Genomic DNA, 71760 nt, shown 5'->3' with positions numbered 1-71760 from the left:
GACCACCTCTCTCATTGGCTGACGCGCTGTACCTCGCCTCAACCTATTTCGGAAAGAAGCACGAGTTCAGAGGCTTCAACTTGCCTGCTGTAGAAATAACTTGCGCGCCACAAATACGACCCGATCGTTTTCAGGCACGCCGACACAAATTCTGGGCAACTGGCGCGGTGATAATGCATCGTATCGCCTTCTGTCCGGATTTGATAAGATCAGCCGCATCCTCCACACCACTGAAAATTTTTTTATGTACACCTGTTATATAAACGTGGCAGCAGTTCGCACATCTACGAGATAATGTGGTAAACACCCTAAACACCTCTGACCTAAAGAGCACGCTATTTCGCCCTATAAAGTTTAGATACGCAGATACACATTTAGACGGGCAGTTATCATGAAGTTTCATATGACAATTCCAAGTCTGTCTACAAGCCAACGTTAGGCACTGGGGCGTGTCTGATTACTTGCTGCGTTCGTTTCGTTTGCCCCAGTCCGTGATCGGCATGAGGGCACAGGCTCGCTGCAACTCTCACTAAAACGTCTCACGAGCCTGTGCTTAGACAAAAGATACGGTGCATTCTGCGGCGTAGCAGACCTCTCTGACGATATAAATAAAATAAAATCCGGTTAGGCAACAACCGCATAATCAATCTGGTGTGTACTTGTCAGACTTCCCTCAAAATTTCATTAACAGAAAAAAAAGCTAGCGTGTTTGTATGCTACACATACACGCCTACGTAATGGTTCTATGCAAAAAAAAAAAAAATGCACGTTGAATTTTGCGTAGGAGTTTGTACGCTGGGCATTATTTTAATGCGACGCAGTCTGTTTACTTCTGCACTTTGGGGTGTTGCCGGACTATAGATAATAGCCTTTTACGCCGAGCACCAACTCCTGAAAAGGGCACACCACTGCACAGCGCTTCTTTTGGTGGGGAAGCAAACCTAACTGCGAATCGTACTCCTACAGGCTCTACCAACACTCACAGTACTCCCTTCTGCAGGATTTCCTTCAGCAGCGAAGCTGTTTAGCAATTCGTTTATTCCGACGTTTCACAAACCGCAGTAAAACAGTATAAAGAAAAGAAATCACTGGCACCGGCAGGATTCGAACCTGCGTCTAGTAGATCAATGGAGGTAAAGTCAGTTGTCTTACCCACTCGTCTACGACCTTTTTTTTTTTTTCTTTATTTCCGGTCTTCGACAGTACAACACAACACAAAGCAACAAGGCCTTCATGCCATGGTGGGCTGGCGTTGTCTTTCAAAATTCCCTAAGTGTGGCGAGGGGTTCCACCCTTGGCAGCCACTCGGGAGCAGAAGACTTCGCTCTATGAACTTCAATAAACTGGGATACACTTTCGCGGAAACATTGTCGCGTCGGCCGCGCGTCTACATCACAGTTGAGCCATTCCATGCGCGAGCGCCAAATACTACGGAAAGTCAAACCGCTTACTCACTCGGCTGTGACTGTGGGGAGAGGAATCACCCCGCTGCTCGACACAGAACGCGGGATACGGTGCACGTTGCATCTAAGGGCACCTAGTTTAAGTGTGCGCGTTCCGTTCATTCGTTCTGCTTCTTCGATTCGCTTATTCTTGGCCGTTATAGCAACAAAGTAGAGGTCGTTGCGGCAGCGAAGAAGAAGCAAATCGGTGCAATTGTGGACTTAAACCATCTTAATGGTCGTGAAGGTTGCGTAAAGCATCGCTACCTTCAAGTCTTACGCGTTAATGTGAGCTTCCTTCATTTTTTCCTGTAGGGATCTTGGGTCCTGTGGAGGGATCAGTGGATTTCTGTGAGGTAACAGCGAGTAATTCTCCCAAGACAAACAATGCTTCGCATTTCAAGGCAGTTAGCGAAAACGAATTTTACCTGGAACGTTTGTGCCATGCATCAGTCGGGACACGTCAGATAGTTTCCTTGTCAGGACGAGATACTGCAGCGCTCGTGTCTGTTTGCCGTCTGTCTGTCTGTCCAAGTTTTGCGCGCTGTTTCCCAAGGCGCCATGTGTACCCTGCTGGCCCGACGACAAGCTTTAGATCGTTTCCTCATTGCAGTGCACCGAATTTTTCAGTAACCTACAACAAACAAATGCCACAAGAAACGTAGTTCTCGTTCAATGCAACCAAGATGCGATCCACACAACAATTACCATACACTCTTTAAAAAAAAGGTCGCGATACTTACTAACAGAACACTAGCGAGTTACTTGTCCCAGTATAAATTATGTACTTAGCGCCTTTATTAGCTGGCCATGCATAACGCTGTAAAAAGCTACGCGTGACATCTGCTGAGCGCGCAGCACGACATAGACGCATTCAACACGCCTGTACCACAAGTAGACAACGAACATATAAATTGAGCAAGAAAACCAACGGGATGCACGAGGAGAGCGAGTACAACTTAGTTACCTTAGAACTACATCTGCTCTTCTTGCTTTTATAAGCCAGCAGCGGAAAGTCGTCTGATAGAGTCGGTGGGCTTGTCGCGAAAATCAAGTATTTTAGCGATAACTTTAGAATTATGCATTTTACTCTGAGCGTATACAAGTCAGCATGTTGATTAGCAAAATCTTTTCAATCGTGATTTGGAGTGGGAAAAGTGCTGCAGTGATTATGTTCAATAATTCATATAATTTTGTACTGTCAGTGAATGTTAGTATCTAACGAGCAGCAGTTACTAAGTGCACGGTCTAGACTAGTAACGGTTCCACACTTAGTGGCAGGGCCTACGTACCGTTCTGGGGGGGTAGTAAATTTTGTATGGAGTTAGTAAATACAGCTGTTACCACCTATTTATGAGCTTTTTTTGTTAAGAGTGTATGTAATATGGGATGCTGCCCGTATGTGGTAGCATGTCTTAAGCCGTACCAAAACTGCTCCTCCTATTGCCTTGTAGCGTGTTGCATAGCCATTGCGCTCCATGCTTCCAGGACTACATGCAGGTTATATTAACCGCTACTGACCCCCTTTTTCTCTTTACTACTGCGACTCTACGATTGCTATACAGCACTGAGATACTCGGCGCGGCATTAAACGAAGTGCTGGTCACGAGTCCTTACTTTGACTAGACGTTAGATTAACACTTTGCCTTTTGCGTAGCATTGCAAAAGAGTAACAACGTGCTTTAACGGGAGTCTCCCGGCTAATATTGTCGGCTGCTGTAATACTGGCAACACAAAAACGCCATCTTTAGTATTATTACCATTTAAGTATGGCCGCAGTGGTGGCCACAAATTGCCCCTGTTTAGCCTCATGCGCAAAATGCGGGAATAACATAGCAGCCGACACAAGTCGCGAGAGTCTGCGAGAGTCGCCGGGATTGTTTTATTTGCCAGGACGGCCGGTTGCCAACAGCAGGCTGCAACAGTAGTCTCAGCGATCCTGACAGATCTATTCCAAAGGCAGCTAACCCTCGCAGTGTATGTAAGCCAAAAAATTATTGCATGGATCACTCCCGATCGGAACGGGGATTTACGCATACAGTGCATGGAAATTGCCAGTGCAGTTTCTATTTACGACAGCCAAATCCGTTGACCCTCTTGTTCTTGTGGAGCGAATCGGCATCTTTTTGGAGCGCTGCCGAAATAGTGCTGGTAGCAATATAAAATGATAAATCGCGCCTTCATAGCCTAAACCTCAGGGCAACGACAACCCACGCCCGAGCGCACACGAAGTTTACGGACGCGTGATGAGTCCCCACAACGTTTGGAGGTGAACAAAGAAAGCGTAATGCAATTTGTAGTTCCCTCGTATATTTTATACTTGGCACTTAATTGAAGCATTTCGTCTTTCGTGTGAGCTTGTCGACTGGCGTATTAAGAAGTGCCTCGGACACAACCAATGTGCCATTGTACCAGTACTTATTGTCTGCTTCGTCCTGCCTGACAACTTCTTTTCTCTTTTATTTTTTTTACCTTTCGCAGAGATGGCCAGAAGCAGCGACAACAACGGGCCACGGTCTACGAAGGCGCAGCGTGAACGCAGGTGCAACACGCAAGACACCCTCAGGCTTCCCGATAACTGCACACCCGAGCGCCGTCTTGACAGCGGTTGCCATGCCAGACGCGACGTAGTCGACAATCGACCCCCGAGCAAGGGCGGCTCCGGCGTGGGAACGGGTGATCCTGCCACAGCCGGCTCCAACGCTGCTGCTAACACCGCTCGCTCCACGACGCGTGCCGTCAGCTCAACGCTTTCCGCGCTGAGGCACGCAGAACGTTCCCCGTCGTCTCGAGAATCATCGCGTCGTTGCCAGCGACGACAAAACGAGTGCTACCGAAGCCCTTCGTACGACTTCTGGTTCGGAAGTGGCCACGGCGATCGACACGACTTGAGCGACGTCAACAGGAAGACCGGTCCTTCGTTACTTCGGAGGCATCCATCGATGGCGGCCGTCAGGTCAGACGAGGACGTCTCCGACGAAGAAAACGATGAGGACGGAATGGAGGACGAGGCTGGGTTCGAGAAGGGGTCCTGGTGCTCGTCGTGCGAGTCTGGCTCGGCGTACATCGACGACGCGCTGAACGAGAGCTCGCTGATGCTCGAGTCCTACGCCTCGTTCGAGCTGGTAAGGAGTTCGAGCGAGGTTGTGGGAAGCCTCTACTACGACCACGGAGACCAAGATCCGCTGGGGCTGTTCGCCGAGTCGCCTTCTCACCCTGAGAAGTGCGTGGCTTCGGGCGCATGGCTCTACTTCGGACAGGTCGGCGCCGAAAACCACTTCCAGGTGCGCACTGCTTTCTGCTCACCGTTTTCTCGGGAAAAAAGAGGGATGTAGAGAAGCCGAGGGATGCAAAGGAAAAATTATGGATGATAACTCCGATGGATGCTTTGGGGTCTGCGCTGCACAACGTGATTGCAGTTGCGTCAGATACCTGTGTTAATTTACTCAGATTCACTTGATCAATAACCCACCTTCAGCCTTTCTGATGAGTGCTTCTAAAGCAAAGTTTTACTGCTTTCGTCCAGCGATTTCGTAGAGAATGCGTAAATGACCTTTTTACCGGCGACGCACCCCCGGCGACACACCCCTCGAAGCGCATCGCGTGATTCGCCGGGACCGCTGTTGGCGCCTGCGGGCACCGACAGCGGTCGCCACCGCCGCTGCGGCCGAGGCAGCCAACCATTCCCGCAGCCTCCCATGCATGCGGCGCTGGGTCGTTTCGGGCAATGTGACTCGTCTCGCGCCCGGCGAAGAGGAACGGTGCGTTCGCCATGAATGAACGCCGCGTTCGCCCGGCCTCCTTCTATGAGCGTTGCACGGACCCGAACGGCTTTGAGACGTCGTCGGCAATGCAGCTAAATCAAAGGTTAACCAAGCGAAACCAAGACCCAACCAGACTAAGGCAAGCTTTTGCTTTGCATATTCAAGGTTAGCGGAGCTAAGCCGCAGCCATTTTTTTTGCTACGCTCGCCCGTCAACAAGGACTGTAACAAGTACAGCCGCGTGCTTCCCTATCCTTGTGACGTCACATTCCCGACCCCGCGTAACACGCGCATTTTTACGTGACATCAAAATGTGCCACAAAAACTTGCTTTCGTTAAAGCTTATTTAAACTGCAGATGTCACAGCGCTTTTCGAATTGGTACGAATTCATGCTCCCTCTAGTTGTCGGGAAAGGCCAGGACGGTACAAGTTACTCACGTGGATACGCGGTTGATATTGCAACCCTCAGCAAAACCTAATTATTTTTTTCCCTTCCCGCAGGTCAGCACGAAGGATGCGGGCACGGGTCCTCTCTCGGTCAGCGTCCAGGGTCCACACGCCGGCTCCGTCATCAAAGTGTCAGTCACCTACTGCGGGTTGGGCAACTACACTGTCATGTACAAAGTGATAGAGCCCGGATACTACATCATTCACATCAAGTGGGCCGACTGGCCGATACCGGACAGCCCAGTGATGTGCAAAGTCACCAAGTGAAACCCGCGATTCAGCAGTCAAGAAAATGTGACGCAGTGTCACCGGATCATGTCTACGTGTGCGGACATTTTCGGACGATTCATTGGTGCGCGCGCAAGTGATAGCTAAAAGCACGCCCAAACTTCGCCGCGGACGTCTTAAGTGTTTATGTATTGTGTACAGAAAACCGAGATCATCACTTTTTAATTTATTTCAGTGCACTTGAAGATGCAACCATCATTTTGACTCATTGTGAAATAAAGTATTCACGAAGTGTGCATTGCAGACAGCTGTTGTACCTTAAGTCTACATATCCACGGCGTGCAGAAGTTTTGCTGGTGGCAGTTTTGGCAAAAAACGCACTGGAAACAGGCTGGCTGCTTACGAACTCCAAGAAAACTTCAAGGTCGACGTAGGAACATGAAACTGTCGAGTACGGCGGATCAAATTGAATTGGCAGAGCTGTCAAAATTGATCAACAGAAGTTTAATGAACGACACCAGTGCGTACACCATGGCGGTGATCAAGTAAACTCTAAAGAGATGAGGAAGCTTAAAAACAGCTAAGAAGCTAGCTACTGGCAAAGACATTGTATAGGGGGGTTAAAATAAATACGATCAACGGAGCGCACAGCTTCCGACGCATGTTGCACCGTCTGGCTGCAAATCAAGTAAACTGCGCGCTGGCGCACTTCTTCGAGAGCGTTTGAGAGTGTGGCCTACATTTACGGAAAATGCTTAATCAAGAAGAGACGCCGGTCGTTAATTTCGAGGCGCCTTTTCGCGCTGCGTCGCCACTGAGCATGATTGTTGAAGGGCACCCGAATGTAGTAGATAACAGGATGCTCAGTGGCGACAGACCATAAAAAGACGGCGCAAATTAAATGCCCGGCGTCTCTTTTTTATCGTGCCTAGCCCACACTATCACATGCTCTGAAAGAATTACGCATGCGCGCAGTTTACTGACAGTGCAGCCAGACGGTGCGGCATGCGTCGGAGGCTGTGCGCTCCGTTGTTCGTATTTCTTTTAATCCCCCCTGTACGCACTCAGAGGCGAACAGCGTGCCACATGGACGACGTAATAAAAGTAGCGGAACGATTCTACACCAGACTTTACGCCAGTGACGTTAACCACGGGAAACTACTGAGCCTACAAGCTTAGTTAGCGATGTCCCACTAACTAAAGGGAGGAGAGATTACACTACAAACGCTTGATAACCTATTTTTCAAATCCGTAAAGACTTTAAAGGTGTACGCCTGGAGAAACGACAACATAATTCTGATTTACAAGAAGGGAGATACCAAAGATCTTAAGAATTACACAACCATCAGCGTACTCTCACTTGTATTCAAGCTGTTTACCTAGGTTAAACGCATGAGCGACTGCCGAGATTGACCGGACAACAACACCAGCGACGACGACGACTGTTTTAGATGCAACGCATCTCATGCTCGCCCCTCTGTCCATCCTGCGCCTGTCCGGCGTTGTCCGCACAGCTGCGCCTCTCCTCCTCTCCTCTCTCCGATAGCGAACACTCTCTCCCAAACAGCTGCTGGTTGGCGCAGCGCGCTCTCACTCCGTTGCTAGGCGCCGATGGGCGGCGCTGCGCGCGCTGTGTGTACAGTACTCTCTCTCTCCGCGCTCTCCTCTCCTTCGGGCGCTGTGAATATAAAGCGGCCTGCCGCGCTCCGACGGTCTCAGTCGACGGTCGTCCGCATTACGCTTGCACTCTCTCGCAGTACTCGACGATTGCTTGATGCAATCGTCGAGCCCCTAACTGTGCACTTTACGTACCACAAGGCACTCATTCTCGTCTGCAATAAAGACCGTACCTGAGCATACGTGTACTGCATGTGCATTGCATGGTGAAAATGGAAAATTACGCCCACCTCCCCTTCGCGTGAGAATCCCTGCTATAAATGGAAAACGCCAATGGACCCCCCCCCCCCCCCCACCCATGAGATGCGTTGCATCACACCAGGCTTCCCGCGAGGGGAGGTGGGCGTAATTTTTTCTCCCCGTCCTCTCTCCGACCATGTTCACTGTAGCGATGATCGGCCTTCCAACGCTGCTGGACGAAATGACAAACCGGCATCACGCCATATGTGCGGACGATTTGACGCTGTGGGTGAACAGGGGTAGTGACGGACAAATTGAAAGCACACTTCAGAGGGCCGTAGATACAATAGAGAAACCAGTCGTTGAGTCGTTGGGGTTGAAATGCTCGGCCGAAAAATCAGAGGCTCTTTTTCTATCTCAAAAGTGGAACAGTAACAGTACCCATTGCAGGGCTATGGCATTGCTTTACGAGAGAATGGTAATGCCATTCCGACCGCAGACAGTATTAGGGTCCTAAAATTGCGCGTACAGACAAGTGGCAAAAACACTGAAGCTATCGCGAGACCTGAAGCGAGTACAAGCCAGACATGCCGGTAATATAAGCGCAGCTCTAACGAGCATGCGGAGATGAGGAGGCCACTATTTTGATATTGGTTCAGGCTTTTGTCATAAGCCCGACGACGGTAAAGCTTCTAACACTAGGGGCCGTATTCTTAGTCCCTCCTACACTCCATTTGCTCCCTACACTCGGCTGAGGGGAGGATTCCGCAATGCTTATGCATGGGGAAATCGATTTCAAGGATCTCCCCCGCTGGAGGCTCGAGTAGAGGAGGGACTCAGATACCAGGGTAGGTATCTCCAACACCCTGGATGACCTCACAGAAGCCGCCACAGTGTCGCAGCATCAGACTTTTGAGAAACAAAACTATCAGGAAAATCATGGTGCGCCTGGCGTTCGAATTCTCGGAGTGTTCCGGCGTACTGATGCCGCGTACCCAGACCAACTAGGGATGTTGGCGGTGAGATGTTTGAGCGGCGCCCCCTGGCTCTGACGTCAGCTTAGGGGCATCGCGCTGCTGTCCTCTTCTCCGAGACCGGCGCCGCTGCTACACTTGCGCCACTGTCGTGCCCTTCTGAGGGGCAGCAGTGCCTGTGCTAGAAACCATCCGCTATGAAGCTTTAGTGCATTAAAAGGAGTATTTCCAGTAATTCAGTTATTTGGCGAGCTTCAGACACCTCTGAATAATTTCAAGCTGATTTCAAGCTGTATCCCGCACAAGTTTGCAACACACGAGAAGCGAGAGACCAACTTTCTTCAGAGAATCGGTCAGAAAATCGTGTGTAACTTGTCCTTTCTAGCTTATTTCCGAATTTAAGTACTCAGAGCTCCTCGATAAGCATGCAAAATGCGTAGGCTTCCCTAAAACATCTTTGAGATGCCATTATGCTCAACATTGTAATGCTACGCATTGCACGCATTGATGCTAATATTTAAGTCTAATGCTACGCACCAAGCAGTGGGCATCACACAGCAAGAAATAAAACGGCTGTCTTCTATTTCGTTGATTGTTGTTGACTTGTATCAGATAAATGTTTTTTTTTTCTGTGCCCAACGCATTAATTTTTATGCGGTGCCACAAAGGCGTTATTAGGAGTTTTGGGTATGTTTGGGAGACTCACAAAGCTCGTGTGGATATTTTCTTCAGGCTGTAAGGCATACGGCACTTCTTCACGTTCATGACGCGCTTTACGCCGATGACATGCAATATGGACAAACACTGACTCCATGGGAAAAATTCAAGACTCACTTCAACAGGCCACGGATGTCGTTAACAAATATGCCTCATCACTCGGGTTTCAATGCTCACCACAAAAATCGGAACTGATCGTCGTTCGTAAACATCCCCCTACTTCACACATGAAACGGATTTGTATCCACCTCGACGGTCATACCATACGACCCAGCTCCTCACTTCGGATTTTAGGCCTTATCATCCCGGCCAACACACGTAATTATAAAACTTTATTGAAGCTCTCCAAGACGTTTCACCAAGTCTCCAACCTGCTTTGACGCGTTTCGAACCGCTACCGGGGCATCAAGGAGAAAGATCTCATTCGACTGGTTCAAGCTCTCATGATTTCACGAGTAACGTATGCAACACCTTACCTTACCCTCACCAAAAGTGACACGGAAACCATTTATCGATTAACCCCCAAATATTTTAAGCAAGTATTACCTATGAACACTTCAACGGCCCGTCTCCTACAACTTTGTCTCCACAATACGGTATCAGAGCTTATCGAAGGCCACTTATCAAGCCAACAGCCCCGCTTAATACAAACACCTGCAGGGCTAGCCCTTCTAAACAGTCTCCATACCACATGCCCGCAATCTACTGTCTCTCAGCCCCAGACCACTGCAGAAGTAGCATCCCTTTACCCAAAAATATGCACCTTGACCTCCATCCCGGCCGCCGACAAGCCCGAAGCCAAGCACATGAGAATATATATGAAGAAAAAGAACAGATGTCGCCTATACGGATGCCAGTACCTACCCTAATGGCCAACACAAAGTAGCCACAGTCACCATAAAGGGCGCCCTTATCTCTTGTGCATCAATCAATGTATTTTCGCTTATTTTCGCTTATTTACCAATGAATCAAAGAAACGTGACAAGCACACGTCATTCGGCCCTATTAAATATTTCGAAAAAAGCCGAATAGCACTGGCAATGACGACTGCAACCTTGATATGTATCTTTACCGAGTCCCTCGTCCCGTATCTCTCTGTTCTGCTGCATGCATTACGAGGCACTGGCTCCAGCAGTTCGGATATGCCAATTGCTAACCCCGACCTCCGACCACGTTCTACGTGGCGGCCGCTGGGAAAGAAGACGTTCTACGTCTCCCGCGGTAGTCGAGGGGCGGCGCTAGTTGACCGGCCTCAGAGCTCTTGTAAATATAAACCCCCGCTTTAAAGTCGAGAGGGAAGCCGTTGTGGGGATAGCGTAATGGCGAACGCACCGCACCGGTTATGCGGAGATGTGGGTTCGAGTACCGCTCCCGGAAAAACGGCGGATTTTTTCTCGACTTATATTTTCGCTTATTTATCAATGAATCAAAGAAACGTGACAAGCACACGTCATTCGGCCCTATTAAATATTTCGAAAAAAGCCGAATAGCACTGGCAATGACGACTGCAACCTTGATAGGTATCTTTACCGAGTCCCTCGTCCCGTATCTCTCTGTTCTGCTATATATATATATATATATATATATATATTCCGAAGCTGCCTGCCGAAGCTTCATAGCTGGGAGGGTGGCCCCTTCTACTTTAAAGTTACTATTACCGCATCAAGCCCGTCGGAAAGTTATTAATTACCATCTGGACTCCTGGCCATTTCTCACTGACGGGCAACAAAAAACTTTGCTCATCAGCATGCCGGTGCCCTCTGTCTCCAGGCTTCCTAGGAGACGACATCGTCAATCCCGCTCGTAACATATCAAGACATAACGCAATATTACCGGTACGACAAACAACACTTTCCTACCCCTCACCCTGCACTCTCCAAGGAAAAAGAATCGCCGCTCCGCAGATTGCAAACTAACACCTTTCCTCCCCCAGTTCGCCTGCATCGTATGTTTCCAACTCAATACTCTACTGAATGCCAGTTTTGTTCACAACCCGGAACTCTACCTCATACAGTGTGGGCACAATCCCAAACTTCCACCTCTCCGATCCCCTCTTCCCACCCCTGAGCTGCGGGCAGGACGTACAGCAGGTCCTGGCATCCAGAGCGAAGGCTCTCTGCTCACCTGATAGATTCCCGGACTAGGGAACCACTCCCACTTCAGAAAGCTCAAATAAACGTTTCTCTCTCTCTCTCTCTCTCTCTCTCTCTCTCTCTCTCTCTCTCTCTCTCTCTCTCTCTCTCTCTCTCTCTCTCTCTCTCTCTCTCTCTCTCTCTCTCTCTCTCTCTCTCTCTCTCTCTCTCTCTATTCACAATTTGGTTTTTTTTATGGCTGCGTGCTAGAAGGTGCATATCCGCAGCGTGCTTTGTTTCACCATCACCACCAGCCTATCTACGCCCACTGCAGGGCAAAGGCCTCCCCCATGGATCCCCAATTATCCCGCTCCTGTGCTAACTGCGACCAATTTATCCCCGCAAACTTATTGATCTCATCTGCCCGTCTAACTTTCTGCCGCCCCTGCCACGCTTGCCTTCTCTATGGATCCACTCTGTTACCCTTAATGACCAACGGTTATCTCAATTGCCTTCGCATTACATGCCCTGCCCACGTCCATTTCTTCTTCTTAATTTCTACTAATATGTCCTTTACACGCGTTTGTTCCCTGATACACTCCGCTCTTTTCTTGTCCATTAACGTTACACCTAACATCTTCCGTTTCGTTGCTCGCTGAGTCGTCCTCAATTTAAGTCGTCCTCAATTTTAACCCTCTTAATGAGCCTCCAAGTTTCTGCCCCGTAGGTGAGTACCGGTAAGATGTAGCTGTCATACACTTTCTTCTTCAGGGACAATGGTAGGCTGCCTGCCGAATGCCTGAATGCCTGCCGAATGCCTGCCGAATGCACTCCACCTCATTCTTATCCTTCTAATTATCTCTGCCTCATGGTTGTGATCCGGGGTCACATCTTGGCCTAAGTAGATGTATTCGCTTACCACTTCTACTGCTTCGCCAGCCATCTCAAATCGCTGTGCTGTCCCGAGGTCATTGATCATTACTTTAGTTTTGTGCACATTCATTTTCAGGCCCACAATTCTATTCTGTGTAGGGCGGTAAGCATGCTTTGCAATTCGTCCCCCGAGTTACTTAGCAAGGCAATGTCACCAGCAAATGTGAGGTTACTGAGGTATTCTCCATCACCTTTACTCCCACCTGTTCCCATTCCAATGTTCTGAATACTTCTTGTAAACATGCTGTGAATAACACTGGAGTGATTGTGTCTCCTTGTCTGACGCCTTTCCTTATAGGTATTTTACTGCTCTCCTTATGGAGACAATGGTAGCTGTGGACCATTGTATATCTCCTCTTGTATTCTTACGTAATAATATAATAATAATAATAATAATCGTTTATTATCAAGGAGTACCTACAGAAGAAAATGGGGTCGCCAAAGCCTACAAGTGGGCTTGTGCGGCGTCGCCCGGCCGCAACAGCCTTCACTTCTGCAAAAAAGACTCTTTGACAGTGGTAACTGAATAGGAAGGTAAAAAAAAGGCAATCAAACAAAAGAGAAAAGATTAAAAGAAAAAAAGGAGAAAGGGAAAAAAAGAGAGAAGACGGAAAATTAAATCTAGGAAAGAAAAAAGGAAAGCAAACAACAACCGACAAACCGAAGAGACAAAGACAAACATACAAACAGATGCAATAAATCAACATGGGTTTCAGCTACATGGATGGCATTTTCCTCATCACAAGAAAACAATTAGAGAACAAAGAAATAGCTAACAATCATCACGTACACATGCATACTTCAGCATATTTCTAATGCCAGCGTAGCAGCACGCAAGCGTTTCCGTGTTGTTGAAGAGAACAATTCGTCAGGCAATTCGTTGAAGATAGCAGGAACATAATATGGCCGCGCAGCCATTCCGTAATGCGTACGGACCCTTGGCGTCATATATCGAGGTATGTGCCGCAGAGGTATAGGTTTAACATTGGGAGTTCGGTAATCCGTACACCAGAAATATTTTAGCACGACGATTTGCTTAAACAATGTATCGAATGACGGTAGACCACCTGCCTTAAATACACTGTCCGAATCCGGCACGTGTGACTTATAAAGAACACTCTTGGCAATGTTTTTTTAAAATACTGTTAACCCTCTTTTTCCAGGTAGCGGAGCAGTTGAAAAAACAGCACATGCCATAACGAAGAACACTATAACCCAAAGTTTGAGCTAGTATTTTTCGAACAGAGAAAGGCAGAAACACTTTTAAGTTATACAGCATACAGGCAATAGTTCTAAGCTTTTTACATATGTGAGCCATGTGTGTGTTCCACGAAAGATCCCCATCAAAATGTACACCTAGGTATTTAACAGACGCGACACAGAAAATACGGGCACAGGAACAAGATGCACAATTTGATGAGTGTATTGTAATGAAGCAGTCGTTCGGCACTGTTTTCCGTCGATTTCGGAAACAAACAAGCCGACTTTTTACAGGGTTGATTGTTATTAAATTTGCTTCAAACCAATCGGCTACCCTTCTGGTATCGTCTTGAAGATTTGAGAGAGCGAGAGAATAACCAGAGTTGCCAGATATCAGCAGGGTGTCATCAGCGTATTGATAGATTTTCGAAGTTTTAACAACAGTAGCTAAGTCATTAACATACAAATTAAAAAGAAGAGGTGACAAGATAGACCCTTGCGGGACACCTCTCTTAAGTCTGATACTATCACTCAGCACTGACCCAAGTGAGACCACTTGAGAACGATCCCGAAGGTAATTTTGAAGCAGAGATAGAAATGGTCCGCGGAAGCCATAACGGTATAATTTAGAACAGAGTATACCATGGTTCACAGTATTAAAAGCTTTCTTAACATCAAGAAATAACCCAAACGGAACCTCATTCTGATCTATGCTGTTATGAAGGGTATCAGACAACTTTTCAAGTAACACCTGCGTGCCCGCGCCGGAGATGAATCCGTATTGATGTTCGCTCAGTAACTCATGTTTTGTCACAAAGGAAGTCATGACACCCAATATGTGCTTTTCAAGAATTTGAGAAAAACAAGATACAACTGAAATAGGGCGGTAGTTCAAAGTGTCCTTTTTTTTGCAGCTTTTATAGAGGGGAACCACACGTGCGCACTTTAGACTGTCTGACCAAGAGCAATGTTCAATTATGTTGTTCAGTATTAACAAAACAACACCTTTTAAATACCCAATATTTCTGCAGAGATCACATATGTGTATGTTATCAAGCCCTAATGATTTGTTGCGGCTTAAACTACTGACTATGCAAAGGAGATCAGGCTCTGTCAAGAGCGGGATAAATGCGGACGATGACACAACATTTGGTAGTGTATTGTTACTTGCACACTGCACTGGATCGTTTTGTTCCAATGAAAACGATTCATTGAATTGGTTGGCCAGGTCGGAAGTAGCGGAACCAAAGTTGCGTTCTATTGTGCTTTTAGTAGACAGGCGTTCGTTACCTCGTAATTGATTTACTAAGGACCAAGTTTTAGTTGTATTGCGACTAGACGCTTTGAACTGTTCGCTACAGAATTGCCTCTTTGACAAACGAATCTGCGCGGTCACTCTATTTCTCACCGTACGGAACTCGTCGCGCAGCGCTGTGTTGTCAGGGGCTCGGCGACATCTTGCCCAAAGCATATTTTTTTCTTTTATCAGTGCCAAAACACCAGGGGTAAGCCATTGATGCTCAGCCCTCCGTTTTTTTATTACTACCGTTTTCTTACAGGCCTCCTTCATCTGGCCTAACGTGCGAACAAAATTGTCATATGCAGTGGCGTTGTTATTATCTAGAATGAAAGAATTCCAGTCAAAGCTAGCAATTTGTTTGTCAAACTTCTTTTTATCTAAGATGGTGACAGTATGAGAATGATCCGTTTGTAAAGAGTTGGATTTGGTTAACTGACCTACTATGAAGTAGTGATCTGCTAGTTTCTGCATAATTACAGCCCCGGTCGCACAAGAAAGGTCGGATGCTCGCACGTTGACATGATCAATACATGTACGGGTGAGATTATCTTTTAGGAACTCCTCCCTTGTGGGTTCCCAGCACTGTGTAAGAATATTTAGGTGCTGACACTGCGCGCGGCGGCGCGGCCAGATCTTGTTCGCCGCTCCATGCGCTTCTCCGGAACGCCGCCAGAGTGCACCCCGCCACGAGGGCCTGTCTGCTCGCCGAGCTACGGCAGCCGTAATGCAGGTGTTGTGGGATCGTTCGATGGAGCGGCGTGTACTTGAAGTTTTTAAATTGCAGACAGGCACAGACAGATTGAAAATGCTGTCGACACCAAATAATTTTGAACTACTTTCATTTTTACTCCCAGAAACTGCAGCACTGCGCGGAACAGCAGCGAGAACGCGGTCGTGCGACCCTTTCGAGCTCGTTGTCGAAACGCTTCTATTGCGAATATTTTTTTTTGCTCATCCGCACGACTTCCGAGAGCGTGGTTACTTTACCGCATTTTAAAATAAAGGGTTGTGCTAAACGCACACGCTCGCTGTTTGGGCCGAAGGGCCTATGCGTAGCATAAAATGTTGCTTGAGCAGTGTAAATCGCCCAAGGTGTGAGGTGGTAATGCCCGCCGTGTAGAGAATATGGTGAAATTCGTCCAACTGTGGTTCTTTAACGTGTCCAGAGACGTCAGTGACCCTTTCGTATTTCGCCTGTATCAGAAATGCTACCTCCATAGCTAGGCACACAACCCGCGATGTTTTGCTGTGTAGCGTGACGCCTGCGCCGTTGTATGCGCGATGGCCCGGAACGAAGCTAAACCAAGACAATACATATGCGACATTTTAATGGCTAAGGCACTGCAGTGCTGCCTACTCGACGCGAAAATGGTCAGTAAAAATATCCCTGGCGTTTCTCTATGAAGCTCGGCTTTCACGACGATACCGACGGTGCTGAGCGGTTGTCTATCTCACGGAAACACAGGCGTGCACGCCCAGATATAAAATACTGACGTGACTATAAACTGGGATTGGCGGATGTCAGCCACCCTCGTCCGGAAACTGTTCCTCAGGACATCCGCGCGCCCATCAGGGTTGCTCCGCTCCCGCGAAACATGCACCCTGAGCATCACGTACGGCGTAGACAGGCACGGGTACAATTCCTGCAAGGGAAGTACTCTGACCACCCGCATGTGCGCATCACGGACGCGGCCCACTAGGCGTCCCATCCAGCCACAGCAGTTAGTGTCATTGACGGCTCTGGCGATGTCGCTCGCACTGCGACCGTAAAAACCAAAAACATCGTTGAATACGAAGAAACGGCCATCGCACTGGCGATGACGTCTCCAACTTCGAATAGCCCACTTCATATAATTACAGACTGCCAGCAGGCATGCAGAAACTACGGCAACGGTCGGATCTCAATATGCGCTCTCCCACTACTAAAAAAGCACAGGGACACCCTAAACCCAACTGTACTAATATGGACACCAGGTCACGCAGGGCTTGACGGAAATGAGCGAGCACACGCTACAGCCCGAGCATGCACCCTCCGGGCACCGCACCAGTCGCTCCGTGACCCAGAGCCTATCCAGCCGCAGTACCGTGCACTTCTGCAACACCACCGCCTTGCCAGATGTGCCTACCCACCACCGCACCAGAAGCTTACCCGAGAAGAGGCTGTAGCCTGGCGGCAACTACAGACCAACGCATACCCCCACCTTAGCTTCCTGCACATCATACACCCCACAATATATCCACCAACATGCCCACACTGCAGCGAACATCCAACACTGTACCACACCACGTGGGCTTGCCAAAACACACCAGCAGCCCCCATTATTCGCACCCCCACCCTCGAGCAGTGGGAGGCTGCGCTGTGCAGTTCGGATCCAGTTCGGACCAGCGACAGTTGGTGGACCGGGCACGCAGAACCGCAGCCGCCGCAGGGGCTCTGGACTGAGGTCTTCTCCCGCTTTCAAGCGCGAACCTGTTTCTCCACCACCATCAGTTTGGAATAATTGCAGTCGGCGTGGTAAGGCGACTTCGTCGACCACAAAGTTCTCCACCGAACTTAGTAGGGTCAGGGCAAATTATACAGCTTTATAAACGTATTATGTTAAACCAAGATGTGCAGCGGGTAAAAACTGGGCCCGCGATTGCTGTATAAACTTAACCGCATCGCTGCCATGGCATACGGCATGTGGTATGCATGTGTAAATGCTTCTTTGAAAACACATGGAAGATACCGGCATCGGTAGCCTCAATTATGTCTAATAAATTTGGAACTTGGGGTAACTAGTTCTGTCGCACATTTTGACAAAAAAACTGCACGTAGACAAGGGTGAATAAAGAAAAATACAAGCGCTCATGTTTCTGTTTCCTTTCTTTGTCCTTATCTATGCACATTTTTTTTTTTTTTGTCAAAATTTGTGGAAGCCTCAATTATTTCGTCCGGGGACCTTGTGACCTCCAGACTTTTGATATTGTGAGATTTTACTGATCAGGGAGCTCAATCGAACAACATAAGCGTAACACTGACTGCGGCATCAGCGAAAGAATGCAACTGGTGCCCGTGCTCTGTACGAGTTGAATAATCCAATTTAGTTTTAATTTGAAGCCTTGAATTGTGGTGTCTATTATTTCCCACAATGGCGTATCCAGAAATTATTTTCGGGGGTTGCTATACGCCACAGGTAAAAAAATAAAAAGAAATAGATCCTGCGGCGAGACAATTTGCGTTTTTCTGCTTTAGTAATGTCTGTGGTATTTGTTTCGTCAACGTAATATCTGCACAAAAATACGGATACGTATAAGAACCATACTTCTGAACAAACCAACATTCTTGTTATCCTTGTTTTTACATTTTAATATAACGATTCGCTGTGTTAATAGCAATGCTCTGTCTAGGCTCTTGATTATGCATGTATACATTCAGCATAAGGATAAAAAAATTATTTTTGTTCCACGAAAGCTAAAATAACCGTTATGTGTAACACATATTTTTAACTACAAGTCGCCTTTCTTGCTGGAGAAAACACAATGCATTACAAGTACCGTTCGCAGAGATTTGCAATCGAAAATCACATGGGCCGTGATATCCTGGCAGCGTCGCCTTGCTGTACCGCGTGAGTTCCCCAGCGCTCACTGCGGCTGGTGCCGCAGTGATCGGTGACGAACACAACGTGGAAGCTGAATAATAATGTCTACTCCTCACTCTGGCAGCAGAAAACACCGAAACGCAGCGTGAATGACACGGAAAGTCAAGCACGCCGCGCATCCACCGCAGCTGCGCCCGCTACTCCGCAAGCGATAACCGGCCCCTTATTCGCAGCGCCCCCGCGCCGCTGCGGTCTGCGCATGTACTAAGGGCGAACACGACCTGGCCGCATTCTCCGCCGCGGGGGCCGGCGAGTGTCAACACCTAAATACTCTTACACCGTGGTTCCCAGCACTGTGTAATACTCTTACACCGTGGTTCCCAGATAAGAGGCTCTATACCGAATTCGGAAAGGGCGTTCAAGTATTGTTCAGCAGCTGACCGCTCGCTTCGGAGCAAGTCGATGTTGAAATCCCCGATTATGCACAAGTTGCCTGAGCTGAAAGTTTTATTGCACACCTCCCGCAGTTCTTCTATGAAACAAAGCGCACTTTCGGAGGGAGGGCGATAAACAACTAGTAAACGGATTACAAAATCATTTTTGGTTAGCTCAAAAGCCAGAGCTTCTGCCGGTGAAAATACAATGTTAATATTTGAAACAAACAAACTGTGCTTAATGAACACGGCAAGGCCACCACCCCTGCTATTTTTTCGGGTGAGGAAGTGTTTGCTGTAACCAGGAAGACAGAAGGTGCTGGACAGGTCGTCAGTGATACTAATTTCAGTGAGTGCAAAAACGTCAACCGTGTTTGAGGGAAGGTTCGAGAGTAGGGCAAATTCATCCCAATGTTTTCGAATGCTCCGAATATTTACGTGAAGAACAGTGCATGAGCTGGAACATAATGGTTGGAAAGCCTTGAGAAAGTCATCGACATTTTGAAATGACATTTTTTTTTTTTCTGCCTGAGATTAGTACTTATAGCACGCTAAGTATCCTGTACAGCTTGCCTGGTTTCAGATGGGTGCAGATGATGGTCGTGTAGGGTCCCCTCGAACGGCTTGAACAGACAATTTTTGGGCCACAGGTTAGGATCCTGAAGGCGCTGGAATGCCTCGTCTTCCAAAGCAACGTGGAAAGACGAATAAGAGGCATATGCTCGTCTACGAATAAGAGGCAAAGACGAATAAGAGGCAAATGCTCGTCTACACCCTGATTCCACAATGCCTGAATGACCATTGAGGTTTCGATCGAGTCAAATGCTTTCTCATAATCTACGAAGGCTATACATAGGGGCTCAGTATGCTCCGCGCACTTCTCTATCACCTGATTGATCGTGTGAATATGGTACATTGTTGAATAGCTTTTACGAAACCTTGATTGTTCTGTGGTTTAACTGAAATCAAATCTAAGGTGGCATAAATTCTGTTAGCGACCCGCCGCGGTGGCTCAGTGGCTAAGGCGTTGTGCTGCTGAGCACGAGGTCGCGGGTTCGATTCCCGGCCGCGGCGGCCGCTTTTCTGATGGAGGCGAAAAGCAAAAACGCCCGTGTGCACGAGATTTCGGTGCACGTTAAAGATCCCCAGGTGGTCAAAATTAATCCGGAGCCCTCCACTACGGCGCGCCTCATCGCCTGCGTTGCGTCGGCGCGTTAAACCCTACAATCAATCAATCAAATTCTGTTAGTGATTACCTTGGTAAGTACCTTGTAGACGACTGACAGTAAGCTGATCGACCTGTAATTTTGCCAAGTCCTTCATGTCACCTTTCTTATGGATTAGGATGATGTTCGCGTCCTTCCAAGATTCTGGTACACTCGCGGTCATTAGGCATTGCGTGTACAGGTTCGCCAGATTTCCTAGTACAATTTCTCCGCCATCCTTCAAGAGGTCTGCTGTTATCTGATCCTCACCAGGTGCTTTGCCCCCTTTCGTTTCTTTCAAAGCCTTCCTTACTTCTTCTGTCGTTGCTGGTGGGATGTATATCTCCTCTGAACTACTTTCTGGTTCGGCATTATGCTGGATACAGATCTCCATTCAGATGTTTATTCAGATGCCAATGCAATGAGGGAGTCTGCGATACGCCACCGCGAAATGGCACAGACAATGTTGTTCAAACTCCTCGAAGGCGGCTTTTGTGCTCCGAATTTCTATCGTAACCATCGTTATCATAACGGAATGACTCTCAACCCGAACAGTTATGACATGATTATGGTGTTAAAGGCTTGATATACTCGCTAACGAATAAATATGTAGACGCACATGCGGCCGTGCGGCAGGGCCTACATTTATTTGCAAATGCGATTCGGTGGCAGCAGGAACCCGCTAACCGAGGAGCACCCGCAGATTGCGGCCAATCAGCGCGGAAGCCTGGGCGTTCTCTGTGGCGCGTGGCTCTGCCTGCGTGCCGAAGCAATGCGCTGCTGACGATGGTACCGGCCAATGATGATGATGGTAGGCGCAATAACGAAGTGGCCGTTACAGGGCTCCCGCCCTAGCGCGACCGAAGGAAAGCAAGAACATGAGCAACTACCGAGCGAGGGAAGCTATATACAAGGTAACACGGACATGACAAAGTCTACAAAAGTGTATGCACAAGGTATCTCCGTGGTCAGAGGTCCTTAAAGGGACCCCGAAAAGCTTTGTGAAGGTGGCAATCAAATGCATTCAGGTGGTAGAACACATAACGGGGGATTTTTGAGCCAAGTGTTAGCCCCATACGTTGTACAGATAATTTGTAAACAATTTTTGAAGATTGCCTTTCTCAGCCGATGAGCGCGACGCCGCAGCGAGCCGACCGCGGGTGACGCAACGGCGACCGCTGCTGACGCAACGGCGAAGGCGCCCCCTGATTCGCCCAATCGCCGGCAAGGTCGGCCGCCGGCGGCGTCACTGTCATTGGCTTCCGGCTGCTCTTCCTCCTTCCTGCGCGATCCCAAGGCAAGGCGGCAAAGGCGGGTCCGCAGTGATTGACGCGAGCCTAGGCGCAGGAATGTAGCTAGCTGCTTTGAAGGAGGCAGAGAGGGAGGAGGAGTCGATCGGCAAGTGGGGAGAGGTGCATTTAATTGCTTCTGGTGCAGCTAATACTGAACGTAGATCAATAATTCCAACGGCATTGCATCGCTGTATTGGTGCTACGTGACAACACAGGCCTTTTGTAACTTTTACATAAGGCTTTTCTGGGTCCCTTTAAGTAGTCCAAGTGATAAGGTATCTAAGATCTTAGAGTGGCTCTGGTCAGTCCCGTAACATCGTCCGGTCACAGTACAAGTCGTCGTCATGAGGCTTCCAGAGCTCATTAGAGCCTTCGGTGGCCTGGTCTGGGAGTGGAATGTCGGGCGATTTTGAGTAGGAATCGGTTTGTCCGAAGTCAGGAGGCCGCGGGTTTCCACGTCAGTGAAGATGACAGAACGGGTATGGAAAGGCGGGCGCAGGGATTGTAGCATCCAACAACGTGAGTGTGCCCGTGTATTAGCAGCACGCAGCAGCGGTCAAAATGAAAGGTCAGGGAAGAGATCTGGGAGCAGATCGATGCGCGTGCTAGATGCGGGATCTGACGGTGACGCCGAGGATATCCGCTGTATGTGCATGTCCCCGAAGTCACCGAAGTGTGCGACGACCCGGGCGGAACCGACGACGGGTCCAGCGCAGGCGCCATGGGCGTCGGCGTAGTCGTAGCGAACGGTTAACTTGGGATTTTGCCCTCGCAGGAGGCGGTCGTCGTGGTCGGTGCATGCGATGTGGATGGCGACGTATAAGCTTGACGGCGCACATGACTGCTGGTTGATCAAGTGCGGACAGAGTACGCTTTTGTCAGATTGACCATGTGGTTGGTCCTTTGGACGTGCAGGACTTGTGTCTCGCGAACTTTGCGTCCACTTAGCCATGCTGGTCAGGTGGAAGCTGCACCCTAAAGTCGTCTGTCTGAGGTTTGTCACGTGGGCTAGAGAGTTGTCGGTGACAACGTACGTCCAGTCGGTGTTCTGGTACCAGTGAGTTGTGCGGGGCTGTGGCAGCTCGTCGGAGGACGGGCTGTCATCGTGGTTGGTACTGAGTACCACAGTGCGCGTCTCGTGCGTGCTATGATGCCACTGCGGTGGTGCTGGAGTGGACACGCCAGGCACATCATAGATGGTCAAAATGTGGCGAATCAGCGCCTTCGACTGGCTCCTCCAAATGTGTGGCTGAACACGGCGTGGTGGTTGTCGAAATTGCGCTTGGGTACACAGGAGACGCTCGCACGAAAGGAGGTAAACAATGTTTCTTTAGGGGCCAACCCGGTGCTCGAGTACTACGCGGAGGCAGACCAGGTTGATTGACTGTAGGGTTTAACGCGCCGACGCCACGCAGGCGATGAGGCGCGCCGTAGTGGAGGGCTCCGGATTAATTTTGACCACCTGGGGATCTTTAACGTGCGCCGAAATGTCGTACACACGGGCGTCTCTCCTTTTCGCCTCCATCAGAAAAGCGGCCGCCGCGGCCGGGTATCGAACCCGCGTCCTCGTGCTCGGCAAGGCAGCCCAGGGGCACTGGCCAATCAACTGCTGAAGCGTAAGGTGCAGTCACTCAGCGTCGTTGCCGCTGAGCTGTAGTCCGTGGGGCATAACCCGGCCGTAGTAGTCGTGGTGTAGTCACGACTGCCGATTCCAGCGTGGTGGTGCGAGGCAGTCTCGACAGGGGTCTTCCTGGTGGGAGGTTCGGTGGCTGACGCTGGCTGTTTTAAATAGCGACCATAGCGCGCTAGGAGAAAGGCCCTGAGCTCGTCCTCCGGCAATGTGGAGGCCAAGATGGACGGTAGGAGCTCGTACATCAGCCAGCAACGGTCCTCCTGGGCCGTGACGTGGTGCAGGTCGAAGAAGCATTCCATCTGCATAAGCCACACCTCAAGCAGTAGCGGTCCCAGAGATCGGCTTTGGGGGGGGGGGGGCGATTTTTTTTTCGGCGGGGGGGGGGGGGGGGAGGTGAATAAAGAATCGGTCCCCGCCTTGCACCAATTCTGCAGAGGTGGTGATAACCATGGAGGCGTGTGCGCGTGTGCGGTGCAACCCGCTGGGATTAAACTTCGCGCAAGTGGAATGCTTAAAAAAACTAAAAATAACAAACTAAGGACCTCTTTGGGGGGGGCGACCGGCCCCCTTCGCCCCCCCCTTGGGACCGCCACTGACCTCAAGGTTCTGTACGGCATGTGGGGTGGCAAGGCCGCTGTATCGAGTGCCGTGGTAGAAGCACTTGGAGACGAGTAGCTGGGCACAGCCTGCTTGGAGTTGCCGGAAGTCGACTGATCACGTTCAGCGAAGCTGCTGGGTGGTGGTGCAACATTGCTTCGCGCTCGCGTCAGAAATTCGTTAGGGAATGAGGGATGCTGCACGCCGGACAGCGGGGTTCCCATTCCATCGTGAGTTGCGGCGTGCGAGGAAGCAGCGGCAGGAGGCGATGCACTGTCACTGTGGCGGGAAGGCCTCGTGCCGAGGGCGCCATCACGTAGGCCTGGAGGGTGTCGTAGGGCTGCTCAGCGTGTTTAGGAGCTTACAACGTGTGTCGGCCGGAAGCAGGGCGGTGGTGATGCGGTAGCGCTCGGTCTGTGAGTCGATACGGCGAATGAGGAAGTGCGCTTCCATTTTGAAGAACCACGGTTGTGGGTAGCGTCGCTCGAAGGCCGGGAAGGGTGGCAGCGGGCAGGCGAAGCGGGGCTCCATACTGCCAACGTACAGGTAACCAATTAATGTAGGCGCACATGTGCTCGTGCGGTAGGGCTTACATTTATTTTCAAATGCGATTCGGTGGCAGCAGGAACCCGCGAACCGAGGAGCGCCCATAGATTGCGGCCGCGCAGCGCAGAAGCCTGGGCGTTCTCTCCACTGTTCTCTCTGTGGCGCGTGGTTCTGCCCAGAGTTGTTTTTTTTTTGTGTGTGTGTGTGCGAGAGATTGCCCTACGGCATAAGAAAATGTTTTCATATGTACAGTGCTCCCGGATTGAAAAGCGACACTGCCAGCGCGTGGCCACCGGTACATGCAGCGCCGCCCGTGGACGCCCGTGGAAGCTGAGAGCGCGTTGACCGTACGCTTATCGCTTCCGGTTGCCAATGAGCGGGAGTGTGGTTCCCCGGAACGAGAGCTTCGCCGCTGCGACATTCCACAATAAAACACAATAAAAACAACGTACTCTACTCTCGCTACCAGACCACTGCTCGGTGGTGATCTCTGCGCCCTCAAGCGTATTTTTTTCTTTTTTTTTCTTTTTTTTTGTCTTTCCCGGCATGGCGGCTTCTTGTCGCGTATGTGCGGTCGTCGCTTTTCAGCAGCGGCGGGTTAACCAACGGATCGCCAGCGATGCGACATGGTGAGTGTGGTGAGTACATACGACCAGTTTGTTACGATTCAATGTAAAAATACCTCTACGCTTCCTTCTTTGCTGTCCCGCCCCGAGACTGTTGTCGCGAGGTTTCACACTCGATCCGCGAGGACAAATTAAACGGACGAACATTGTAAATTTACCGCAGCATCAGTGACTGTTAGAATCCGTTGACATTAGCTGTTAATAGTGCCAGTCTTTGGTGTTTCGCGGACAAGCTGGTTGCCCAACCTGAATGCAAACGAATGAAAACGCAGCACACATTAGGTAGACGCAGCACACATTAGGTAGATGCGACAACTGGCTGCCTTGGCATTTAATTACAGCAAAATGTTTGCACCAAGAAAATTGATGAGCTATAGCGATCGCCATTCATCACGTTAAAACCACATTCTCGCAATCTGTGTTCCTTAACTGAAAGGTACAAACGTTGCTTTGAACATTGTTCGCGACCCTGTTTCGTCTCACTTTCTCTCGCAGCTTTTTTCAGTCTCTCGCAGGGCATATTGTCGCGGCATTAGTTTAGTATGCACTCGTACGGCTAAAGTCAAGCCTAGGGATTGTCACGCGATGACAGACTTCGCAACCCCTTTGGCTCTTACTCGGAAATAATGTTGGGGCGTTGCTATACCCAGCACACAACAAAACAGTACAGTGCATGTGCCACACACTTGTCTGTAACAGCGAGCCTCTGAAAACGGCGGAAACAATCTTTTACAAAAACTGTGAGGCCAAAAGTGGTCGGTAAGATTTAAGAACGCCATGCCATAGTAGTTTTCTTTATATTCTTTTCGGGCGAGGAAGGATGAGGCTAGAAGTACGACAGTTGTGTTATAGATAAGTGTGTTGCTCTCTGTACATACTATATCACCGGTGGTTAAGGAGCTAGGGATAAAGGAGTGACAAAGAGGGAAAGGAAAAGTGTTCAAGTTGGCTATCATTTTTGACAAGTGACTTTAAGGTACCCTCAACATTTTTGAAAGTACAAGGGCAGTCTCACCAAAACTGATTTAATGTGACGGGTTGGCCTAGTTGATATTCCATTGCTCGAACAGTGGAGGGCAATAAAATGGACAGGGGCTGTGAAAGGACAACACAAGTGCGCTACTACAACTGCAGTTTATTATACAGACACTTTTTTTAAAAACAAGCTAAGGACAAATAAAACTGTGCAGAAAGAAAAAGAACAAATAAAGGGGTAATCACGTGTGATTAATTCTGCACGCTCAGACACCCGTCAACCCATGCGCCATCTACAAAATTGAATTTCAATTCAATTTCTCTGCCTGATGGTGCAAGTGATACACGCCAATACACCTGTCTTATGCAGTCTTGAGTATTTGCTGCTTCTACTTTTTATTTTTTAATTGTTGAAGTTTGCTAATCGGCATAACAACTACCTCCCTACTGTGCCGATCGCTCGATCGACTGCAGCCGGTGGAGCTGAGATTGGGTAAACCATTCAGGCATCATGGGACCCACTGCAGTGACTATGGTGTTGTGCTGCTGAGCCCAAGGACGCGAGTTCGATTCCCGGCCATGGCGGCTGCATTTCGGATGGAGGCGGAAAGCAAAAACGCCCGTACGGTCGAGATTCGGTGCACGCTAAAGATCCCCAGGTGGTCAAAATTAATCCCGAGCCCTCCACTACAGTGTGCCTTTAGCGAAGGTGTAGCTTTGGCACAAACCCCACAAACAATTATTCAAGCATTGTACCAGGTGAAGAAAAAATAACGTAAAAAGGTAAATAAGTTTGCATTGTTTTCCTTTCATGCAAATAAATTAAACGTGCTGCTGGTCATAGCAGAAATTTTAGGGTTCAGTTTTTTAGTATGAAGGCTTCTGGTACTAGTGCTCCCTTTAGTACGTGTGATCAAATGCTGTGTGCTGGCCACCAGACCCACCCGCAGCTTGGAGAACGTCTTCTACAGCCTTCTGCTCAGTTATTGTTGGCTTGGCCATTTTTCCGGGTGCAGCATGATTAGGCTTCCGTTTCGTAGAAACAAATCTGAGCTTTTTTTGTTGCTTGGAGTATTCGCCACCGGATGCTGCACCTAAGAGCTGCTTGAGAAGTAGTGCGTGTGTGTGTGTGTGCGAGTGTTGAGTCATGGAAATCAGTTGTAATGTAAACTCAAGGGTAGGCATGCAGGTGAAAGTGTTATTTGGTGTGTTAAACCCGAAATTAGACTGCTTATCCTTCCGGTTTATCAACCATTCTTTGGTGCTGTCTTCATGTGGCACCCAACTTGTGATTCCCATTATAGCTACTCAGGACCATAGCCAGATTTTTTTGGGGGGGGGTATGGATTTTGGGAAGGAGGTAGTTTTCCCGAAACAACAGTAAGTATTGCTTACATGCTGCCTGGAAACGATTTCGGGAGGGGTTCAAACCCCCAAACTCCCCCTCTGGGTACGGCCCTGTAGCTACTGCATGTAATTCAGAGTTCAGCTGACCATCATCTGAAGTGAAACTTTGCTTCTTTTGCAGCTGACCATGGCCACGGTGACTGCGACACACTGGGCCATCTTCGGATGTGCAGAAAAATGGAGCAATAAATTTGTACGCTTTATTAACAAAATACTTCTGTTGAATGGTTACCTGTGTTACCAGAAAACTTTTCTTCGAGATTTATGGGCCAATCAAAATTCATCACATTGAGGTAATGGCAGGGCATTATTTTCTAGTACCAGGGTCCTTTCACCTGACTGTGGTTCCCAAGAAAGACACGGGGTCCCTGGAAAACCACACCTTTACTTGAAGTCCCGTTCCCCCAAGGTCCGATCATCAGCAGGTCACGCTGTGCACACCTAGTCCAGCACTGTTGGCCATGTTCTAATCCAGGCCATGCGATGCCACATCTTCGTCTTCCCCTGGGACATATCCCCTGGGATTGACCACCGCTACCGTTGTCCAGTTACCACAATTTGAAACGACGCGCAAGGAGCAGTATAACGGATGAGCAGCTGTGCACAAGCAAATTACATAGGCAAAGTTACACATGCCGTGATCCACGGCTAGTCATCATTTGTCTGGCTGAAGTGCAGAATAAATGTCTTTCCATTTCTGACCATTTTGGTGTTGCCTTGTCACTTCCTCAGCAAGTGTGACAGGTCATGCGAGGCAACAAAATGAGCCATAATGGAGTAAGGGATACAACAGGAGTTGCAAGTTATTTGTTTTCATAACGTTACTATTAGTAGACTACCTATAACAAAGCTACCTTTCAGTTCTTATGAGGTTTCACTGTAAATGCCACGAAAAAGTAAATCCCTGTTAGTCCATGAAGAAAAAATGAATGTTTGGTGCATTGGAATGACTGCCTCATTAGTATGACACTGGCACGCATTATGGGACGCAGTGCAACTGGCTGAGGCCAGCAAAAGCAAGCGCAAGTTGTTAGGCAGGGCTTATGAGCTTGAAAAACAAGTTTTTTTTTCATTTTATCATAGTAAGAATCGGGAGAACAATGGAACTTGAAAAAATTATGTAAAATAAACAAAAGTACCAGTGTGCACTGTTGTGCTGTGCACACTATGCTTGTTAGAGCTGCTCAGCAGTATGGCGCTTTGGAGTTTTCTCAACACTGGCCGATTGGCGTAAGCGACATCGTCTTGCATGACCCTATTTCTTGAGCATACCCTATATTTCACGAAACGATTACTACATGCTGTAACAAAGACAAGCCAGAAACACAAGCCAGGTGCACATACGCTCAAAAACAAAGTGAGTATGGACAGTGGGCCTGAGTTAAGGTCTGAGTGGTATTCATGCGCCATCTAGAGGACCAGCGGTAAACGAAGAAATGAAATTATAAGGCATTTATTTTGCCACAGGGCATAGATGAGGGAGTAGGAGTTGATGATGACAAAAGTTAATTGAACATGAAAATGTTCACTTCGCAGATGAAGTCCGAGAGAGAATGCTGATGAGGCCCATGTATCCATGTAGTGTATGCAGTTGCGTCGCCTACGCGGAGGCCTGTGACCGCAAGATGTTGCATCCTTGTCGGATGCAAGGCAAGGTTTCCCCATCTGCTGCAGCCCTAGGTAACGTGCTCAACATTCATTTCAAATGCCTGCCCTGGATACATCATCGCTGACATCACAAGAGACATATTTAGCGAGAGGATTGAAACTTTGGCTTAAATTGTGTAATCTCTTAATGAATAAAGCATTATTCGCTGCTTGGCAAGCAGTAGGGGCTCTATAAGACACCCAATGTTGTGAGTGAAACTGGTATTTTGTCCTAATGGCCCCTTTAACGTGAATAAAAGGTTTGCTCTACAACAGGATTTGTAGCAACTGCGAAACTTAGCAAAGAACTGTAATGTTGTGGCACAGCAGATAAGACGAACCATGGTTGAAGGTTATGAGCGATCTATTTACATCATTTACAAAATGGCCATGAGAGAGTCAGTGCTGGCTTCGCCCCCACGCAGCTTCTCCCTCGTAATTGTCATCAATGGTCAGCCATGGGAATTGTCCACCATGCCCCGTGACAGAATGGCACCTGGAAAAATCAAGGAATGGTCAGGGTTACTCATTAAAGGCCAACGGTACTCACATTTCAGCTCGGCCAGATATATCAATTTGTAGTAAGTACCACCCAACGCCGCCTGTATAAACATTGCTTGACACGTCGCGTGCTTTTCAATAGGAAAGGTTGGGACGCTTAGTTCAGCCACTCATCCGCTATGTGGTGCGCGCCGGCGGACATTTCGCCTTACGTCACTGCTCTGGAGTCGCGAACGCTGCACCCACTTCTATGACGTGTGTCTGTCGGCTTGCCTGTTGGGTTTCAAGAGCCGTTTCGCTCACATCTTAGGCCGGACGGGGCGATAGTTCTGGGGCGCGCTGGGAATTTTGTTCAACGTGTCGCTCGCTTTATACTTGCTGCATTTTCCCAAAGATAACCGACGGAGGAGGAACTGAATTATATGTGTAAGAACATATTAATTGTCAGGTAGATAAATATTGAACAGAAAAACGATATTTTAGGAAGGCACAGCCATTATTTTACTGATGTTTTTTTTTCTCTCTGGAGGATTTAGGGAGGAAAAAATTGCCGGCACATTTTTCATTCAGGCGCTCGCTTCCACCATTACTTTCGAAAAATATCACGTGCTTGTATCATGATGAGATGTTCATATGGAGAACATGCAACAGGGTTGCCGCTATTTGATACTGCAAAAATTCCTGAACAATTCGCAGCTTCTATGTTTTGATGCATAATTGGTTTTCTTCGTTTGCTGGTGTGATTATTGGACCTGCTTGGTACGCTGGTCATACGCACGCACCTTGACAACAAATTTGTCACGTGTTTATATTTGGCAGAGGCATAAACAGTAATATTTAACAGCCTCTGAATGCATTGCAACACCACAACGAATGTGATGCACTGTGCGGAAGAAGCAGGACATGGAATATTATTGGGGCTCTTCGATTGTGCATAGTCTGTAGACGCTTCCTCGTATTAGTCCAAGGATCGTTCGTTTAATTTGTCCTCGCGGATCGAGTGTGACACCTCGCGACAACAGTCTCGGGGCGGGACAGCAAAGAAGGAAGCGTAGAGGTATTAAAAGCGTAACAGACTGGTCGTATGTATTCACCACACTCACCATGTCGCATCACTGGCGATCCGTTGGTCAACCGGCCGCTGCTGAAAAACGACCACTGCACGCTACAACAAAGCCGCCATCACGCGAGAGAAAAAAAAAGAAGAAAAAAAAAGTACGCTTGAGAGCGCAGAGATCACGACCGAGCAGTGGTCTGGTAGCGAGAGTAGACTGTGTTGTTTTTATTGTGTTTTATTGTGGAATGTCGCAGCGGCGAAGCTCTCGTTTCCCCGGAGCGACAGCGGGGCGCTGTGATCCTGCATGGAGCAGAGCCTTCTATACTACTATATGGAGCGCTGTAACGCGTTTGTGCGCCGACGGTAGTAGCCCGGCTGTGCCCGCAGCTGATTTTGCGACATCGTGTGCGCGCGCTTTTGTTACGCGTGCCCTTCCAATGCGGCACATGCAATGCACAGTCACTCTCATCTGAAAAAAAAAAAATCTGTTCGAAGGAACAGCAAACTTTATTCCAGGATGTAAACTAAAAAAAAAGGAAAGACGCCTTTGCAGGCGCGTTCACAGTGCGGTGCATTAGTACTTCGTCGGCTCTTTTCTTTTTTTAGTTTATATCATGGATTAAAGTTGGCTGTTCTTTCGTGCAGACGCTCGTTTTATTCAGATAAGCGTGACCGAGCCTACATGCACATTATCTGTGTCGCATCGGAAGGGCACGCGTAAGAAGAGCGCCCGAGCAGACGATGTCGCGAAATTGGCTGCGCCAGGCCGCTACAACCGGCGCACAAACGCACTCCAGGGGCCGAATTCTCTAAAACGACGGGGCGTCGCTTTGAAACGACGTGGCAGCGCCATGCAAATGCATGTGTTCTGGGGTTGGGGCCGTCGCTTTGGGGCGGCCGGCTGGGGCAATCAGCGCAGAAAAGCGCCGTGGCAAGGGCGCGAAGTGACACCCACTGCCCCCTCGTCGCTTCACTTGTCACTTCGCGCCCTTGCCACGGCGCTTTTCTGCGGTGATTGCCCCAGCCGGCCGCCCCAAAGCGACGGCCCCAACCCCAGAACACATGCATTTGCATGGCGCTACCCCGTCGTTTCAAAGCGACGCCCCGTCGTTTTAGAGAATTCGGCCCCTGGCTCGCAGCGCACCGCTGTCGCTGCGGGGAACCACAGTACGCTTATTGGCAACCGGAAGCAGCACGTCTACGGTTAAAACGCTCTCACCCTAGTGGTATACCACAATGCAACACCTAGCTTCCACGGGCGGCCACGGGCGGCGCTGCACGTACCACAGGCCACGCGCTCGCAGTGTTGCGTTTCAATCCGTGAGCACTGTACAACACTGCCCCCGTAACACGCAAGAATTCAAGAGACCGGTGCTGGTGCCCCCATATTCAGCGATTGAGATCTGGGGGTCTGCCAGGATGGAGCCATGTGCTTTGGAGGTGTTGCGTTCGAGCGTCTCTAAGGCCTGGGTAATTCTACAGAAAATGTTCAACGTCAGCTTCTGACGCAGAAAGAACACAGAAGGGGCAGGTGTCCGCAAACGCCACGTGATAGCGGGCAGGCCAAGCGTGTGTAACTGCTGGGGATAACGCCACCCAAACCCGAAACCTCCGCAGTACGACCTCCTCTCAAACGAGTGAGCCCACTGCGGAGGTCAATTCCACGCGGTGGAAGTAAAGCACGCGCGGCGTGACGGATGGTTTCCTTTTCCACCAGCAGTTATTCTATCGTAGATACTGGAAGAAGTGGTAGTGGCCGTGTGAGGTACGTGTGACAGGCGCGATCCGCTGCTGTGCGGGCAGGAAGCATGTTCAGGCGAATCCACAAAACGCGGACAGGGCATGGATGAGTGTCCATAATCTCGTGAATTCGTGCGGCCAGGCTTGTACAAGGCGCAAGGCGACGCAAATCCCGAATCGCTGCCGTTGAGTCCGTGTAAAGTTCCAGCTTGTCGCCAGTAGTCAAAGTCGATGCAAGCGCCTGCAGGCCATCCCTATATGACAGTAAGTTCTGCTGCTAGCAGGCTTGGGAGTGGACAGAGTTAGAGTTCCTGTATATAGCTCCCGCAGGGAGCTATATACAGGAACTCTAGACGGAGTAACTCGTACGCGCAGCTTTGATTTAGGGCAGGGTTTGAGGGACACGTCAAGGCCGTGGTCACGAATCAGTCGCATTCCCCGGTGTCCACAAAAGCCTGAACAACCAGCGGTTGCGTCTCAGGCGTCCAGTCAGGTTCAGGAAGGACGGCGTCTGGAGGCTGGTGAAGGCACGAGGTACGAACGTGTAGCCTTATCAGATACTTTTTGTCCGTCATCTCATGGAACAGCCAAGGCGGCCTTGCGGCGGAAAAGGCTGGCATCGTATTCGGCGGCTTGCCCGTGTACGTGGCGATAGCTGCTGCCTCTGGAACCAGTCCACGTTTCAGCAGGCGTGCGGAACGACGCTGATGATGAGTTCACCTAGCGTGTTTAGCTGGGCTTCTGCTTGGAGCTGTGTAATTGGTGTTAGGTGGGGGAGGCCAGTAACTAGTGCGCATGGCGGCCCTGTTCATGGCCTCCAGCCGGTCCCAGTCCGCTCGCGTCGTGTGCTGGAACTGTGCCTGGTACACGAGCCTTGGCTGCAGTACGGAGCGCACTAGGAGACGGGCAATCGTCCAGCAGGCCCCGACAGACTTCTGGGAGATGCGGTGAACGAGGTGGAGCATTTGTCCGGCTTTCTATGGAGCAGATCGGAGCCACTGAGCCGCTGAACCTGAAGCCGATATCTCCAATCCCAGACCCGAAGGTGTCCGACAACGGGAATGGCGGACCCATTCAGCTGCAGTGCGATCAGAGATAATGCAAGGAAGCGACAGCCCCAAGCGTTCGCGACGACAAGCGCAGCAGTCTTCTCTTCAGAGAGGGTAAGGCCTGCATACTCGCACTATTTCTGGCAGTCTGTCAAGGGTTGCTGGAGGCACTCTGCTTGTCGGGACAGCTCTGGATGAACTGAACATACAGTAATGTCATTCGCGTACAGTCGCCAGCAAAAGTTTGCGGGATGTGCAGCGCGTGGAGGAGCGGCGCAAAACTGCATTGCTGCGCCATCTGCAGCCAGCAAGCGCCGGGTCGAGGCTCAAAGAACTGGCGTGTTAGGCGCGCTTTGCGCATGCTTGTCCTTTCTTTGTTACCGGGCATCTCTGGTCGCTCGCTTGCCCGTGACATGCTTTCGATATTTGCGGCAGCCGCGGTGGCGACGCGTGACCATCGCCGTCGTTGTGCTATCACTGGTGATACAAAATACGCAGCCCGCGGCCGCCGTTTGCGCGGCGCGCACCGTTGAATAAATCTTAGGCTATGTTCAGACTATCGACGCAAAAGCCGTATCATGATCAAGACGGCATGTCACGCTGTTCGGTGGATTGAGACATGAAATGACGTCATTCTTTAAAGTTAGTTACGACAGTTGCGGACAGTCTGAACCCGGCTTTATTTTTCAAGAGGCAGTGGTGGTTGAATAGGAAATACTTTTATTTTATTTTTAACCGAAGCACCGATAAACTGTCAGATGACCCACAATTGTCGTTGTAGTCGTCTCAGGGGCTAATTATTCAAAATTTTCTTTGGGGTAGTTCCAACAAAACAAGAGTTACAGCCGTTTTCTGTAACTGTACGTCCTCCTTAGTCTGTCATGTATTGAATGCCGCATCGTTTACGGCTTCCCTAAAAACTAATTATGGCAAGTAAATGTGATTCGGCGTAATGCTAACGGTCGTCCTCGCGGCCAATTCCAGTATGATGTTTACATGAGACCTACATTACATTGAGAGCTAGAGCTTTCCCCATAAACTTTGCTTTGCCGCAAGATTAAATTTGGCGACGCGACTTTTTTCTAAGCACCACATCGAGGTACGCAGTTTCCAACAGGTAGCCTTTATTAGCTCCTGTAAAATAAATTTAGTCGTAGACCATTACATCACTTGGAAGATAAGATATATTGAATGCTGCGCGCCGCGCAAATGGCGGCCGCAGGCTGCGTATTTTGTAGCACCATTGATAGCAGAACGACAGTGATGGTCACGCGGTGCCACCGCGGCTGCCGCGAATATCGAGAGCATGTCACGGGCAAGCGAGTGAACACAGATGCCCGGTAACAAATAAAAAACAGGCATGCGCCAAGCGTGCCTAGCCCGCCAGTTCCTTGAGCCTCGATCCGGCGCTCGCTGGCTGCAGATGGCGCAGCAATGCAGTTTTGCGCCGCTCGGCCACGCGCCGCACATCCCGCAAACTTTTGCTGGCGACTGTACATGAGGAAACACAAGTGGAAAGGTGACAAGCTAGCGGCAACAAAACAACGTTAAAAAGTAGCGGAGGCAGAACAGAGCCTTGTGGTACGCCGCGTACTGGTGTAAACGAGCCGAAGCTTCCACCATTGATGCGTCTAGAAAAAGACCGATGTTGAAGAAAGTGTCAGATAAAGTCACAGGCTGTGTCAGGGAGGCAAAGACAACTTAGGATTTGTAATATTTCAACGTGACTAACGTTGTCATACGCCTTGCTAATGTCTATAGCTAGTACAGTCCTCACACGGCGAGAACGGGTTCCCGTGCACCAAAACCATAGAAGACAGATATTCCAAACCATCCTTAGTACCAAGATGGGGCCTGAATCCGATTTGCGCCGGTGATACTATTGAAAAGTATCAAGCCACCAATGAAGACGTGTGGCAAGCATTCGCTATAACAGCTTGCACAGCGTAGCTGTCAAAGCGATTGGCCGCAAATTGCGAAGTTCGTGCGGTGGTTTCCCGGTGGTTTCCCTTTGTCCGGAAGATTTCTGAATACAGAAGCTGACGCCTAGCTCCGACTCTTCGCGCCCTGCACAGGACCGGCGTCGCAAGGAATGGGGCGACGCCGGCAATGCTTCCTTCCGGAGCGGTATAAACTATAATTTTAATCCCGCTCTAAGCTTGTGTATGCGATTTTAAGTCCTTTATTATGAAAAAAAAGTTGCGCATACGCAAGATCTGGTGCGGACAAGCATCAAAGTTCAAACGAGCGCAAATAAACAGCCGGGAGAGCGACCCCGATTGAAGCAGACGACAAATTCTAGAATCCCAAGGCCGACGTCACGGAGGCGTACGGAGGCGCGCTTCGCAGCGCCGCCCGTGGTCGCCGTCACCGCCAATACTCAGGCTTCCACCGCCGTCAAAGAACATGACCCGGTATTTCACGAAGGCAGACGCAAATATAGGGCTATGGTCCCGCAGGTCAAATTCGGAGCGAGGCTCGCTGTGCTCTACGCGGACGCTGCAGAAGGCAATAGCAAGACAGCATGCAAGACGGGAGTGGAGGGCCGGTGTCATGCTGCATCGTCAAAAATATCGCGCCAATCCACCCCGTGAATGTGGTTGGAAAGTAAAGCTTTAAACGGCACCCATAACGATTACCCATGCGACATCACTTATGTTCACTCACATCGCACTACGAATAGCAAAACCAGAGAGAAGTGAAATGCACTTAACCACAACATTTACTCCTTCAAAGAGATATTCTTGTTAAGTTTAAATCAATGCATGAAGCATGGACAGTGTTTGGTTGAGTTGTATTGGTGTAGCACAACAGTGGAAACATTTTTTTATAGAATTAAAGTAAGCTCGAACCCGGTGTTAGACGATCTGTCTTCTCCGTCTCTGCGCCGCGGACGGAGGCGACGAGATTTGCAGCAGAGAAGGAGGAAGAGGAAGAAATACTTCTGTTCAGATTTCTGAACGGCCCAGCGTGCAGCCTTGGGGAGTGATTCCTTCTTCTGTGGGGCCCATATGCAGTCCGCGCGGCCTGTGTTCAGTCCACCCGCTGAAGCTGGGCAGGTAGAGAGGGCCTGGACAGCAGCATCTCCCATTGCTCTTGTTGCGTAGTTGACGGAAAGAGAGGAGGGTGCTCAGGGCTAAAGTCGCACGCCCCGATTACGAGGCGGAGTGTTCCTACTTCTGAGCAAAATTTACATTCAGCGTCGTAGCGATTCGCATACATTAAGTGAAGACGCGTAGGCTGTGGGAAGGAGCCCGGATTGTATACGAGCCCGAGGGTAGTTTGTTGTTCTCTGGAAAGGTCAGGGTAAGGCGAAGATACGGGCTGTCTCAGAAGGCGATAATGCTGGTTTATCTCCCTGAACGTGACAAGCGGGTGACTGTCCTCGTGCAGCTCCATAGCATGGGAGGTAAAAGCGCAGGCTTGTTGGGTGGGCGTATTTGTTGCCCTCCATTGAAGCGTGAGGGGGTGTCCAGATGAGCTGAATGGAACCGTTTGGGGAGTGGTTTTTTAGCACGCGCAGTACAGGTCATGACACCCAACCCTACTGGTAATTCCAGTAGGCTTGCTGGGAATCGATGACTACCCTCCGAGCCCCTGGTTAAGTGAGAGCCAAGGGGATGGCTGCCTCTTCTGCTGCCGTCATTTCTTGGGTCCTAAGCAAGATACACGCAAGGAGGTTGGTTCTGGAGGTAGCCACGATGATGGCGTATTGCTGCCCTCGATGTTTGGAGGCGTCTGTGTAGATAACTGCATGATCCCCACCGAGGGTGGTGTTTAGCGCTTGAGCCCGTGCTTTTCGGTGACCCTCGTCATGTGAGGGGTTCATATTTCTAAGCAAAGGGAGCATCTTTACTTTTAGTCGCCAAAAGTCTGAGAGTACATCAAGCCGAGTGACATTCTTGGCTGCCCAGCCAATGTGGTAAAGCATCCGGTTACCCATCGCAGTTCTGAGTCGGACCTTGTGGTTGGAAAGATGGCCTTTTATCAGATCTTCCACCATGTTGTGGAGCCCGTGCTAAGCAGCCTCTGTGTGGACGCACTCATGAGAAGACCAATGGCCTGCTCGACCGCCTTTCTAATCCTTACATAAAGCATATCTATGTCTTCCTTGTCGAGAATAAGACAGGGGATTGACGTAAGTAACTCTCGAGAGGACAAAAGCTTCAATTAATAGAAAGGTACCGGATTCCTTTAGGCCTCGCTTCTTGGTGGCAACTCGCCTGACCATGTGTATGATTTGATTAATGCTGTTTTTGAGGCGCTGCAAGGAGACGTCACTCTTGGTGTTAGCCTCGAGATGTAGGCCCAGGATCTTGATGCTAGGGCTTGGAGTGATGGACTGTCCATCAAGCAGTATTTGAATGTATTCCTTGGTTTGGCGTGAGGGCGGACGACAAGGAGCTGTGATTGTTTACGTGAACACTAGAGGCCACAGGCTTTAGCACATTGGCGTACTAAAAATGAGATGCCATGCATTGGCGTGAGCTTCCTTAATTTTAAAGCAAAGCTTCTTGCCTCTACCTCCCAAGGGTTCTTTCGCGACCGCTGGTGTCACCAGAAAACTCCAGCGAACAAATAAAAGAATTTACTGGCACCGCAGGGAATCGAACCTGGAACTAATAGACTAACAGAGCGTGAGCCCGTTGTCTTACCGATTTAGCTACGAGCCCACGCGAAGACGGAGAAGACAGGTGGTGTACTCACCAAGTACATCTACGGGTTTACCCCCTGCGTCCTCGCTGAATGCCACGTGAAAGCGTCACGCAACCACTCACGCCCGTCTAGCGGCCCTGTGCGCACCTTGCTCATGTGCTAAGAGTTTTAAAGGAAGCTCACACCAATGCGTGGCATCTCATTTCTAGTACGCCAATGTGCTAAAGCCTGTGGCCTCCAGTGTTCACGTAAAAATTCACAGCTCCTTGTCGTCCGCCCTCACGCCAAATCAAGGAATACATTCAAATACTCCTTGATGGCCAGGCCATCACTCCAAACCCCATCATCAAGATTCTGGGCCTACATTTCGAGGCTAACACCAAGAGTGACGTCTCCTTGCATCGCCTCAAAAACAGCATTAATCAAATCATACACATGATCAGGGAGTTGCCACCAAGAAGCGAGGCCTAAAGGAATCCGGTACCTTTCGATTAATTGAAAATTTTGTCCTCTCGAGAGTCACTTACGTCAACCCCATGTCTTCTTCTCGACAAGGAATACATAGAGATGCTTTATATAATGATTAGAAAGGTGGTCGAGCAGGCCATTGGTCTTCTCATGAGTGCGTCCACACAGAGGCTGCTTAGCACGGAACTCCATAACACGGTGGAAGAGCTGATAGAAGGCCATCTTTCAAATCAGAAGGTCCGACTCAGAACTGCGGTGGGTAACCGCATGCTTCACCAGATTGGCTGGGCAGCCCCGAATGTCACTCCGCTTGACGTACTCCCAGACTCTTGGCGACTAAAAGTAAAGATGCTCCCTTTGCTTAGAAATATGAACCCCTCACATGACGAGGGTCACCGAAAAGCACAGGCTCAAGCGCTACACACCGCCCTCGGTGGGGATCACGCAACTAAGACGCCTGCAAATATCGAGGGCAGCAATACGCCATCATCGTGGCTACCTCCAGAACCAACCTCCTTGCGTGTACCTCGCTTAGGACCCAAGAAATAACGGCAGCAGAAGAGGCAGCCACCACTTTGGCTCTTACTCAACCAGGGGTTCGGAAGGTAGCCACCGATTTCCAGCAAGCCTACTGGAATTACCAGTCGGGTTGGGTGTCCTGAGCTGCACTGCGCGTGCTAAAAAACCACTCCCCAAATGGTTACATTCAGCTCATCTGGACACCCCTCACGCTTCAATAGAGGGCAACAAATACGCCCACCCAACAAGCCTGCGCTTTTACCTCCCGTGATATGGAGCTGCACGAGGACAGTCACCCCCTTGTCACGTTCAGGAAGATAACCCAGCATTGTCGCCTTCTGAGACAGACCACACCTTCGCCTTACCGTGACCTTTCCAGAGAACAACAAACTACCCTACGACTCATACAATCGTGGCTCCTTCCCACAGCCTACGTGTCTTCACTTAATGTATCCGAATCGCTACGACGCTGAATGTAAATTTTGCTCAGTAGTAGGAACACTCCGTCCCGTAATCGGGGTGTGCGACTTTAGCCCTCAGCACCCTCCTCTCTTTCTGTCAACTACCCAACAAGAGCAATGGGAGATGCTGCTGTCCAGCCCCTCTCTACCTACCTGCAGCTTCAGCGGGTGGACGGAACACAGGCCGCGCGGAGTGCATATGGGCCCCACAGAAGAAGGAATCACTCCCCATGGCTGCACTCTGGGCCGTTCAGAAATTAGAACAGAAGTATTTCTTCCTCCTCCTGCTCCTTCTCTGCCGCAAATCTCGTCGTCTCTGTCCGCGGTTTTGATGTATGTTCCTTTCCTTTCTCAGCCCTGAGGGCTGATTGTGTAGTACTTGTTGTGTTGTGCCCAGACGGCAATAAAGAAGAAAAATTCCCCCGCATTTCCCCGAGGGGGAGAATGTGAAAGTGCGAATGCACGGTTGTCGGCCCGCTTGCGGCGCTTGCGCTCGGCCCCCGCAGCCCACCGCCTTCTCTTCCATCTCTTCCATCGGGTTTGTAGTATCACGTGTACACCACGCAGTTATCAAGCCGCTATAACGCCGCTGAGTCGCCAACGCACGCCGCTGACGACGTAGTTTGAATGCGTTAAAGATATAAGGCGCGTTACTCACTCTGATATCAGCGTGGCTTCCGTGGCTTAGTCGGTAGCGCGTCGCGCTGCGGCCGCGAAGTCCTCGGATCGAAACCTGGCGCCGGATGCTGTTTCTTTTTTAAATGTAGAGGAGCACTGCGGACGCCAACGCCGCCGACGCCGCCGCCGCCGCCGCCGCCGGCGGTGGATGGTTTGGGGTCGCTTATAAAGAGCATTCGCTCTTAAAAAAAGTGGGCTTGTAGCTAAATTGGTAAGACAACGGGCTCTCGCTTTGTTGGTCTATTAGTTCAAGGTTCGATTCCCGGCGGTGCCAGTAAATTCTTTTATTTCTTCACTGGAGTTTTCTGGTGACACCAACGGTCGCGAAAGAACCCTTGGGGGGTAGAGGTAAAAAGCTTTGCTTTAAAACACAAGTGCAACTGAGGCACAAGAAGTTGTCATTGCTCTAGCAACGACACAAGACGATACAGTGGTGATTGTTAGTGACTCAAAGAAAGCCATTAAGAATTAAAATAATGGGAAAGATATATCTGCTGCAGCCGCCAAAATTCTCACAGAAGGACAAGTACCCGCAGAGAAAATCTCGCTGATGTGGTCCCCGGCCCATCAGGGCCTGTGGGCGTACGAGAAGGCGCATGCGACCGTCCGAGGTGTCACTTCCCTGCCGATCGCCGCTCTGAGCGCTTCCGCGCGAGGAACCCCTCCGTTCTGGCGTCGAGCTAAGGACATTTAGGGAAATTATTGCTCATTATCAGCTCGGTCGCACGACCTATCCAGCATAAGAAGCTCAGCAAAAAAATCGCGCCAATCCACCCCGTGAATGTGGTTGGAAAGCAAAGCTGTAAACGGCACCCATAACGATTACCCATGCGGCATCACTTATATTCACTCACATCGCACTACAAATAGCAAAACCAGAGAGAAGTGAAATGCACTTAACCACAACATTTATTACTTCAAAGAGATATTCTTGTTAAGGTTAAATCAATGCATGAAGCATGGACGGTGTTTGGTTGAGTTGTATTCGTGTAGCACAACAGTGGAAACATTTTTTATAGAATTAAAGTAAGCTCGAACCCGGTGTTAGACGATCTGTCTTCTCGGTCTCTGCGCCGCGGACGGAGGCGACGAGATTTGCGGCAGAGAAGGAGGAGGAGGAAGAAATACTTCTGTTCAGATTTCTGAACGGCCCAGAGTGCAGCCTTGGGGAGTGATTCCTTCTTCTGAGGGGCCCATATGCAGTCCGCGCGGCCTGTGTTTTCTGTCCACTCGCTGAAGCTGGGCAGGTGGCCTGGACAGCAGCATCTCCCATTGCTCTTGTTGGGTAGTTAACGGAGAGAGAGGAGGGTGCTCAGGGCTAAAGTCGCACGCCCCGATTACGGGGCGGAGTGTTCCTACTTCTGAGCAAAATTTACATTCAGCGTCGTAGCGATTCGCATACATTAAGTGAAGACCCGTAGGCTGTGGGAAGGAGCCCGGTTTGTATGAGCCGTAGGGTAGTTTGTTGTTCTCTGGAAAGGTCAGGGTAAGGCGAAGATACGGTCTGTCTCAGAAGGCGATAATGCTGGGTTATTTCCCTGAACGTTACAAGCGTGTGACTGTCCCCGTGCAGCGATCCATAGCACAGGAGGTAAAAGCGCAGGCTTGTTGGGTGGGCGTATTTGTTGCCCTCCATTAAAGCGTGAGGGGGTGTCCAGATGAGCTGAATGGAACCGTTTGGGGAGTGGTTTTTTAGCACGCGCAGTGCAGGTCAGGACACCCAACCCTAATGGTAATTCTAGTAGGCTTGCTGGGAATGGATGACTGCCCTCCGAGCCCCTGGTTGAGTGAGAGCCAAGGTGATGGCTGCCTCTTCTGCTGCCGTCATTTCTTGGGTCCTAAGCAAGATACACGCAAGGAGGTTGGTTCTGGAGGTAGCCACGATGATGGCGTATTGCTGCCCTCGATGTTTGGAGGCGTCTGTGTAGATAACTGCATGATCCCCACCGAGGGTGGTGTTTAGCGCTTGAGCCCGTGCTTTTCGGTGACCCTCGTCATGTGAGGGGTTCATATTTCTAAGCAAAGGGAGCATCTTTACTTTTAGTCGCCAAAAGTCTGAGAGTACATCAAGCGGAGTGACATTCTTGGCTGCCCAGCCAATGTGGTGAAGCATCCGGTTACCCATCGCAGTTCTGAGTCGGACCTTCTGGTTGGAAAGATGGCCTTTTATCAGCTCTTCCACCATGTTGTGGATCCCCGTGCTAAGCAGCCTCTGTGTGGACGCACTCATGAGAAGACCAATGGCCTGCTCGACCGCCTTTCTAATCATTACATAAAGCATCGCTATGTCTTCCTTGTCGAGAAGAAGACGGTTAACGTAAGTAACTCTCGAGAGGACAAAAGCTTCAATTAATCGAAAGGTACCGGATTCCTTTAGGCCTCGCTTCTTGGTGGCAACTCGCCTGACCATGTGTATGATTTGATTAATGCTGTTTTTGAGGCGCTGCAAGGAGACGTCACTCTTGGTGTTAGCCTCGAGATGTAGGCCCAGGATCTTGATGCTGGGGCTTGGAGTGATGGCCTGTCCATCAAGCAGTATTTGAATGTATTCCTTGGTTTGGTGTGAGGGCGGACGACAAGGAGCTGTGAATTTTTACGTGAACACTGGAGGCCACAGGCTTTAGCACATTGGCGTACTAGAAGTGAGATGCCATGCATTGGTGTGAGCTTCCTTTAATTTTTGTAACTCTTAGCACATGAGCAAGTTGCGCACAGGGCCGCTAGACGGGCGTAAGTGGTCGCGTGACGCTTTCACGTGGCATTCAGCGAGAACGCAGGGGGTAAACCCGTAGATGTACTTGGTGAGTACACCACCTGTCTTCCTAGTTTTCGCGTGGGCTCGTAGCTAAATCAGTAAGACAACGGGCTCTCGCTTTGTTAGTCTATTAGTTCGCGGTTCGATTCCCGGTGGTGCCAGTAAATTCTTTTATTTCTTCGTTGGAGTTTTCTGGTGACACCAACGGTCGCGAAAGAGTATTCAAAATTGTTAGCACGGGCAAAGGTAGGTGTGAAGCTGCGTGAACAACATCGTCTTGTCGGACGCAAGGACTTTGGATAGGCCTAGTACGCTCTTGTTGCTAGACAGAAAGAGAAGAAATTTTAGTTTTGCTGTATTTCTTTGTCATTCTAAAGCTTAATTAAAGCGGAGAGTTGGGCGAGTTGGTTACTGACTAATAAACTCATACTTCCAGGGAACTTCAACACAGGACGAAGTAGGAAAAGACGAAACACGCGCTAGGAGGTAAGCAATATGTAGGACGGACCGGTCGCTGTTTAAATGATAGGCTCCGCGAACACGCACGCAATGTCACGAATGGTCGCGATGGTTTCCTTGCACTGCACTGCAGCACGTGTGTTGTAAAGGGTTGTAAGCCAGATTTTCAAAGAAACCTTTGTGATAGGGAAAGGCAAAAGCAGGCTTACGGGCGAAATCATTGAAGCGGAAAAGATTTGTTGTATAGTGGGGCTGGAATGTGTCAGCACCCCCTCCCTCGCGCTTTGTGATAGAGTTGCAATTCCTGAGGCTATAATGTGTTCGTGCATGGCAAGTGTGTTATCTCTGGATGATTCTGTGTAATTTTTCACTGTTTTGGCACCGGGTATACATCCGTTTGCTTCTCGAAATAAACTTTGTTGGAAGTTAGCGCTCGTCCTCGTCCCATCTCTTGTCTCTTCCTGTGTCTGCCTCGCGCTTTGCCTACAAGAATGCATCACCAACATGTCCAACTTTACACTCTCGACACGCTAGTGTTACGAATGAGCCCGCCGCTGGGCTTTGTTTCAACACTCCTCGGCTGTGCGGCGAAGCCTCCACTACGTCAGCCTTTCAAGCAGCCCCCCCCCCCCTCACCCCTGTCGGTGAATCACGCTTGCACGTCTCGACTTGTCAGGATCTCTGGCGCCTATCTATCGTCACGATCAACCTTCGATGGCGTGCCGACGTAACACGTAGAGACCTGCCCCAAGGACACAGAAGCACCGCGTCCGCTGCAGAGACCTCCTCTCTCCCCTCTATCGGACTCAGCGTGCGCCGCTACTACCAACTGCTCACGAACTCTGGAAAGAGTGCTGTGTGTGTCTGTGCCATTCGTGTCGGGTGCACAATCTAGAGGGAACACTTGTTTCGATCGTTAGCGCTTTGGGTATAATTACGACCGCTTCCAAGCGCTATAGTTCATTCCTGTTTGAGCAGTGAATCAATGCTGTTACTCTGCTCGAGTCCTGTACTGTAACCTCGCCCGTCGGGGCATTGTCCTTTGGCTTCGGCTCATCTCTCGCTATGAAGTAAACTAGTTACGTTTTGCCTACGGCTTCTGGACTTCCTCACGGATGCAACATTGGCTGGCCGCTCGCTTCAAAACACGCTACCACACGTATGTCGGAGGCGACGGAGCTCGGCTCGGGTCGGCCTTCCCGTACGCAGCAACGGGTTGTCAGCGGTGGGGTGACAACGTACACAACACTAGGGAACGAGAAAACACGCGTATATGTACATGATTCGAAAACAAACAAACAAACACATGAAACATGTTTTGTCTTTTCCTTCTTCGTCCTTCGCTAGAAATATGAGTACATTATTTTAAAGCTCCAATTTTGATATTTTTCATCAGTTCAGTTGGGGAGTCAGACTGGCGAAAGCGGTTGAAAATAAAACCAACGGATAATCATTGAATTTTTTCAAGATTGTTAATATCTTTTTAGTATGTGGGTTCCAAACCTCAGATGTATATTCCACTGAACCACTGCGGTGACTCTGAAGCGAGGTATTAAAACGAAGCTTTTCTGGCCTCATCGACGGCGGTGTCGCAACCAAGACGGACTGCAGTAAAGCCAACTTTACAAGGAAAGGCAACTTTACAATGTGAGGGCACGTGATCGTGGTGGCGATTACAGGCCGGATAACAAAGCGCGTTTGAGGCGCCGAAACTTGGCAAGCAAAATAACGTTTACACCTCGAATTGCAAATATAGTCCAGATAAATGTTAACATAAATGCCAATAATTTCAAACGAAGACCTGCGCAACCTGAGTCTACGGCAGGAAAACCTAATATGTTATTGTTTATCTTGGCACAAAGGCACCAACAGTTGAAAATAGCCGCTCAATTGTACCATAAAACTCCCCATAAAAATCCGCTGGCCTAATTCAACAAGCGCAGTATACTCACATTTATGCCCGCCGCGGTGGCTCAGTGGCTAAGGCGTTGCGCTGCTGAGCACGAGGTCGCGGGTTCGATTCCCGGCCGCAGTGGTCGCTTTTCTGATGGAGGCGAAAAGCAAAAATGCCCGTGTGTACGAGATTTCGGCGCACGTTAAAGATCCCCAGGTGGTCAAAATTAATCCGGAGCCCTCCACTACGGCGCGCCTCATCGCCTGCGTTGCGTCGGCGCGTTAAACCCTTCAATCAATCAATCAATCAATACTCACATTCATGTTCAATGGTCTCTGTCGCGTGCTCGAGCGTCGGATATAGTGAAGCAGGCATGAAAAAGAATACTTGAGAGCTGGTAATATTGATTAAAAAACTACTCCTTAGACATAAAGTAGCGTCTTACCCAATTTAATTACGAAACAACAAAAGCAGGCAAATAATAAACGCAAGAAAGACAAGGATTTTGCTGAGTAACTCTAGCAATTTTCTTATATATAATCTGAATTGTTTAGGCAAGATGACTCCATCTTATCACTGCCAGATACACTTCCACATATTCGCAGGGCATTTTCAAGAGGTGTTTAGCAGCCGAACAGGCTTTTGGTGGAAAAGCATGGTGTTTAGTGCCCGTCGGCAGTGTAATTTTTAAGGCGTAAGGGAATCCGGCTGCTCAGTGATTATTCGCTATCGCTTCTTCGATAAATAAATGATCTGCTAATTAACGAAGGCGCGTTCCGTGCTCAACGTTGCGTTGAAAATAGAGTTCGATTTGAGTATATATATGCTTCTAGAAACGAGGTTGCGACTGGAGATGTTTGAAGAAGTGTATGTGGACAGAACGCGGAAAATACCCTAAGGACCATTGTGAAAAATTGTGGGAACCACCGGAAACTACCACCATCTCATAAGTGTGCCTCTTGTCAATGAAAATGCGCTTCCCATTCCACTGCTGCTAGCGGTTGTTTCACGGGAGTTAGTTCACCTAAAAGACTATAGCTTGTATACCCTGTAGAGTTCTGAACAGGCAATGCTGCCCGGTAACATGAATAACAATCTCAAACTGCGCTCGAAAGCGAAGCTTGAGGCTAAACAGTGTTCACACTCTTGTATTACAGCGCACTACAAACAGAACACAGGGAAGGACGCAGACACAGCGCTGTGTCTGCGTCCTTCCCTGTGTCCTGTTTGTAGTGCGCTGTAATACAAGAATGTCGAAATACTAACTCGCCCATCAGTCCACACTCGTCAGTGTTCACACAGGCGCCGGTTTTTAAAATAGGCATTTTTAGGCATCTATAGAAGTTTAGGCCCAAACGCCACGATAGGGATTCATTGGTACTATAAAAACATTATAAAAGCTCTTTTCAACCTCTAATTCATGTTCAAATATAATAATAGGGCGATATGAGCGCAAGGAACGAAACAAGGATTTACCTAAAATAAGGTCTCTAGTGATGATAATGAAGCAAGAAAAAAATTGGCTGGCGATTACGATACATCCCTAATGCGATATTTGGACGCAGCAGCAGAGCGCTGCGGCAGCAGTCGCTCGTAGGTTCTCTCTACGGCAGCAATGTGAGCCTCTGCGTCGGCTGCGCGAAGTACGTCTCAGAAAGGAACCGCAAACTGCGTCTTTAGCGAACGCACATCATAGTCACGCGCACGCTCCCCTCACGCTTTCGCCAAGCGTCGCGCCGTCGAGCGCCTCGTGCGGGCACAGCATACTGCCCCCCCTCTCCCCCACCGCACACTTTCGGGGAGTGCTGGCTCGCGCCGCCACGGCGAACCGCCCTCCCCTCTTAATTTTGTGACACTCTACTCCTTTGCTTTCTTTCATAGTTCGCTTTTTCCCTCACTCGTCGGTCCAGCCATCGTTCGCTCTGTCACGACGACGGCGACGCGGCTCAGACCGCAAAAAACGGGCGACAAAGGGCTGCGCCTTAAAAAAAAACGCTTCCTGTTCTCGGAATCCAAGTTGGGTCCCTCGAGTTATGAAGCCGACGCCTATCTGGTTGCGCCATCATCACAATCTAAGCATTTTATTGGTTCGTTGCACGGGTGTTGGCTTTGGACTTGGGCGTCTAACGACGATGATGGGTAGCGGCGGTGCTCAGCTTCTTCGTGAGGGATTCGTTTGGTGGCGTGTGAGCTTGGCCTTTGACTCGCAGGCAGTTTGCACTTAGATCATTGACGCTTTGACTTTGATTGCAGCGGCTTTGACTTTGGCACTTCGCAATTTAATTCTTGCACGCAGGAAACCTTCGCGGTTCAACCATCGTCGTCGTTAGATGGAGGGATCTGAACTTTGTTGCTCATAGCGAATCCCTTTGTTGCTCATAACTTTGTCCCGTAGCGAATGAAGTTTAAACAATGCGAGCCTACGGAAGCACCCGAAATTTCAGGTCACTTGCAGCCACGAAGGCACGGCTAACGACAACACAACGGCTTAAGGGCGACTCGCCTGATCACATTATATATATATATACCAATACAGAAATTGTGTCCGTTTGGTGGTGTCATTCAGAATGTTTGCTCCCGTAGGACTGGATCCACGGGATTTCAGAATGAATGGTAAGATTTTCCTTTCCTGCCCGTTCAGAAAAATGCTATGTGCATGCGTTGATATGAACATTTTGAAAATCCGAGCCAAATATCATGCTTATTTTACTAGGCCTGAAACTGCTTACTACACATGTTGGCATTCTTAGTATTCTGTGTTTTGTCAATTTCTAGTGGACTCGCTCACACGTGAGGAAGCATTGGAGCTGTTCTTCACGCTTCCAGATCAGTCCAAAACCACTGAGGATGAGGCTCAAAGCAGGGAGGGCGAGTTCGTGCCGGAGCTTGCGCCACCTGCAGATTCGAGTCTCGATGAAGATGAGAATGAAGCTGGGCCATCAGCAGGCAAACGAAAGAGACGCCGAACGACAATTTCAGAACAAAGGGAAAAAAAGCAATTGGGGAGTTGTCGTACCTGGTCACGCACTCTTAATAAAAAAAGGTCGTAAAAAGGTAGTAACGGCCGTATTTACTAACTCCTTACGAACCTTACTACCCCGCGGTTTTGTACGTAGGCTCTGGCACTAACAACTGCATGGTTAGTAAATTAACTGAGTGTAGGAAGTGGTAGCACTAGATTAAGGTCGTGGTTATGACTAGGTTGTGCATGGCCAGTTAGTAAACGCATGTAGCTCAGAAAAGTGCTATCGCTGGGACTTTACTAGTGGGGGTAGTGGTGCTTACTGCTTGCTTCGGTTAGTAATTTTGACAAGTGCTACATTTACTACCTCCAGTCACTAAGTTCCTAGTGTATACTGGGACAAGTAACTTGTTAGTATTCCATTAGTGAATGCTCCGACCTTTTTTTTAAGAGTGCGAAGTCAGATATATATACTAGTAGAAGAGGAAGTTGGTGACGATTGGGGTACAACTGAAGCGCCGATCCTCGTGGGGAATCCAGAATCATAAGACCCGCAAGTGGTCAACAAAGCCTGTGGGGCGTGCCACCGATTGTTTTGCTCTCTATTTCGATGAGGAAGTGCTCTACATGATCGTAGAGCACACAAACCACGTCGGTGCACAAAAATACCCGAACAAGTGGGCTGCACTGACAGCATATGAGCTTCACACCAATTTTGGATTGCTTCTTCTCATGAGCGTGTCACCACGACATCACTTTTATCACTACTGGAGCCGTGATTCCATTTTCCATTGCGAAGAAATTGCCCAAGTGATGTCTTTCAAGCGCTTCCAATACATCCTGAATTCTCTTCGTGTGATGACCCAGGCAAAGAAAAAAAAAAGAGAGGGGAAGATGGGTATGACCGGCTTGCTAAACAGAGGCCCCTCATCGATGAATTGAACAAAAAGTTTCAGGAGGAATACTCGCGTACCACCTTTGTAAGGCGATTGACGAGAGCATGGCTGCTTTCAAAGGAAGATCTAGCATGAAACAGTACCTTCCTATGAATGAGCCCATGAAGAGAGGATTTAAAGTTCGGCGCCAGACAGACTCAAACACAGGCTATTTTCTGCAATTTGAAAGGGGAAAAACGCACTAAGACCAGCCAATCGAAGCCTTGGGGAGCATGTTGTACTTTCCCTGTCAGAGAACATACAGCCTGGAACGAGGCTTTTTTTTGACAACTACTTTACGTGCACTAGACTAATGGAAACTCTCGCTGACAGGAGCATCTTAGCTGCAGGGGCTGTCCGCACAAACAGAAAAGACTTGCCTGTGGAATTGAAACGAAACAACAAGCTAAAGTGAGAGTATCTTTGGCGACTCAACGGTTAGGTCACAGCCTATCAGTGGCATGACAGTAAATATGTTCACCTTTTGTCCAATTTCCATGATCCAACGGATACCGTGGAAGTGTCACGGAAGCTTGCCAGTGGTTCTTCAGTGGCTGTCACCTGCCCAAAAGCACTGGCAGACTGCAACATGTTGACAAATGAGGAGTTGACAAATTCGACCAGAAGAGAAATGCCTACACGCCTGATAGGCATTTCAAGAAGTACTGGTATCGGCTATTTTTTCTCTTTGATGCTTCTGTCGTCAATGCATACGTTCATACAGTACAGCGCCAATAATGACATAACATACTTGTGGTTTCAGCTTGTTCTGGGATGCAAGCTCATAAACGGACAGACATTCAGGCACTACACAAGCACTGGACCATTCCGAAAGAACATGGAGGGGCAAAAGAACGGCCAGAAGATGGTTGGAGTTTCAGAGAAAATACGATTCACAGGCAGCGGTCACAATCCGCAAAAAGTGCCTGCAAGGCGAAGGTGCAGGTAGTGCTCAACCACAGGAAATGAGGCCCGCATGAAGTTTGTCTGTAAGGCGTGCAAGGTGCTCCCCTGTGCCACTTGTTTTGGGGCCTTTCATGCAAAATAGACATGGAAGTGCTCTCAGCAAGGTGCCTTCATGAGACAACGGGGCAGTGTAGTTACACTTTCAAGTCACGGAATATGCCAATGGGACATATACTTCCCACATTTTTCTAATAAACTGGCCATGTTATCATCCTCAAATTTGTCTTATATCCTCTCTAATCCGTTAACATGAGCTAAGAAAAACAAAGCGTTTCTCCCTTTTTCTAGGAAAATATCTATGATCTCACAAAGGGTTAAAAAGGGCCAGGAATGAGGCCTGGAGCTTTCACCCTCTCCTCGCGCTTCCAATGCACTGTGGAATCTATGAAGTCACCGACCCGGCGCAAGCCTTCACCTAGAGAAACAGGACAAGGCCCTTGCCCTTGTGGAGCCATTGGCTGGGTTCGAGCTAGTTAGTAATCCATTATAAGATTTTCAAGCGGCAAATATTTAGACAGTGCATGTCTCTGTCCTCGTTGTCCCCTGCCTAATATTTGGAGCTTGAAAAATTTTATAATGGCTTCGCTGGGCAGTACGTCACGATTTTTTTAGCAGCCGATGCGCATGCTCCACGCGGTCCCGCTCGGACTGCCGGGCAGCCAGGCTTCTAGCGCCGGCCGCGCTTGCCTCGGCGCGTCAGTTTTAGAATAGGGGAAACGATCCCTTTGAAGGCAAAAAGGGGGGGTCCCATACACAAAATTCTCGCTCCCGAGGATGTCCAGTGACAACTAGAGGCCCGTTAGCATTCCTGCAGGCGGCGCTGTCGCAGCAACAAGGTCCCTCCGAGGCCAGGTCGTGCAGAAAAGGCTTAGCATCGCCGCAGTATTTCGGTCAACGCTTTACGAAGCCGCGCCGACGACGATCCCTAGAAATTTCTCACCGCATTGTCACCCTCTTTCACGCATTTGTAAACTGATATAGTTCTGCTCTGGCGGGCGGTGAAAAGTTTTAGCTCCTGTGGTGTGGATGCGTTTCAGGGCAGGAGCTAGCCAGCGTACCCCCCCCCCCCCCCCCCCCCCCCCCCACTGCTCGCGTGAGGGGTTGGGGATGGGGGGAAGACCTGGGTTTCATTGGCATTCCCAGGCAATATAGTAGAGTGTGTCTGCGGCGTGGCAATAAGTACTATGCTGTCTCGCTAGTCGGTAATGTTGGGTAATGTCGGCGTATGTGAGGAGCGGTTGCCAAGTTCGCTCCGACTCTTCTTGCGGTGCCCGGTGGGCGAGTTCTCGGGCCAGGACGTGTGCCGTCTGGTTGCCGCGAAGAGCTGAGTGGGCCGGGGTCCAAATGATTGTGGCCTGCTTCTGTGGTGGTCGTTGAAGGAGAAACTGAAGCACTTGTCTTGAAATCCTACCTGCTTGGTATGCTCGGCAGGCGGCTTGACTGTCCGTAATAATTACTTTGGCCTTTGTCTGGGAGAGGGCAAGGGCGATAGCCGTCTCTTCAGCCTGCTGGGTGTTCGACGACCGAAGCGTCAGACTGGAAAGGAGGTCGGTTGTGGAGGTAACGGCCGCCGATCTTACCCCGTACCTCACGTATTCCACCGCGTCTGTATAGACGACGTGGTCTTGTCCTCCGTACTGTTTTTCTAGCGCAGTAGCTCTTGCTATGCGTCTTCCCTCATGATGATGAGGTGACATGTCCCGGGGTATTGGACGGACAAGAATTCTGGTCCTTAGTTCAGACGGGATGTCCACTGCGTTTTCCGTGATGTGCGGCGCCATGTAACCAAGCATCAGCTATAGCGTTTCCCTACCCGTTCGGCTTTCTCCGAGTCTTACTTTCTGCGCCGTTAGGTGGGCCTCTATGAGGTGGTGGTGGTGGTGATGTTTATTGACGGGTGGACCTAGCCTTGCGTGGTATGCCGGCGATTGCTCACCCGATCAGCACCTTTTTACCGCAATGCGCGGGAATTCACCATGACTCGCTGAGGCTTGTGACACGTAAAAATTGCAGGATCAAACGAAAGATGCCCCTCCTCGTGATCCAATGGCCTTCCGGGAAAATTAAATCGTTCAAAGAGGCATGCGGAGCGGCCATCCTTCGCAGTTCTTTAAACAAAGCTAACCGCTCCTCCGCATGCTCTCGGCAGCTCTTCGATGGTGTTGTGCATGCAGTCCCAAAGCCGTGAGTCGTACCGTAAAGGTGCTCGCAAGAAGTGCCAGGGCTTGTTTGCATGCCTTTCTAAGAAAGACGTCGACTAGCTTTTCGCGCTCCGATGCCCCCAAAACCGCATAAGGAGCCACGTAAACGATTCTGGAGACGACGATGGCCTGCACAAGATGGACCATGTCATTCTCTTTTAGTCCATGGCTCCTGTTCGCAATCCTACGCAGCATCCGCACAATTTAAGCCATGGTTTCTTGAAGCCTGTTGAGAAGCAGGGTGTTTTTGCAGTTTTCCTGGTGCGTCCTTCCTAATATCTTGATTGAGGATGACAGTTTGATGAGTATGCCGTCGAGCCAAATTTTGATGCTGTCGACAGCATCAAAATTTGGCTCGACAACAAAATGCCGCCGGGACCCTTCTGATCTGAAGGGTCCCGGCGGCATTTTTGTATTAATATCAGTTCTGACTTACTTCTGCGGGGGACAAGTTAAACCACATCGGCTGGCGTAGGTGCGGACGACGTCCGCTGCCATTTGCAGGCTGTCTTGCACAACGCCGGGAGAACCTTTGGCAATCCAGATCGTTACATCGTCCGCATACAGGGCATGCTGGGGAAGATCCCGCAACATGCTTGCATCGTACTTTCAGTGAACACATCGTACGCGATGGTATTTGTTGCGTACAGTCATCGGGCTCTGATCGTTTCAGTACGGGGGCATGGCAATACACAAAATGTAATTTCACTGAAGCTATAAGTGTGGGCTATGAGGCACGCCTTAGCGGAGGGCTCTGGATTAATTTTGACCACCTGCTGTTCTTTAACGTGTCCCGAAATCTCGACAAACAGGCGTTTTTGCTTTCCACCTCCACCTGAAAAGCTGCCACCACTGCTGGGATTGAACACACGTCCTTGGGCTCAGAAGCACAACACCATAGGCACTGAGCCACCGTGGCGGGTCATAATTTCACCTTAACTTACACCCCATGGACCTTGATTTGAGAAAAAGTTTTTTCCCAGGCTGGTTGATCGAGTGCCCCTTTGCAAACTGCCTCAATCAGGTTGATGCTAATAAGACTACATTTCCTCATTATTTTCGGAAAGTTACTGCTCGGTTCAGAACTATTCTTCTGGAACCACGACATTCCCTGCTAAACATGATGAAAATGCACGAGATCGGAAGCATTGCTAAGACTATATAGTAGAGTTTATTCAAAGATTTGGTAACCTTGTAATCTCTGTTTTGTACTTCCTTCACACTCTTCAATGCAGTAGCATATATCGCTACACAAGTGCCGTGCATAATTTAGCAAGCAAGCCATCTTTTCCCAAAAACCGATAATTTGAATCCTTCACGTTGTAAGAAGGCCTTGAAAAAATCTGGGAAGATATTTCTTCATTGTTTGCAATCTATGTTCAGCAGCTCATGATTAGTGTCAATTTGAAAACGGGGCAATTGTGTACAGATGCCAGACAAGTAATATAAACTGAAGTAATCTCTCAAAAAGTAACCTCCATAGGTGCCCGGAGGCATTGTAACATAAATACAAGAGGCAAAAGACTGTTGGTGAATTAGTTTAGTATTTAAGACTTCAAGCATACAGCACGAATGAATAGTCTATTTGTACACCTATGTACAAACTCGAATGCTACAGAACATACACAAAGCTTTAAAGTACAGTTCATGAGCGCCATCGTGTCACAGACATTGCATTAGCTGCTATGACCGCACTGTAACAGAAAATGACTCGCAGGACGGCACAGAAACAGAAAATATTTCAAACACGACTGAAACCCAACGTAATAATTCACTCCATTACATCTTACAAAAGTTTGGCAACAAGATATCAAGGGCAATGCCTGTACAACTGTCCCTTTCAGCAAAAATTAAGGATATTTCCACAAGAGAAGTTGGCAAGAAAAATCAATGCAACATGGCAACAACAGAGACTAATCCAACACAATTTGTTTAACTGATCGCAAAAAAATAAGCATACATTTTCAAAGGCTGTAAAAACATGATGCGAGGAGAAGTTCAAATAATATCGTGGCTGCAATATGCCATTATAAAATGCACGCAGTGTGGCAAAATGGCACGGGCTATGCACTGCAAAGAAAACGCCCACGGCTTTCGTAAACTTGGCGCAGCAAACCGAACAACACTGCGTGCAAAATTAAACGGAAGCAGTGAGGTTTGCCGTGAGCTGACTAGACTGTAAAGGTTGGTCACATTAATGAATCACGCATGAGCTATTCTGCTCCTTCACGACTTCAACATACTAGTTTACAGCAAAATGGACATTCTTGCCGTTGGAAGCTTCCAGAGACATCTTCACAGTGGGGCAGCTAACCTGACATGAACAGGCACATCACAAAACATGCAGCAGCGCAGTGGTGCTGCTGGAGAAGAATTTTTGTGCACATTGATTTTTGTGCACATTGAAACGACAATGAAGGTGAAGCAACCACAGAGCGCAATAAATAACACTGCTACAAAAGCGATGCAATGATCCAGACTCCCAGTCAGTTTATATAATAGGCTGCTCAATAATCTGAGGAAAGAAAAAAAAAATCAGTTACTTTTTGTAGAGCAAGGACAAAGTCAATCTAAACTTAGAGGGAGCAACACATTCCCAACCAATAAGTGAAGACACCAAATTTCATAAAATCTGATTTTACAGGAACTGCTTTTTTTTTTTTGTCTGAAGATAGCAGTTGGGAAATAGGGAAATAATCTGCTATGTGTTGTCGTTGCGTGTCACAAAAAATAGGGTTTGCAAATAAAAAGCAAACGATAGAGTGCACGTAATTCACCGTAGCCATGGGGAGTTCACTTGAGAGGGTCTCACAGTTCTCACTTTTACGAAGTTTTTAGCATTCCTCATTGACTTCGCAAAATTAGGCTTCAAGTGTAGGAGGAGGACATTAGATGAGAACATGGACATAGGCCTGCACCGGGAGATTAAGCTGACCTCTGGGTGCATCACTACTTCTGGACAGTCATGGCTTTTTCGAGATCACTTCGAGATTTACGCTCGCATTGAACTCGTTCCCTGGTAGTATTGGACATCCAAAACACTGGGCTTCAGTTGCAACGACAGTTTCAAAAAGGTGCCCTGGGCCAAATATCACTCAGGAGATAGTAGCACAATCGAACTACAACAGCACTCATTCACAAACGTGGTCTGATGAACACAGCTTGACAAATTCAAAATTGCAGCCAGAGGCACGCCACGGTCGTCCACTTACAATCAGCATCCTGTTTTTCATTGACAGCGACTTATTGTGGACACTATACAGGCGACTTGAACGGGGCAAGGACATGTCCAGCCTGTGTTTGGAAACAATCTCACATGATCAGAAAGCTCCCAACAGCTCCCTGGGTGCACTTCACAGCTCGAGTTCTGCGTATTTGCACAAAGCCTCTAGTTTGATCCTCCCGACTTTTGGCGAAAGATTTGCTCCGCTCATGTTATTCATGAAGCGCGAGGAAACATGATTTTAATCGCATCAAAATTTTTGTGCCCTGAATTCCATCAAACTGGCACTGTTATTCGACTTACTGGGTTGAGGGAAGGAGCTCGCTGATTAAGCTCAACTGAAACAGAACAACATGCTTTAAATAATGGCAGTTGTCTTCGTAGTTATGAAAGCTGCCGTTCAAGCGTGCATTTAAGCAAAAGCAATTGTGAAAGGAACGAATGGCCACCTCGCCAGCATTCAGGCGTATCACACAGGGTATTTGTGAACGACGCACAGAAGATGTCATGAAACGCACCGTCCACTGAATCACGTCATGGTCTGAACAGCACGCAAGTGCTTCTTTTGTGGCAACCCTTTAGCTCAGCATTTTTAAAACCTAAACAAGCAACTTACACAGCCAAATATTCCTGGCAAGGCGGCAGTTAAATTCAGAGAGGACAAAAGGCAAATAAGGTACCGGCGCAAGCCAAAAGGAAATGAATAACACAGCTCAACCATTACACTGAAACAAAACGACAAGAATGAACAAGAAAACAGAATCCTGCCTCTCTCATTCACAAAAACCGAAGAAAGAAGAAGTGTTCACAGAGATGACAAACGTGTGTCGCACCGTTCACAAAACTGTCTCTGGCACTGCCAATCTCAAAGCCTTGACACTCACTCCCCGCCCGCCACTGCTTGCATTCACACCGCTGTTGTGGGAGCACACACACACTTTCGTTTTCCTCGTGCACGCAACCTTCGGACGTGGTGTTCGCACGGCAGCGCCTACTTGACCTGCAGCTCCTGTTCGCCGCCGCACCTTGGGGTGCCGGCCAACTTAACGGGAGCCGGGATCAGGGAGCGCGTGCCTCCGGGAGTTGTGGGCGTTCTTGGCTTGTAGTTGAACGGCGACACAACGGCCGAAGCTGGCGAGGATCCCTTGGAGTCCACGATCGGCGAACGGGCTGCGGCCGCGCCCGGGGGACTGCTTGGACTCTGCTGGGGGGAAGACAGCGTCGCTGGGCTGTTGAGCCGCAGAGCGAGCACGGTGGGTCTGCAACCCTCCTTGCCTGAAGGCAGCAAGGAGGGAGAGACCGCCGGGCTCGATGACGCGTCGGATATCTTCCGGCCACCGCCAAAGACACGCTTGGCACTGGCATGAGGGCCAGAAGCGGGCTTTGACGCAATGGCCGTAGAAGCTGGTGATGACGACGGTTCGGACAGCTTCTTCCAGAAGGTGCTTGGCCGTACCGCCTTTGTGGGCTGAGCTGGAGGCACCGATGACCGGTTGTGCTGCTGCTGTTGCTGCGTGCTGCTAGGGTGTGCCGACGGCTCGCTGTAGTTCAGCGTTGGGTCGACCCCGACATCGGTCAGTTTCTCGAAAGTGGAGCTACGGCAGAGGACGGGCTCCGTGGTGGAGGAACACTGCGCCTCCGGTCGACCTGCATTTTTGCAGCTGAAGAGAAACAAAAGCCCCACAGTCGAGGCATTAATTTTTTGGTGTGAAGAACCGCACTGTTACACGAACACAGTTCTTACATTAACAAGCTGAGATTTACAAATGTTTCAGTTAAGCACTTTCAGGCATTGGTGCCAAAAAAACAGAAATGAGGATTGGTTCAAATCTGCTCCCCTATAACAAGAGCAAGAGACAGATGGGGCAGTGACACTAAACTGGTTTCATTACAAGGGCAGTGAACAAATATTCCAAAATAATTGTAGAAAAAAATTGCATCCATTTTGGATTTGTTTATTGCTGCATGGAGTTGATTGTTTTTACAACTTTGTCCACTGCTCCTCTAATCAAGATCTCTTTTGAGTCAGCATGTCAGTGGATATTTCGGTCGTCTGAACTGACTCTCTCAGCTTCCTCATGAAGCAGAAATTTGTATGCATTCGGGATGGACCTTAATCCGATGTCTCTATTACAACATGCACCTAAAACAGCATTACTCGAATAGTCCATCCTCATAATCAGAATCATCATCATCACCAGCCTACTTGCACCCGCTTCAGGACAAATTCCTCGTGCCAAACATTGAACCAACATTTTTCTGGTGAGAGAATGCAATTTGTGTCCTAGGTAACCTCGCCGGTATGGTTGCCCCTATCTAGTGTAGCCTCCGATAGTTTATCTAACGTTACCTCTAAGGGCATCTTTAGGTTTCCCTTAGTTATGCTGACTACTGTGTCAGTTAACTGCTTTTCGTGCAGTGTAAATCTCTGCAAATGCACAGTAGAAAACGGCAATTGTGTAACCACTCGTTATTAAAAATGACAACCTTCCGGAAGCTTTACCCCCAGTGCATGGGGAAGTGGCAATGAAAGCTGCAATGTGGGCAAAATGCTTCACAAATTGTGAGAACAATGATGTAGATGGCTTCCTTCACAAAAAATTTGTTTGTTCGCTGGTTTGTTTCTTTGATTCTTTCTTATTTATTTGCTTATTCATTCATTCATTCATTCATTCATTCATTCATTCCTTTATACAATACTGCAAGTGTTGGGCGGCCCAAGCTGGAGTGGTTTATCGATGCATCAATGACGCGAACCCGTTGTAAACAAGAAAAAAAAAGGAAATTGAAAGCAAGAAGAATCAATAAATCAACAATCGAAGGAAACACGAGAAAAAGAACAGGCATATAAGTCCATATTTCATATGTATTGCTAATATATAAGGATATAGGGAACAGGACAGCAAGAAAGAGAACCGCAATGAAGCACAAATATTACGCAGTAACAGAAATGCAGAAACCCAGCACGGGATGTTTTTGCAGCATTACATTTTATTCGACGAGCTGATTAATCAACTGAGGAATCTTATTTCTTAAGAAGGTTCCAGCTGGCAGGGCATTCCAATCACTTATTGTACGGAGGAAGAAAGATTATTCCAAGTTGTTTGGGTGTGCAAAAATCGGGTTAAATTTAAGAGGGTGATAGTTCCTGGTACGTCGGTGGGGTAAAAGCTACAGAAAGGTGCGGGGTGAAGTGCAAGTTTACAGGTTTGAAGTTGATAAAGAAATTTTAGTCATGGTATTTTTCGGCGGCTCTGTAACATCATGATGTTGTCTGTTTCCATCAAGCTGGTTGGCGAGTCGTGTCGGCGATAACGATTATATATGAGCTGGACGGCCAGCCTCTGAATTCATTCAAGTTTGTTAATCTCGTTTTTACTGTGGGGACTCTAAATGATACACGTATATTCTAGACGAGGCCTGATTAGCGCACTACATGCAAGTAGTTTAACATTATAGGGGAATTTTTTCAATTTGTGTCGTAAGAGGCTGAGTTTTTGCTGTTTTGATGCACAGTTTTTGTCGATATGAGTTGACCAGGTTAGGTTATCTGTGATCGTTATGCCAAGATATTTAAAGCTATTGGTGCTCGAAATTTCTACACCATTTACTGAGAAATTGAACATCAGGGGGCATTTCTTATTAGTTATGTGCATGTACACTGTTTTGGTTAGGTTAACCTTCATTCCCCATATATTGCACCAATTAGATATAGAATTCGGACGGTCATAAAGAGTAATTTGGTCATCAGTTGATCCAACAGCTCTGTACAAAAGACAATCGTCCACAAATAAACGAATACCAACGCTTCCACAAACACAAGAAGTTATGTCGCTTATGCATACCAGAAACAGTAAGAGCCCCAGGACACTTCCTTGGGGCACCCTGGAGTTAACGGATCCAAGATATGAAACGTGACTACCTGCAATATTTGTTCCTACCTACTACGTATGTTTCTATGTTCAAGATCTAAGGCGATCCACATCAATAGAACATGCGGGACATTAAGTGTGTATTAAAGTTGATACACAAGACCTGAATATGATACCCTGTCGAATCCTTTGCTAAGATGTAAAAATATTGTGGCAACTTGGCCTAACTTGTCAAGAACTGAAGAAAAGGTATGCACAATAGAAACAAGTTGAGTGCTACTAGATAGGCCCTTATGGAAACTGTGCTGGAAAGGCGTTAAAACAAGAGCACATTATGATAAGATCATATAAGACCCTATAATAAGATAAGACCACATTAAAGGCGTTGATGTGGTCTTGTTACACTGACATCCCTCAACAGAGTGCATCACAATGAGTGAAAAATCGGGTTGAGTGATGACACAGAAGATCGGGAGCAAGGCGAATGGCTCACCCCTCTGGATGCAAACCATTGCCAAGATAACCGAGGTACTGTCACAGCTGTGATTGCAGCCAAATGGCGACACCACCAACTTAGCATTTCAACTTAGCCCTTCAGTGGTTATTTGCACTGCTTTCTGAGGGGTTTAAAATGCAATCAGTATTGCTTGTATTCACAGGCGAGGCGCGCATGCAGGCAGCCGTGTGAGTGCGCCGTCACTAGTTACATCCGCCTCCACGGGACGGTGGAACTTCACCGTGCTAAGCACATGACTGCGTTGCATGTTACAAACTCTTTGTCACTGAATGCAAAGTATTGCCTCAAGTCCAATGTGAGTGTGATTAATGACATATCTGTTGACGCCACCGTTGAGAATCGGATTGAAACGGAGCAGACGACGCACGCTGGTGTTTTTTTTTTTTTCAATGTGCGGGCGCAGTGGCCTAAACTGCACGATGTAAGTGGCCAAGCGAAGAAATTGACAGCTAAACTTTTCAACGAATACCACCTATATGGTGCATTGAATCTTGGCTGTACTGGACTATTCTACGATGCTTGCATGGTTCAATATAGTAATGCTGGACAGTGGGTTTGTGCATGCACAGTGGGAACGCTTCATGTACATATTGGCGCACCTGGCTGGGCCTGTGGGGGCAGTTGCAAGGCTGCCAGTGTGCGCCTCAGGAAATAAAGCGTCATTTTTACCTTTGCCCCGCATCCGGTTACTACAGTATGTGTCAACAGATTCACCCTTCAATCAAGCATATCCCACTCGCGATATTCCTTTCGTGTTCATCCTTGGGAACCACAAACATACCGTACTTTCACGCTATAAACCACACCAAAAATGCGACAATCTCAGGGGTTAAGTAGACATGCGGATTATATGCGAGGGATTTCCTTTGGTGCAGCTTCACCGCAATGCAAGTTGGGCTGTGATGCCTCTACAGCAGTAACAGCGACTAAGCCACTGTTACCCCATCGACAGTGCTTGTTTTGCGCATCCAGCTCAACAATATACCAATTGAAAAAATGTATGCGGCGAGTCATCTAGTTACGTAGTCAGCTAAGTAAGTTCTTTTGCATAAACAAATGTGTAATGTTGCTTGTGTTTACTAGCTTTGTTTCATCCTTTTATGCATAAAATATCCGGGCAATACGCGGGGATATATATTTTTTTATTCGTCGATGGAAAGTGGGGGTTATATGCAGGGGTGGGTTATACGTGCGAAAATACGGTACGTGTAGCTTCTCCACTTACCCTTGGGATTTGGCCGCTGTTCGGAGGCCAGGTTTCACGGAGCCCGTTGCAGCGGCTGTAGCCGGTGGGGAGGAGCCCTTGCGTTTCCACAGTGCCGAGAGCTTGCCCGGCACAATGTCCCTCTTCGGTGCAGCCCTCCCTCGAGACTGCGCGCCACTGCTGGTGCTGGACTGGGACGTCAGGCTGGCGGCACTGCCGGACTTCTGCACCGGAGCGTCGGCACCAAGGAAGCCTCCACTGCTCAGGCTCCGCACATAGGGCCCCTTCTTTTCATCAAGGCTTTGCGAGCTCGGAGATTGTGGGATAGTTCGTCGCTTGAGCACTGCGCCGCCGCCACTGGAAGCCAGCCGGCTGTTGTTGGCTGGCACACTTGGCGCCGACGCGCTCTTTGCTGGTCTCTTCGAGTGCTGAGGACTGCCATGCGCAGCTGACTTGCTACCAGTGGAGGCAGTGCTCTTGCCTGCCGTTGAATCCTGTTCTATACCGACAACTGCCGTCGGGTCCGTAGGAGAATCCTTGGTGAAAGTGCCCTGCCTGACCAAGGCTGGAGGAGCTAGCAGCGCGTCGGATTCTGTCGTGGCTGTCGGTCTGACGCTGACCTGTTCCAGGCTTTTAGGTCTGGTAGTGGTTCTGTGCGTTTGTGCGCTCACCGCGGTTGCGGGGGTGGCCCTAGTGGGGACTCTTGGGGCTCTTAGACTCGACCTCTCACTCAGGGTCTTGCCCGGCGAGCAGGGCGCCGTGCGGACAAACCGCTGGGGAGATGTGCTCTTCGCTTGACGCGAGCCTTCAGATGCCGACCGCTGGTTCTGCGAAGCCCGCAGGGCAGAAGCCTTTGTGTGCTTGATGGGAGACGGATTTGGGGACGTCGACTGCTTTGGCGAGCTAGTACGTTTCGCACCAGCTTTTGAAGGGAGCGATTCGCGTCTACGGACCACGGGCGGCGATGAACTGGCTCTCTCCTGGTCCTTTTTGTCTTGCAGTTGGCGTATGGTCTCCCTGTTGATCGGTTTTACAATACGTGGTCCTCTGGATGAAGGAGGCCTCAAAGCAGCCTCTGCCTTCTCAAGTGGCTCTGGCTCTGCCGTTTCATCTGCATTCTCTCTGTCCGAATCATTCGAGATAAGGGAAAAGGTCTCGTCATCCAACCTGTCGTCAGCTCTCCTCTGGCAATAACTGTCGTAGAACCTTTCCCTGGCTTGCTTCACCGGCATTCCCAGCAGCGAAGGCCGGTCCACCTCGACGCTGGAGCAAACAACTTTCCTCAATGGGCTGCCACGGCTGTAGGGAGAACTGCAGTGCACAGGTGAGGAGAAATGATCGTCTGATTCCAGGGGCTCTATGTCTGCTGAGGTGCTGGCCAAGTTTTCCGTGCTCTCTCCAAACTGCTCCTCCCTCAGCAAGGAAGAGACCGCTTGGGGCCGCAACGTCTCAGTAGTCGACGTCAGTGGCACTTCATCATCGTGCATAAGCTCGCAGTCAAGCTCAACGTCGGAAGAGAAACCGTCCGAACCCATCTCCGTCATGTCCTCGAAGGTGACCTCGTTCATGTCCTGGTAGACCGAGGGCGGCTGAACGTGCTCGAGCATCTCCGAAGTACCGCTGCTGCTCTTCATGCTCCCGTTGACGAGCGAGTTCAGTTCCCGAGAGTACACCTGCACCATGTTGGCGGCCGCATTCAGCCGCTCAGAGATGTCGCCGCCACGCTTCGACGCCTTCCCATTTGCAGACTCTGGCATGAGCGGGCTCGACTGGCTGTTTGCATCGTCGTCACTGGGTATGCTGTTCAGGCTCATGCAGCTGCCACTCATGGAGAGATCATCCATCGTAGATGGAGGGTTGATGTCGTTCAGATCGTCTGAGCGCCCACTCCGGCTGCGGATGCTGAGGTTCTCGACGGAGCCCATAGCGGAGGGAGGTCCCACGTGATCCAGGAGCTCATAGTCGCTGTACGGCGACTCCATGGATGCTCCCAAGGCACGTCGCACCGTCTCCGGCACTCGGCTCCGCCTCGGCGCCTTTCCGTTCTTGCCGTTCGACGAGACGTCTTCAGACAGGCCGCTGCTGGTCATGCTCATGGACAGCAGGTCTCCCATCACGGATGGTGGCTTCGCACCTTCCAGATCCGACATGAGGCTCGTCGTACTCTGCATAAGCTCGTCTTCCACATCTGGTCGCACTGACCGGGCCTCCAGGGCCGCATTTCCGGCGTTAAGTGTTATCGCTGGCACTTCCTCGTCAAAAAGTCTGGCGGCCATCAATGAAATACCGCTGCAACCGGGCTGGGGGTGCTGCACCGGTGCAGGTGCTCTCAGCGTCGAGGAACCGGACGACGACGACACGCTGCCCACGGTGCTCCTTCCTGAAAAGCTCGGCATTTCAGAGTCGTCTTCGACAGGCCCTGAAGGTTGTGGCAGAAACTTCTCCTGGGCTCTTTCGTCCTTTTTGCCCTTCTCTTCGGCGACGTTCCTGTCATTCTGGGTTTGAGAGCTCGCCACACCAAGGTTGCACTCGGTCTTCCTCGACTTGTTCTGGTAGCCAAAGTGCTGCTTGGGACGGGCGCATGAAAGTTCCTGAGGCACCTGGTTAAACCTCTCCACTTTCTCCCTGAAGGACATGACGGGTTCGCCCACTGCTGCGCACACACCATTCGAAGAGGTCGCAAACAGAGAATGATGCCCGCTGGCTTCCTGCGAGTCGGCACTTGTTCGCTGGAAACTCTGGTGCGGTGGCGGTGCTGCAGTCGTCCCGAACACTTTCGGAGCAGCCACAAAGGTGGACGGCCTCCCTGGAATGAAGGAACAGGCACAAACAGGTTAATGTGCAAAGAAAAGTCGATTGTGGTTGTTGGAATAACATGAGGTAGAGACTAAAGACAACAGTTGACCCAATCTACATCAATGCACTTCTCTCGACGTCTATATCTAGAAGGATCTGGGCATGCAGGAGTGGCAAAAGGCCGTTTTAATTTAAAGGGGTCTGACCGATAAGAATCCTATCCGACTTACTGATTCACGACACACAGGTGTAAAAATCATCGTGCAGCAATACAAAAAGTTTTAAAGAACCATGAAATTGTTCCTAAAGGCGTATTTTCCTTATTTTGTAAATATACGACTTGTGCATACAAATAAAAAATAAACAAACATTTTGGTTTAACTAGTTTGCCCTAGATGACGCTCATTGACTAGCAAGCGAGTGTTTAATCTCTTTATTTCAGCACATAATACACACACCGTTGAACCCCTCAAAAACGAAACTGCCGGGCAAAGCCGAAAAATTCCCTTTTGCTGGAATTTCTTTGCCACGAGAATGAAACAGAAAAGATAGGACAATCACCTGCAAACTGAAAATTTGTCTCCAAAAGTCGTTTATATTACCCTTGGAACCTTGGCTTGCAGCAACTTCACAGCTCAGCTCTGTCACTACAAGAAGTGGGTCATTGCTAGTCGTCGTGCGCACCTAAGAATGACCGAATCGTGTCAAGTGCACACAAAACATCCCGCGGTTCGCCTTCTCTACAACACGTTTTTCCTGGCCCTTGGCACCAAGCATGTCCAAGCATGCAAGCAAGCAAAGTCCAGCTTCTTCTGTTGACAAACTTTGGCAGAGAGTGGCACCTCATCGTTTCCAATGCTGTTCGCAAAACCAAGAGAGCACTGCTTTGTTGACGTCCGGAAAGGCCGTGGCCACAGTTGCAGGCGGTTCCGAACTTGTCAGCACTATTCCCCCTTCCTGCACTTGGGCCACTCACTTGGGCAATGATGGCTGCTTTATGTTGCGAAACTTCCACTTTTGGGCTGGCAGAGGCAGGCATATTGTGAGAGCAAATGTGCTGATCTCCACACAAACAACGAATGCGCGCGTGCTGTTCAGTGGTAGCCAGTTAGCATAGCCCAAGCCACAGCCATGCTGCGAGTCATCATGTGTCGCCCCCTGGTGGTGTCGCTGCGAGGCTGCCTCCACGGCCGTCTGCTGCACGGTCTTTTTTGTAAACAAGTCGGCGGCCATGCAAGCGCGCTGTGGCAGCTTACGCACCTCGAGTCCGCAGAAAATGCACTTGCCCTTTTTGGACACTGTTATCCTCAAATGGGTAGATAACATGCCGACTGGACTTGCAGCGAATTTTGTTAATGTTGGATCACTTTCCAAAAACATTTCGTTGCTGCGAGATATAAAATACATGGGCTTCTATGGACGTTTGCCGGGTATCCGAAAATATTTCGTTGCCACGAGAATTTCGTACTCAAGAGATTTTGTTGTCACGGGGTTTGACTGTATTTTTAAACTAAGCACACAGGCCATTGGGAACATCATCATGAAACAGTAAGGCTTTTCGCATTGGAGCAGAGTGGTTTTTAAACCTGTTGGTCACGAATTGGTAGGCCCCACAGGAATGTGATCAGGTGGGTCCCCTCTTGAGGCTAGAGCGACTGACCTGACTGCGGAATCTTTGTGGCTGCAAGACCAGGTGCCCTGGCTGAAGCCATCGGCTGCGGAGCATCGTGCTGAACAGGCTCCTGGCCTGCACTTGGAACCCCCGTGCTCTGCTGTTGCAGTTGTACTGGCTTGACTGCCAGTGGCGGCTTGACCCCACCTTTTCTCTTGCCATAGATGTACTCGTGAAGCGAGGGCGCCGGCGCAGAATGGCCGAATCCGCAGCAGTGGCCGCCCTGCCTTCGGTTGGCCGCCGCGGCAACCGACGACGACTGCTGCTGACAGCAACCCGTCTGCGACGTCCCAGACGCCAGCGGCTCTGAAACATTCAGAGAGTGTGGGCGCGTAGGTGGAAGTGGAGGGGGGGTGTCTGGTGCGCTGAACGCGGCGCTCTCTGAAGGAGCCTCCGAGGACTGGAACCTCTGGTAGAGGTCCGGTCTCTCGTTGGCCGTGCCTGAATGCACAGGGAGCCGCCTCTCCGGAATGTTGGAAGGCCGCGCAGAGGCCACCGCTAACGGCGTGTCCTTCTTTAGCGGTCTTACGAGGCTGGCCTTGACGGGAATTCCACTGCCTTTGCTCGTGCCGCTGGTGCTGAGGCTCAGCTGGCTGTGGCTTCCAGCAGCATCGCAGTTATTCCCATCTGCCTCGGTAATCTGGGAAATGTACAATGGGAAACTTACATCAGGCATGCCGTAAAAGTGATAACGATTGCACAGCACATTGAAGTATCTTTATCTTGGTGTCCTCCTCTCGCCTTATTCTGACCTGTTTTTCTCTACAATTTTATTGGATCTGTGTAATTATTTACTAGAATTGTGGAAGTTTCTGCACGTTTACAAATGTTTGCCCCTGAATTAATTGTACTGCTGCAGTTACCTACTTGCAATTCATGGCGCCTCCACTGCCTTTTTGTCAGCCGCCTAGACAATGGTTTGCTTGTCAAAATAAATCAACATTCAACTTTGAGCCTACGGCTCTGTACACTGCCCTTTTTTTTTTATCAAGCAATTTCAGTCCTGGGTTTCACAGCTTATAGAGCTTGTTAAAACTTGCAGCAGCCATAAAACAACTGTTAAATGTGCAAAAGCGCGCTGGCAAAATGCCAGCAGGCATAAGCTAATTCCTTTGCTTCTACTGAACATTTCACCTCCTGACTCGTGTTACACTGGCATTTCTTGATGGATAATTTATTTATCTCCTGTTATAAGTAGGACTTACATGACTAGGTATAATAAAATCTGGGTATTGATGCCCTGACACCACCAGAGAACACGAAACAGCCGTTCATTCACAGCATGATCACATGCACTCAGCAAACCTGCTTGCCAGTGCATTTTCCCTGCTCCTCGCACACTCACGCTTGTTTCCTGCTGAGGAGGCGGGGAGAGGAGGTCCTCGTCAGACAGGCACTCGTCCTCCTCCTTGTCTTCCGCTTCCAGCTCTTGCTTGGATGAAGACGAGACAGCCACGTCCGTTATGTCTTCCAGGCTGCCCAGGTCAGTCAGGATCACCGTATCGTTGGCACACTGGACGTGCAGCCCCTTGAGGGACGTCTGCGGGCTCTGCGCCCGCTCGAAGATCCTCTGCAGCTCTCTGACTTCCCTCTGACTCCTCTCCAGGGCGTTCCCTCCGTACACTGGCATCAGCCGGACCGGATCGGGCCGGCTTCTGCACATGTCCATCTCCAGGTCCTCTTCCTCCTCCTCCTCCTCCTCTTCCTCGTCGTCTTCTTCGAGACTGTCGTCGAGCCCTTTCTCGTCCCGCTCGTCGGGACCCGCCCGCAGGAGACACTTCCCGGGGCCCATCGGCGGTCCTCCCACCTCGTTGCCATTGAGGGCTTCAGCGTCCTCCTCCTCCAAGCTATGATGAGGAAAGTAGGGGTTGACGAGTGCCAGGTTCAGGTTGCCCAACTCGCCAGTGCCCCGCCCGTACCGCTCCAGCAACTGCCGACCCCTCCGACGCTGCCGGGAGAAGACGGACTGCGGGGGCCTGAGGTGCGTCGGCTCAGACTGCGTGCTGCCGATGCTGTCCCTGCTGTCGGACCGCGGCACGTCCCTGTCGGCGCCAATGCTGCGGTACATCCTCCCCGGGAGGTAGGTGTGGAAGCGCTCCAGGAGCACATCCGGCCGACGGAAGTCGAAGCTGAGCCGCGGCTCCCCGGTTGGGCTGGCCCGGGGGCTGTCGTCGATGTTGTCACACGTCTCGGACAGGCTGGCATCCAGCTCTGTCTCGAGCGCCTTCCTCTTGCGGACGGCGAGCGACGGCAGGTTGTCGTTGTCGTCGACGGCGTTGTTGTTGTGGCCGTCGCCGCAGTCGCCCGCCAGCTGCAGCTCCGCACTGGCCGTGAGGAGGTTCTTGAGTGCCGCGGAGCTGCCCATGGCAATCATCTTGTGCTTGGAGTGCACCAGGTTCTTGAGCATGGCGACAGCGCCCATCTCCCAGAGGCTGCGCTGGTCTTGGGCGCAGTGCGCGGACAGGTTCCACAGGGTCCCGCAGGCGTTGCTCACGATGGTCAGGCTGGGCGACTTGAGCTGCCGCAGCAGGATCTGCAGGCAGCCGTGGGCGCGCAGCGTGCGCCGGTGCTCTTCTTGGAGGGCGACGTAGCTGGACACGTTGCGCAGGATGCCTCCGCCATTCTCGACCACCGCCAGCGTCTTGGAGGGGCTGCGGTAGGTCAGTGTGCCCACCAGAAAGGCCAGGGCGCCCTCCACATTGCAGATGTCCACCTGAGCCAACAAAGACAGGTCCGCAGCCATGGGACTGCTGAGTTTATCTTGTATTGCTCCAAAAATATGAAACTAGATGCCAGATTTCTTTTTTTTTGTTGTTCTGATGTAGCGCAGTTATGTTTGCCGCATTCTGACGAAACTCATTCGAAATTGCACCTTATTTAAATGTCTGTTTCTCGAAATACTTCGTTAAGTTGGAAATCCATTTCATTAGTTTGAGTTCAGAAAGCACTTGGCCGTAGAGGCACCAGCTGGGGAATCCAAATTTGTAAGATCGGGTTTTGACTGTGCACACCAAGTGGCCTAAGGCTCGACTTTACCGTGCACAGCTGCAGCGGTACCTTGTTGGCGGTGCAGTGCGCCGAGAGGTTCCAGAGGGCGGAGAGGATGCTCTTGAGGGTGGCCTCCTTGTGGGCCTCCATGGAGGCGGCCATGAGCAGGGGCACGGCCCCAACCTCCCGCAGGGTCTCGCGACTCGACGAGTCCGCCCGCCACGACAGGTTGCGCAGCACGCTTGCGGTCACCTAAGGGGGGAGCGACAGAGAGCACCGCTACTGCCACGGTGGGGAAACGCACTCTTCTCCAGCATGGTGCAGAAAAGAACCGTGGCTGCAGTGTAGAGGTGTTTCGTGCGGGGGAAAAACCAATAGAGAGCATGGGTCTCTTTTGCGATGGAAATATTGTATGGATCGTCGACGTTTCCCAGAGAACTCCTGTAGCAGCCAGCGACACCTATACGCTTTTAAATCAAACTAAACAGTTTGGTTTTATAATCAAACTAAACAGATGGGTTTTTTAAAACTTTATATCACGAAATAAAAAAATGGAAATATTTAGAGCAATAGATAAGGATTAATTTCACGAACACTGAAACCAACTGGCAAGCAGCGGCCGCCAGGGGCGCTGCTTACAACAGGAGTTCCTCAACAGAAATTTTCATCCCAAAGGGACCCCCCTAATCAGCCCTGAACGACACACCTTTCTCTTCTGGTACACTGTAGCATGGCTACAAACAATGTGCACAGACGAGGAGCAAGGAAAGACGCGACAAGACAAGTACTTGTCCCATGGCTTCTTTCTCTTCTTTCCTTGTTACTTGACTGTTCGCACTGTTAGTAGCTATAAACCAATACCAACTGGCCAGTTTTCCATTCTGTTGCAGTAAAGGAGGTAGCTGTCCCTTACCTTCCCTTTTGTAAGCAACACTTCATTCCGTGCTCCCGTTCCCCTACCCGGTCATCTTGTGCATGCACATTGCTAGTAGTTCAACACTCAAAGGACATGGCATGCTTCAATAGGGCAAGAAATGTGGCCCGTTTTAGATTCGCACATGATACAGACATCATTCAATTTTAATGAAGCAAACACCAGAATTGTATACAAATAATAACAGTGTTGACTGAAGTGCATGCCTCACGGCTCAGCACAAACTGAAAGGGGTAGATGAAAGGCAGAGGAGAGAGAGCGGGTCCCTGGGGAGTACCTACTTGGCGGAGGTCCTCGCTGGGAGAGTGAAGCTGCGCAACAAGGGCATGCATGAAGCCCTTCATGGAGCAGAGCAGGGCCTTGTTGGTGCCGTCGCCAAAGGTCAGGTTGGTGAGCGCCATGCCCGCATAGCGCCGCAGTGTCACGCAACTTGGCTCCGACGTGTCCCCGTGGCTTGTCTGGTCTGTCTGGATCAGCTCTGCTATCGCCTGCAAGCCACCTGCAATGGGGCCACACAGCTACACACACGGTCGGTCTCTCTCTCTCTCTCTCCAGCAGAAGGCTGAACACACCCACAGTTCACTTCACAGTGTTACACATTAGCAGCAGGCCAGACAGCGTGGTAAAAATTCGGGGTTACTTCACCTTTCAAGGGGATAGACACAGCCGTAGCACACGACACATATGTGCATGTTCAATCCCCTGCCCCTGTTAAAGAGCAAATGTCCCTCATGAATACTGTTTCACTCCCGAGGAGAGACAATTCTATCCTACAGTCACATCATCTGCCTTGTCTCCCATGCCAAGTTCAAGCTCTTCCAGAAATAAAGTCTCGTTGTGGACAATTTTACACCTAGTAGCAAAAGGTTTGCTCTAGAAAAGAGATTAGTGAGATTACCAAAGCAGGTTCTACAGACTGCTCCTCTTTGGTGTTTATGACTGTCCTTTGGTAAGTACAGTCTTGCACTCAAATGCAGAACTGTTTACTGTTTCTATTTCAGTGTTTCATTGCACTTACAACAACCCCACCCCCTAGGTGCTACTCAATCTGTGATACTCATATTATGCAAGACCATGCACAAACTGCACACTTGTAAGGGACAGCACATGAAAGCCTGTAACTCACTCATTACCGTGGGGAAATTAACCACTTTTAGATGACTAATCAAAAATTTTTTATTTCTTTGAAGATATTAGTTCAGCAAATGAGTTTAAATGAAATTATTACATTCCCTTTCAATGATGCGAGTCTTTAAAAGGTTTTAGAAATGATGCTTGCAAAAAATTGGAAAAATCGAAATCGAAATCCAGAACCAAAAAAAAAAACTGATAGAAAAGAAGTTGCAGAAGAAAAAAAACTAGACAGCGAAAAAAAATTGGGTATATATTTTTTGTGGGGCAAACTTTCAAAAACACGTAAAAAAATATACACGACCACTGTCCAGGTCCAAAATATATACATATTACTACTGGCTGAGCCCAAGCCATGCGGTGATGAAGCAGATCCTTGATTTTAGGCAGTGCAATTTCGGATATTCTTGTCGACAAAATGAGAAGTTTTCCGTTACTGGAGCAAACAAGTGCTCCACGGGGGTGTGAAAACCCTGTCAATGACTGACTTCACATTTACGGCCAGCACAGGATTCCCAGACAAGCATGCAATGCCAAAAAATCCCCTCAGAGTAGAAAACGAAACCCGGTGGTGAACGCTTCCCAACGTTCACTGCCAGTTTATCATGATTCAGCTGTCGAAACTTCCACCGGTGATTCACTGCCATTTTAACTCACTAAGTTAAGCCCTGCTTGCAGAAACAACGTGCGACACACTAGGATTGAGGCTGGAAAGCTTTTGACACAAATGCTGTCATGCTATAAACATGTTTCAGCACCAAAAGCCTCCTGCATTGCAACACCACCTAGTTTTTTTTTTAAAGCACTATATCGCTATTGCGGATATTGTCAGAACAGACTGTTGTTTTACTTGGTACCAAAACTAGACCTCCACAAATACCAACAAACAAAAACTTAACCCTCAGGTGAACATGGAATACCATATTAATTTCAGGTGCTGAATTTGTCTGAATTGACATTCAGCAAATGGGCACGTATTACCTTTCAACTTGCAGCTCGAGATCTAATTCCAGTGCATGCAGTTAAACCCTGTTACAATGAGATGGGCTATAACGAAATAATCGATATAATGAGCAAGTCGTAATTCCCCTTGAATGTCCCCACAGAAACAGATGTATTGAGAACTTCATTTTAACCAAGTAAAATTTGCCCGTTACAAGATATAACGAATAAATCTTGTTAGGAAAGAATATTTTAAGCCAATTTTACAGTAGTGCGCAACGCGGATTTGAGACGGTGTGGAAC

General features: G+C 49.3%; 2 protein-coding genes and 1 long non-coding RNA gene across 14 annotated transcripts in view; 1 reads left to right on the top strand and 2 right to left on the bottom strand.

Moving 5' to 3' along the window:
- LOC144150845 (uncharacterized) overlaps positions 1-6186 on the top strand; it is a 173214-nt gene extending 167028 nt beyond the window's left edge. For all 8 annotated transcript variants that reach the window (XM_077682207.1, XM_077682204.1, XM_077682200.1 and 5 more), the window contains exons 5-6: positions 3924-4726; positions 5708-6186. In XM_077682207.1, coding sequence (XP_077538333.1) covers positions 3924-4726; positions 5708-5920 — 1016 coding nt within the window. In that variant the 3' untranslated portion in view covers positions 5921-6186. The remainder of the gene's footprint in view (positions 1-3923; positions 4727-5707) is intronic.
- A 23037-nt stretch (positions 6187-29223) lies between these two features.
- Positions 29224-30519, bottom strand: LOC144150841 (uncharacterized). Its single transcript, XR_013318578.1, has 2 exons — positions 30482-30519; positions 29224-29373 (listed from the first exon to the last, which is right to left on the bottom strand). It is a non-coding gene; the product is annotated as an uncharacterized LOC144150841 (long non-coding RNA).
- Positions 30520-53700: 23181 nt separating this feature from the next.
- Positions 53701-71760, bottom strand: part of LOC144150852 (uncharacterized) — a gene marked incomplete in the record, with an annotated part of 193540 nt that continues 175480 nt past the window's right edge. For all 5 annotated transcript variants that reach the window (XM_077682215.1, XM_077682217.1, XM_077682216.1 and 2 more), the window contains 6 exon segments: positions 53701-57062; positions 61016-63800; positions 65451-66102; positions 66808-68175; positions 68520-68702; positions 69666-69883. In XM_077682215.1, coding sequence (XP_077538341.1) covers positions 56393-57062; positions 61016-63800; positions 65451-66102; positions 66808-68175; positions 68520-68702; positions 69666-69883 — 5876 coding nt within the window.

This window comes from Haemaphysalis longicornis, unplaced genomic scaffold (genome assembly GCF_048455015.1).
Source record: "Haemaphysalis longicornis isolate Haplotype H1 unplaced genomic scaffold, Haemaphysalis longicornis Haplotype H1 scaffold_80, whole genome shotgun sequence".
Classification (NCBI taxonomy): domain Eukaryota; kingdom Metazoa; phylum Arthropoda; class Arachnida; order Ixodida; family Ixodidae; genus Haemaphysalis; species Haemaphysalis longicornis.
This window is presented reverse-complemented; position numbering and strand designations above follow the sequence as displayed.